Raw genomic sequence first — 56,915 nt, forward strand, 5'->3', positions numbered from 1 at the left:
AAGCTCTCATTGGTGGAAATCTGTGTCAATCAAAGCCCCTGCTCGCTGTGGATCCGCATTCATCGCTGCAGCAAGTCAACGAGGGACAAACCGGAAAAGCAAACCGTCCGAAGCTAACAAAATAAAAGTACAACCAAGCGTATGATACCGACATTTGTGTGACGTTAATTTTCAATTATATATGCATTTTTCGCTCATCTCCCCTCGGATGAAGACAAAGATTCAATATTCGCTCCTACCGAAGGCAAAACACCGTTCTTGATATTTCCATGCTTCACTTTATCAGACAGTTTGTGAAACAATAGCTTTACTTTGAAGAAGGAAACCGGAAGTTAAGTCTCTAATCATCGGTCATTTGACCGCATCCTCGCCTTCGTCATAATCTGTACGCACGGCGGCGACAGGAGCTCGGGAGTCGGCAGGGACGGGCATCCCACCGCTATTTGCCTTTATCAAGGCGAAAAAAAACATACACAGCACTAACACAGAGTAGGAAAATACCGGCGACTTTTCCCCGCGAAAGTTCCCCTGGAAACTCCGATGGATTAGCCTGATTCTTCTGTGGTAAGCCCGCTTTTTTCATGTGTTGAATTTCAATCGGTGCACCCGCCTCGTCCCCTGTTATGCGCTTTAGACAGCAAGATGAATTCATCGAGAGAGAGAGAGAGAGAGAGAGAGAGAGAGAATAACAACACATTGTGGTTCGCTGCGTTCAAGGCAGAATTCATTCAACATGCCCCGCAGATGTCGGTGGATCCATTCGGTGTGGGGTAACTTTGCCCTCCGAATGGTTTGAAGGGAGGGCGCAGGGCCGTCGGACGCGTGACTGTGGCTGATGTTTTGCAGCGGTGTGGTCCTAGGATGGGAGCTCCCGTGTTGCAGCAGCAGGGATGGATGCGCTGCAGAGAGCAGGGTTGACCGCTGAGGCCACGCTCACACCGAGAGGCCTGCACACATCAGCCTCCTGTTGATTTAAGCCAGCAATAATTGTCTCAGCTAATCGCAACAGATCCAGTGAAAGCTGCCCCGCTCGGGTAATCTGACAGGCGTGGAGACTCAGATCTCACAGACAAACTCCAGAGATGATAATGTGGGAATTTAACAAGTTGCATCCATCTAGTAGTTTGATCACTGACAACTATGAAGTTGTGTGTGTGTGTGTGTGTGTGTGTGTGTGCGCGCGCGCGCCCGTTCGCACAATCTGTCCTTGGCTTGAGGAAAATTTGCAAAATCTGAGTGAGTGACACAAATGAGTGATAACCGAAAGGCACATTATTGCACATTGTAGCTGACAAACTCTACAATTTGCCCCAGATTCTTCTGCTCTTGCTTATCAGACATTTTTAGCACATGAGATAATGGCTGTGAATTGCTCCAACACTGATATTAAGATATAAGGAACCTGATTCCTCTCAGCATCATCCTGTCCCTAAATGACTGGTGACCTGTGTAGTTTTTAAGCGCATGTTTTTGTGGGCGGTTGTCGCTCAGTCGGTAGAACCTCCAACCAGAAGGTTGGCAGTTAAATCCTGTCTCCTCCCCCGTCCACGTGCCGAAGTGCCCCCGGGCAAGACACCGAACCCCTGGTGGTTCCAGATGGCCTGCTTAGCACCTTCCATGGTCGCTCTGTCGCCGTCAGTGTGTGCGTGCGTGTGTGAATGGGTGAATGTAATCTAGTGTAAAGCACTTCGAGACCGCAAGGTGATGAAAGCGTTATATGAGGCCATATTTTTGATTGACGGGAGAAGTATGAGATGATGAAATCGCCCGAGCAAACAAACAACCGTTTTACTTGGATTATCGGTCATTTATATCCTTTATATCCTCCATTCTGATCGAAAACATCATAAAAAAGAATTTTTTCCAAAAATTGTATGACTTCTCCCCCCTCATTTTCTGTATTTGCCAGTGGTCCACAGTGATTTTTATCTAAGCCGGGCTGTAACTGCACATAGAAGACAATACGCGGCCACGCAAATAATAATATTCAGGAGTCATATTTCGATACCTTATCGCCATCTCAGTGGAGGTGTGGAAAGTCAAATCAGATCGGCAACAAAATAAAAGTAACAAACATTGAGAGTCTTGGACAAATTGAGAAGCAGTTTGTCCACTTTTTTTGTTTTGCTGGTTTTCAAAGTAGTTTTTACGTTCGATAACTTAAATGACAAGATTCTCTCACTTTCTCCCCAGCAATCGCAGATTTTTAGATGGCTTAATCCACATCTTTTAACAAGTTTGTATAGATTTTTAGGTCATTTCTTGCAAATGTGAGGTACTTGATGGTTCTGTCACTTAATTGTCTGTGACCGTCAATGTACGGATGTCCTCGCACATAGTCAGTGATTTGGTTTGCACTTTCCATCAACTCAAGCTTGATCGAGTTGTCCCAGAAATCTTCTGACCTACATCGACTAAGACGAACCACATCATTATTTCCGATGGGTTCTTACATTGACCATTGCCCTCTACTGGCAGAAGACTCGGAAAGAGCCATTTTAACCCCTTTCCTCTCCCGCTCTCCCTGGCACAAACTAACAAGCAGGAGCCGCGAGAATCTGCTCCCGTATCTGGAAAAATAAAGTTCTCCTCCGCCGACCCGTCCCTCCCGTTTGCAGAATCTATTAGTCAGAAATGCGACTGACCGAACTCTTGTTTACAACGAGTGTCAGTGATTTAACAACATGACTCAACGCACTCAGCTGAACATGGCTTCACTGAAACAGTCAGGCCGAACCCACACACGCTGCATGGAGCTCAGCTGTGGGTTTTCTAACTGGCCCTTTTCATTCAGCATGTGAAGAATGCTTTGAAAGCACAACACTGTCGCATTGTACAGATAATCTTGTCGCTGACTGAAATGTGGCCATTGTCTTGCTGTTGATACACTGAATGAACTCACTTGTCTGACACAAGCAAATATTGTAAGTATTCAGTGAATGGCACCCATAAGAGAGAGGCTGTCTGTCCTACGTTCAGTAAAACACACCAGAGAGTTTCAATCCATTTAAATGACAACCAATTGATTTTTTTTCCCATTTGTTGTTGTTGATGTTGTTAATTTATTCAAAGAATTCCCATTTTCCAGTTGAATGGGGACTTTAGCTGAACGTGTGTAGGAAGTTTGACCTCTGTTGCGGGAAAGGAGACCCCCAACTGAAACAGCAAAGGGCTCTCTTGTCGTCAAAATTGCAAAATAATTGTGTTCTCCACAGATTTATGAGTGTGCTGGTGTGAAGCTCATTCTTTTTTATTTCAAGTAGACTGGACTATTGTAATGCCCCCTTTTCGCTGGTCCAAAAAGTAAACAGAGAAACTACAGTTAATTCAGAGCTCCGCTGCTTGTCTTTTAAATGAAGCCAAGAAAGAGAGAACCCGTTGATCCTATTACAGCTCCATTAGATCGATCCCCGATATCTTTTGGAACTTTTCAGTGTTTCACTCTGAAAGGTCCAGCACAATCTTATGTGACTGATTCGCTGTGGTTGTCCCTACTGCGGCCCCGACTCATTTTTATACTCAGCCCCTTGTGCAGCATTGCAGACACAAAATAATAATTTACAAAATGGCTATAAAAATCTTTGTAAGACAAATAGTTGAATCCATAAACCAGCCAGATGCTGGGAATCAACAAGTAGGAGTCGCATGATAAAAACAGTGTTAAAAAAAAACAAAAAATGAAAGCCCCCCCAAAACAACAAATTAAAACAAAAGTTTATTATATGATTAAATGACAAATTTAAAAGTAAGGTTACGCCCTGCATGTTGCTACCCACTGCCCAAAAGAAATGACACGTTCTCAGCTGGAATTTTTAAAAAGACAATATATGAATTAATCATTTCATATAAACTTTATCCTTAATCATAGGTTATTTTTTTCCTCTGCATTTTAGAGTGTTTAACTTACTTGAAAGGTGACAAAGTACCGCCACCATTATAACAAATAACCAAATGAAAGTGTTATTATGTCATCACTTCATATCTAAATAATAGCAAAAGTAATGGCAATAATGTCAAAAGTACAGCAACAATTTCCTCCTTTTTTGTTTTTTTTTTCAGAAAAAAAAAAGTAATAATTTATTTGACATAAGAGATTGATGATTTGTTCCACCGCTTCTCTATTCTTTGATCCTGTGTAATAATGTGCTTGTGTGAAACAATGAATATGATGATCTTAACCTCTGGCAAATCTTACAAGAAGATTATAGATTAATACCCAGCCCCCTCTCCAAAAGAAAGAAAAAAAGAAAACAGTAATCAACAGATGAACTGATAGTGAAAATATTCATTAGCCGCATAGTTTCTGTGGCAACGGCAGCAAGATTGGGTAGTAAATTCTAAAACAGGAGATATTGTTGGAAGCTGTTCAAAAAAGGAATAGAAACAAAGAATGCCATTAAAAAGAGCTTAGACAAAAGAAATGCCCACATTTTATTCCATATTGCATAATGACCATCTCTTTATTCGGTATGTCGTCATTGCTGACATTCGTTTCCCACACAAGCATCCTGTGGTCATTTCTGTTTTCTGTTTGTTTGCTCTGATCCGAACTGGCACGTTTGCTCATCGGGCTTGAATGACTTCCACGGTTTAATCCATCAGTTAGTCTGCACGACCCTGACATGTCTGTCCTTTTAATTTACTGTATTGATCTTGCTGCTTCCCTGTAAATGGTTGTGTATTTCATTATGGCTAACCAGTAGTGTGTCACGTTGTTGTTGTTTTGTTTGTGTGCATGCTAGTGGTGCAGCTATATGATGCTCTTGTACAATTCAAATTAGGGCAGTCGTTCAAGTAAATTCGTTCCCAGCTGAGTGCGACATGTGAAAATGCTGTAATGGATACAACGCTGTGATGTAACCACTCCAAGAGCAAGAACTGATGCAATTTTATTTATCTGCTTTTTTCTCCTTATTGTTTTTTTTTTTTTGTTTGTTTGTTTTTGTGAATGTCGTCATTGCGTCTGCATTGATTGCCATCAACATGTCTATTCTCTAGAGAAGTGGCTTTGCCATCTTTAAGTTCAAACTGAAACCTTTTTTTCAGGCTTTCACATCAGCAGATGTTTGTCAGCCTCGCTCCGAGCATCACCTTGTTGGCAGATGGCTGTCAAAAAGACGGGGATCCGCTGATGCTGATGCGCCACAGGTGTATATTGTCACATTCCGAATGCTAAGTGTTGAGATAAGATATAATAGACCCCCCTCCATTCAAACTGTAGAAAAAAAACATCTGCTCTACTTCAAGTGTTTTCAAAGTGAAGGTTCAAAACCATCCGCGGCTTCACAGAGCACAGACGTGGAAGGGGGTCTTGTGAATGATGTCTGGAAATGAAAAAAAGTCTAAATAGATCATGAGCATTCTGCAGATTCCCTCCAATCAAGAATTGACCATTTTTGCTAATTGTCTCTTTTTTTAACTGATTATTAATTTTATTTAACCATTTTTTTTTTCTTATATACTGTTTAGTATTTTTTCAGCCAATATATGCTGTTGGAAACTATTGTAAATTTAGAATATATCAATTAAAGTTGGTGAAATATGACAGAAAACTCCAAAGGATAAACTAAGAATGGGTGGGGGCGGGCAAACATCTGGAATTAGCAGTACTTTTAGTTGACGATAGAAAATAAATTATAAAAAGTCAACAGGGATTTTGACGCTCACTGGCCTAAATGTGCAGCTGCTGTTACTCTGTCATGATAATACCGCTCCTTCGTGTCTTTCATTTATATATATTTTCATTACTTCCTGCAGTGAAGGAATCCAGTATGGACAAACACCATTGAACTTATTTGGCCAGACATCAGTCCAGGATCTCAGACATCATCTTGACTTTATCAGGATGAGGAGTTTCCATCAGATAGCCCCTTCTCCTGTGTGTTTTTTTTTTGTGTGTGGAAGCCCTCCCACTCACGCCTTCCCGTTATCTGCCATGTGCTATTAACTGTTACGGCACAAAACGGCGCTGCGACAACCCTGCCCCCACCGGACTGTCTATGACACGCTAGCACAGCCCGCTCCCAGGCAGACCGTTTGGGCATGAAAATTGCGTGATGGGTGATCTTGCAGGCTGACGTGATCGTGCGATACCCAGGCCTTGCCACAGGAGGGGACAAGCCCTGCGACTACTGTAGCAACCGTCTGCCTTTCTTGGGGGTGTGAGAGATGCGCCGCAGGTCAGGCGAGGATCGGGTCAGCATGTGCCAGTGTGTGTCTCTGTCATACCGGGGGAACACACACCTAGAGTCATTAGGTTACATGGATATACTATGACCCATACTGTTGTCTTGTGAAACTGAGAGCCAGTTGTGATAAATGCATTGTTAGTGCTTATTATTTCAGCAGTAAGAAAGTATTACATCTTCTTCTGTCATCATGAATAGAGGGGCTTAACTTGATAGATCTTTTCTCCTCAAAAGACAAAGATACCTGTTTGTCTATGACACATTTAATAGCTTAAGCCATAAACGTGCACGCAGACATTATTCATATGTAAATGTTAAAGCAGTGAGGCAAAAAGAAAAACAATGTCACGGGGACTTAGGCATGCAAACAATAGTGGATGGCCCAGATTCTGTGGAGCAGGATGGTTACAGATCTCCTAGAGCTGCGGTAGTCCCTGGCCTTTTTACATCAAGAGCACAAAGATTTTCATAATCCCCACAGGCAGAGCTACGATGTGAGATCTTCCTTCATTTACTCTGATATCCTCCGGGGTGCATGCAGTGCTATTTTCAGCCTCCGCGGTTCTGGAGAAAGAAATGCAAGATGTCCATAATATGTTTTTATTACCCGTTGATCAACAGGTTTTAACCATATGTCAGTAGTTGTGGAATATTCTCACTGCTCACGTTACTGCTTATTGTAGAGCTACAGCTGCCAACAACTTTCAGCAGTGATGGATTGATGTCCGCACTCTCTCTCCCCATCTATTTTTTTTAACAAAATTCTGTTAGTCCAGTAAATGTCACAAAATAAAAGGTCACTAGCCGCAGTAACCCCCCTGGGCAATTTTTTTTTTTTTTTGCCTCAGAAATTACTTCAAATGTGATTTGTAAGGATTGAACAGCTGTCGTTTCACTTGACAGAACTCCCCAAACTGAAAAGGGGCAACAAATTACAATTATTTATCGTCGGTCGTCTTGGGGCTGTGAAGAAAAAAAAAAAAATAGGCAGGGTTGTTTACGTATCAATTCAAATATTGAATAACCATGATATTGTATAATACATTTTTTGATAAGAGAAACTGGTAAATCTGTACGATTGAGTAATTTTTTTTTTTTTCATAAAATGAATGATACTAGAAAGATCAGAGCAGTGATTCAACATTAGGTTACTTTCCATTAAACACGAATTGTTATACATAACCACAGTGGAAAAATAAAAGTGTTATTGTCGTGCTCTCCATACCTTATGGAGTCTCAGATAAGGGTAAACCTATCAGCAACACCACATCCCAGTTGGTTGAGTTTGATATATAAATATCTGATTTCTTGATTTCAAATCACACCTTTTACGGGTGTCATCCTTTTTTCATTTGTGCTGCAGAGTCTCAAATACAACTGCCAATGTTTGAGGATGGATTTTACCTTTGATACAAACATATTGATAGAGATCGCTGTAAGTATAAGGAATGGGATAGGTAAATATAAATGTCAAGAGAGATTACTTGATATGTCGGGAACCAACTGAAAAGCCGCAGTCATCCTCCCCCCACCTTCTTGGATTTCAACTTGTGGCCTCTGCTTTGGTCCTGGATTATGTTGTAAAACAACCCCTGGGCGTGTTTCTTCTTCTGGATGTTTTATGGAGTTTTATAGCTAGTGATGAATCACAGTGATCTCTTTCTCCCCTGCAGCGCCTCCCATCTCTTGTTATGCCATGTGAGGAGAATAGAGGTCTGAACACCGATGTCGTTCTGTGCTGGTTTTGGGTGTCAGCTGGCTGAAGTTCAGTGTCAAGACATCTGATGCCCACGGCCGAATCTTGAATACGAACAATAGCTGACGCTGATACTTTGTTGTTTTAACTAGGCACAGCTCAGTATCAACTGGCATTGAATAATGTTGTATGTATGTATGTTTGGAGTCCAATGTCTGGTTGAAATAGCTGATATTGGCTTATATTCATTCTCTCTTTATCTATACCGCTTATCCTGTGTTGTGGGGGTGCTGGAGCCTATCTGAGCTGTCACTGAGCGAGAGGCAGGGTTCAATCCAGACAATCTAGTCAATCACAGGGCCACATATAGAGACATGCAACCAATCACAGTCTCATTGAAACTTCTGGGCACACTTTGGGTCTCCAATGAACCTCCTGCATGTCTTTGGACTATGAGAGGAAACCGGAGAAGCCGGAGGAAATCCACTCAGACACGAGGAGAACATGCAAACTCCTTCAGGGTCCTTCTTGTTGTAAGGCAAAAGCACTAACCACCGCGCCACCGTGCTGCCATTGGCTTACAGCAATATATTTAAGCCTGGTTTAATAGCAACATTTATAATACTGCTCAAATGTCATTTAGCACAATTAACACAGTTAATTAGTATTATATATAGTCTTAATGTATGCAGTACATTTTGTAGTGAGTATTTATGTATTTAAGACCGGAAGTGTATTAACCAATATAGAGGTACGGCTACTGGACCTGGCTAGGGGCTACTCTGGATTATTGCACCGAATTGCATGTGTATAGTAAGCACATGACCATAGCTCGGTACGTTTTGTTTTCACAATTGTCTGGCCCTTCTATACTCAGCGGCACCTAGACTTGATTTAGACTAGATTCTCATAAAGCCCCCATAAACACAGTGTGTTTAGTCATCACGCTACTATTTACATGTGACATGCTGTTTAAACTGAGGACAGCAGGACCTCTGAAAGTACTGAGAAAGTTGTTAGAGGAGGGCATAATGTGATGAATTTGTGTGATTTCTATTTTCGTCGCCGATGGACGTTATTTAAGGTAGTGTCAGTTCGCATGCCAGATATGATCGTCACTCTTGATGTGTACACTTCTTTAGAATAATAGCTTTTATTTTTTTTAGTTTCTAACATGGGGTAGTTAATGGAGTTGTAAAACTGAACTGTAAAAATACACGCCAAAAAAAAAAAAAGTAGTCATTGATGGTTTGTGTTTGTGATTTCTGCTTTACCGAAAATACACGGAACCGTGACCTCAAAACCGAGGTATGTACAGATCCAAAAATGTATTTGTTTGTACCGTAACACCCTCGCTCCGCGAGTCTTGAAACGTCTGCGCTTTCACGTGATTTCTCACCACGTTGCAGGGCCTCCCAGTAGATCCTCCACTGAGCTTTGTAGCCTGTTGCTCCCATGTGAGACCGCGTCGGCTTCTTGGCTGGTTTTCGCTTGTAAATGCTCAACAGGCCTGAATGGAATTTAGTCACATACTGCGTAGCTTTCCTTATAACCATCAGGCTCCAGTGTCATTCAGGACATGCCTTTGATTTTAGCTCATTTAGGAGCGGGGAGGGTTGGGGCGAGGTGGGGGTAAGGGGTTGGGGGTGTCCTCAGAAACGATTTTTCAAAAAAAAACATTGGCCCACCATGTGTGCTAACGTCCTTGTTTTTGCCACGTTTCGCGACGGAAAGCCGCTGCGTTAATCCCTCAGCAGCGTTGAAGAGTGCCAAGAATAAGATGGAATGACTCAGAGTATCTTCCAAAGTTTAAAAAAAAAGAGGAAGAAAAGTATGCAGATGCTGCTGATGTATTTGCCCCCCCCCCCCCCTCTTTTTTTTATGGCTCAGTGGAAAAAAAAGCATTATTCAAAGGGGGTGGCCATTAATGCTGATGAAAGACAACGCTGCTGTCAGAGGTCTCTTTCACGGCTGCGTTGGTTGGAAGGAGGCTGCAGGGAGCTCAGACGTGCGCTTGTTTAACTGGATTTTTAAAGATGGTGGCTCTGAGGCACTTTTTTTTTCTAATTGGCAAAGTAGATTGCCTCACTCATTACAGAATCTGGTTTAGCTGTGCTTCAGTGAGGCCAAATGCTCCGTCAGTTTCCCTCATGAGACCAAGTGGAGAGACAGGGAGCGGTTTGCCATTTAGGGTCTCTCTCTCTCTCTCCCTTTCTTTCTTACTGCCTTAGTTCTGTCGATGGTTGCGTGGTTGCTTGTAAAGAAAACAAAAATAAATCATTTGCCAACCCGAAAATGCGATGGTTAAACTTAAACATAGATTCCTCTCATGTGTGGGTTTGCGCGTTTTTGTCTAGGAAAAGAATTCTTCCCGTCCGTATCAATGTGCGGATATTTACTACGGCCATCGAGGAGCCACGCGCTTCGTTTCGGTCATACCGTGTTCTTCTGTGTAATTAGTTATGGAGTTTAAAGTATCTTGTTTAATTTCAGCCCTAATTGAAAGATTTTCTGAAGGCTTCCCATAACCCTCAGAGGAAGCAGTGGAATAATGGAACATTGAATCATAATTTCCCCACTGGAGGCAGCTTTGGAGCTATTATTTTACCCACCTATTAATTCCGTCTCCGTCTCCGTCTCTTCCCCTCCGCCCGCAGAAAGTAGAGGATGGGCTGTGTCCAATGTAAGGATAAAGAAGCAGCAAAACTCACCGATGACCGGGAGACCAACCTCTCGCACAACTCGGGATACCGCTATGGCTCGGACCCCACACCGCAACACTACCCCAGCTTTGGGGTCACCACCATCCCCAACTACAACAACTTCCACAGCGCCGCCACACAGGGGGTGACGGTGTTTGGAGGAGTTCACACATCCTCGCAGTCCGGCACGCTTCGCTCCCGCGGAGGAACAGGTGACCTTTCAGAAATAGTGTGGATAAATCTGTGCACCTTTCCAACTTTCAGAAAATGTAATTTTTTGTTTTTTATTTTTTAAATTTTGAAATTTATGTGCTTTTTATCCATCTTGTGTGCGTGATGATCCACTGACCTCATTGTGAGCGGTTTCATTCAGGGGGTTGGGACTGTCTTTCAGGCGGAAGGAAACATTTTCACATGAAATCACTCGCAAACAGTGTCAGTGGATTATCGGGAGTAATCAGGCCGTGAGTCCTGAACGGGGACAATGGCGATTTTAAGGTGGACTGTGGATTGTTCATTTTTCACCCCAAGCAAACAATATTTAGATGAAGATGCTTACATGAGCTGGTTACTGAATACGCTATTCGTATTCCCTTTTACGCGTTCCCCTATCCCTTGTCATATGTCTGACGTGTCTCAAGAATTTGACGAAAATGCCGTGACATTAATTTCCCTCCAAATACGTGAGGTCAGCAGTTGTCATGTCTTCTGCAAGCCAGCTTACACGCCATGGCGTGCATCTTAGAGCTGTCCAGCAAAAAAACTTTTTGGAGAAAATGTTTCCAAAATGCCATTGCAGTGCAATTGCAGCCAGCAAATACCATTTTTACGATGGATTCCAATTATGCATGTAAATACTGCCACAGTTCTTAATTCGACTATCGCTTACTCTGACTGTGACCCCAATGTGCTGGATTGGTCAGAAAGTGCTGTTTCCATGAGAGTGTTCGATTGTTTGCACCCAATTCACACTCCCTGGGTTTCGGTGCATCACTTCTTATATGTTGCATTTTGCACGCTGACGTATTCACACAAATGCACACACACTTTGTTTGCAGCTGGGCCAGTGCTGCTGCCTGCCCCCCTGTTTTCTGCTGAGGAGGCGTTTTATAACAGTCATCAATAATAGATATCATCCACTTACATGTATTTAGTTTTAGTGCCAGTTCGAGGTGTGTTACTGATCACTGCACTAACGCAGAAAGCACGTTTACGTTCGGCGAAATAACACTACAAGTGAAACTGTTGCTCCGGGAGTACCCACACTGACATTATGAAATGTTACATTTAGCTGGAGAACGGCTAAATATTTAACATAGATGAGCTATTGTTAGCATATTAACATAGCAAAGTTGTCATAGGCATCAAGAGCAATACTAATGTTCATTATTTACAGTGTTATTCACATGCCAGGAACAATATTTATATACAGCACAGACATTTCTATCAGCAGTTCTCTTTTGCTGGTTGATGATGATTTTGTCTATTTTTATATGCAAGTTTTTAAAATTTCATTTAGCCAGTTTACTTGGCTGCCTCCTCGATCGCTAAACCGTGCACACAGAGGTGCTCAGTAAGCCACACCAGGATATGCAGGCAGGGGCAGAGGCATCACTCAAACGCAGCAGAGTCCAAAACACTACAAAAAAAAAATCAGAGACCAGAAGTGTTTTTTTGTTTGTTTTTTTTTGTGTGGGTGAGGCCATTTTGAAATATTGTCCGTATTATTTTTTTAAATCAGATATCCTGTTAAAATATATATTTTGATTTTCTTATTTATTTGACACATTTAAGGTAAATTACATTAATGTGGTTCCATATAGAATGTAAACTGTGTATCATGTTAGGCTAATATGATATTGGGTTTTACATTTAATATTTTAAATGTATGATAATTTCCATGACTGTTTATATACTTTATTAATCCACCTTCATTTCATAATTCACTCCATTTTTGCTTACACAGTTGACAGCTGTATTTTTGCAGGTAATATGATACAGTGGTTCTTTCATAGCAAACACACATTAATGCCACTGAAAGTCCTGAGGGGAGGAACTCTGCCCTACATTCCCTGCTGGATTTGTGTGGGATTATAAATGATTTCAAATGAGCCGCATCAAAGCTTGAAGTGTCATTTTTTTTTCCACCTTATTATTCTCTCCCTGTATCCCAAAGAAACGTGATGTTCTCTGCCGGTACGTACTAATATTGTGATGCTATGATCCATTCTCCTGGCTACAGAAGATAAATGTCCCCTTGCCCCACGTTAATGGAAAACAGGGTGACCTAAATTATGCTGCCGCTCCGAGACATACATCTGACATCCGGAGAGAATAAATGTTGTCTTGAATAGTGAAAAAGTGAGGGGTTTGTAGACTCTCACTTAATATTTTAAAGATACGTACAGTGCGGTGGGCATAAATAAACAGCATCTCCTGCTTTTGATGTCAGCCACTCTGAGGGAAGGTAGATCCCAGCGCAGATAAACACGCAGCATCTGTGGACTCAGCGTCACACGACATTACACGAGGAAGGCGTAAACAAGATCGCAATAACCCATCAAGTAAAAGTGCAGAAGTAGAGCAGAAACCTTATCCAACCCGTTGACATCACGCGGTCTACTTCAGGGTTTAGGGCTTTGAACAGCATATTTCGAGCGTTCTGTAAGAAACGTGGCCAGCCGAACTCTCCAGAGATGAGCACATTAAAATCAGAAAATGAAATCACGCAGACTTTTTGAGGGGGCAGAGAGACCCAGGGTAGGTCGTGCCAAATCACATCAGATACATTTGATTTTTTGTTTTTTTTTTTGTATTCTACTGACAGCATTGAGCGGTTTGCAGGGACATCTTTAGGGGCGATGTGACAATTCAACATCTGGCGGCCAAAACTTAGGAGCAGCATCTATCTTCAGGCTGAGAGATAAATCACATTATTGTTTCTGTTCAACCGTGTTCACTGATATGTATTGACAGGAAAATATCAGGCGATTTTTTTTTTTTGACCTTGTTCATTTTAAGATTATATAGAATTCCATTAATGTGTAATTTGTGATTTTACATAATCCTGAGATTCAGTGCTCAGCATTAAAGGACATCGGATGAAGACTATATTTCATGTGTTGCATTTTAATGCAAGAAATTTTTAAAGAAAAAAAAAGAAATGATAAAAAAAAAATATATATATATCTCCAAACTATAACATCCAACCATCCATCCATCTTTTTCTGCTTATCCTGCGCTCAGGGTCGCGGGGGATGCTGGAACTTCCATTTTAACTTTATTGTGCTTATTTTTTATTGAATAGTAATGAAATCTGTAGTATCCCGGTGATTTATTGTAATCTGTATAATCAAAAACAATATAAACAAACTTTTCTCAGATAAAGGAGAAAGCGAGATTAAGGATTGTTTTACAAAAGCGACAAAGCACTCACATGTTGGACATATACATGAAAGACCCGTCTTAGATCCATTACTTCTCCACTGGTTATCTGGGACGGAGTCACAGTGTCAGCCGAGTGAACCCAGACACCCTTCTCCCCAGCAACGCCCTCCATTCCCAGGCCAGATGAGATATATTATGATCTACCCATTGACCTCATACTTCATCCTACCCTCACCCGTGATCATGACCCTGAATAATGAAGCAAGCAGCCATTTTCCAGCGGACACTTTATTATTTGATGATTAAAGCTGCCCCCGCTGAGCCCCACATGCAACTTTGCTTTCTCACAGGTGTGACTTTGTTCGTGGCTCTCTACGATTACGAGGCCAGGACTGAGGATGACCTCAGTTTCAGAAAAGGGGAGCGGTTCCAGATCCTCAACAGCACGTATGTTTGGAAGCGCATGCATGACGGAATGGGGGGGTCGGGAGGTTTTTACCCCCTCGGCGCAGGCTGTTTTGGGGGATGATTCTGGAATGAATGTCGTTCCACAGGCAGAGAAAGGAACACGTGCAGTTTTAGAGGAGTTCATCAGAGCTGCAGTATTTATTTATATATTTATGTGAATAGAGTCCGACACATCTGACCGGTCTCTGGGACTTTCTCGCTCTTGAATATGATAAAGAAGGTTATTAGACATCTTTGTTGCATCGATGTTGATTTTTAGAGCAGTTCGTCTTGAACATTTTACAATGTTAATGGCACTCAGAGCAACGAACGATGCAAAATTACCAGATCCACGCTGTTACGGGTGGGGGTTTTAAAGGTGCCCGGTCTCTATCAATTAGGTGTCTGCTCTCTAGCTACACTCCGTGCCATTTGTAGTGAACGTCCTAACCTTCTTATTTTACAGATATGAAGTAAAGCTCCAGGCACTTTCAATTAAACACTTGGCATACATCTTTGAAAGGATATCACCAGTGATTCTGAAATGTCTAAATGTTTATTTTGCCATTAAGCATGATTTGTTGGTCCACATTTGTCTATTTTAATTCGCCGTGTCTCACGTCGCTCTGTTTTGCTCTCCCCAGTGAGGGAGACTGGTGGGAGGCGCGCTCCCTTACCACAGGTGGAACTGGTTACATTCCCAGCAATTATGTAGCTCCCGTGGACTCGATCCAAGCGGAGGAGTGAGTTAAAGTTGTTATTTTTTTTCCCTTTTTTTATACATATGAGCACTCACACATCACAGTCTCGCAGGCATGGCAAAATTGTCAGTAGAGAGCATTTCATAAATATTTGAGGGTTCATCGAAAACGTTAACCTGCAACATGAACAGTTTGGCGTGAAGGACATAAAGTATGTTGAATAGAATTATACCGCCAATACCTCTTTGTATTTACGTTCTTCATCTCTGCGTCCTTTGCAGTTGGTATTTTGGTAAATTGGGCCGAAAGGATGCGGAGCGGCAACTGCTCTCCAACGGCAACGCCAGGGGCACTTTCCTCATCCGTGAGAGTGAAACAACCAAAGGTGCTGTGGTGCATTTAACATGCTCTTAAACTTTTAAGGAGCTTGAAATGTTTGTGGAGGGTGGGGAAGTGCAAAGACTTTTTTTCCCCGAACAAAACTGCGAGGAAATCGTCACACAAACTTCTTAAGATTATCAGATCAATACGTACTGAATTTGTCAGCTGTAAAATGCAAAATAAACTACTATAGTGTTTAATCACTAACTCATATACAGCACAGTTAATGTAGTTCAAGATTTATATTTCAAATTTGATGATTTAGTCAGTTTTTGTCCAGACCGCTGTCTCTGTCTCCTCTCCAGGGGCTTACTCTCTGTCCATCCAGGACTGGGATGACATCAAGGGAGACCACGTCAAGCATTATAAGATCCGCAAGCTGGACAGCGGAGGTTACTATATCACTACCAGAGCCCAGTTTGAAACACTGCAGCAGCTGGTACAGCACTACTCTGGTAAGAAGTCCTCGGCCTATGTCCTGTTTTCTCTCCCCCCCAAAGTACGAAATGAACGTAATGGACTGCTTTATTCTGATTTTTTTTTTTTTTTTAATTCAAACTGCATATCTTTTATATCAGCGAGGGCTGCAGGACTGTGCTGCAGACTGATCGTGCCATGCCACAAGGGCATGCCTCGTCTGACCGACCTATCCGTCAAAACCAAAGACGTGTGGGAGATCCCGCGGGAGTCGCTGCAGCTCATCAAACGTCTCGGCAACGGCCAGTTCGGAGAGGTTTGGATGGGTGCGTATCTTTTTTTGGCGTCTTCTTTTTTTGGCAGTGGTGAAGAATGTACAGCTGTGAGCTAAAGTTGCAAAAATGCTACATGTTGGATCACTTAGCTCTGACTAAATACGTCTTAACATTTTCTTCTCGATAGGTGGTTGAGAGTTCAAATTTTCTCAATTTTACAAGATTTTAGCAGACCTTTTAAAACACGTCCTAACTTTTAATAATTATTTACATAAAATAAACATAGGTACTTCGACAGATCAACTGATGAGTGCGGACCCTCCTCTTCTGCAGTAGTAATGGCAACTGACACAAGAGTGAGAGCATTTGCTGCTCACGGTGATGGTGCATAGTTGAATTGCCCACACAATCACAATTGTTTTGGTGGGTTCCCAGCAAATTCCATTAAAATCGGATGGACACTGTGTTTTTATAAACACGATATTCAAAATGTAAAATGTAAATAAATAATGATCTCACCTCAAACATTCAAACATTGTTCTTCTCCTGTTGTGGAATTCCAGGCACCCAAATATTTACATAACAAACATAATGCACCGGTGTCATGTAATTGCCAGTTGCAGCAGCAGTGGTCACTGTTGCTTCTGCAAAAGCAAGGGTTTCTTTTTTTGTAGAATTCCTTGTTTGTTAAAAGATCGGTCACAGCCTGTATTTTTTGGGGCGAGGAGGTATGTCTGTGTTGTCAGTACATTTTAAAACTTAATCCAAAGATATTTTTACGTTCATAATATACCCAAAGTTTGACCCATACTGTTTGTTTTTCTTTTTCTTAACCTCTGTTTGTTTCCCGCTCTTTGTTCTGTAATATATTCAGAGATGACTGTAAATATGAATTTAAAAGTAGCTTATGAATATTAAAACAATTTACTCTTTGTGCTGTATTCCTCTTTTCCCAATGTGTAACTCTCTTTGATAGTAGATCCCATTGTGGCCTCACTGTCCTTGAACGAACCGCCTGTCTCTTCAGGTACATGGAATGGCACCACCAAGGTTGCGGTGAAGACTCTGAAGCCCGGCACCATGTCGCCTGAGTCCTTCCTGGAGGAGGCCCAGATCATGAAGAAACTCCGACACGACAAACTGGTGCAGCTCTACGCCGTGGTGTCTGAAGAACCCATCTACATTGTGACAGAGTACATGAGCAAAGGTAGGACACTTTCAGAAGGATGCTATGAATATTACATACACGTATTCTGCTCACGCCCACGCAGCATCTGCATAATTCATGCCTCTGCATGGACAGTGCAGCGTGCATCCTCCGTCATGGCGGGGCTTTCAGGCCCCTGTCCACAACTGTGCTGAGGCGAAACCCGAGTGGCTTCCATGAACCCACCAATAAAACGGGGTTTTACTGAAAACTTGTGTGAACATGGCGGTGACTAACGACTATAAATCCCAGCCAAGTCTAACAAGTGTGCAAGAAATCCCAGAAGTGACATCACCTTAGCTTCAACTGCTTTGTTTTATTTTTCTTGTCAAAAAAAGGACAGCAACAGTTTAGAAGCAGCAGATGGAAGACACGTTTTTCGATCTTTCCCCATATCATTGTTTACATGCTTAGATCCCCACGATGCTCAAATACTGTAAATAACATCCTACATTCCATCTGCAATTGTTCTTTTAAAGTCAAACCAAAAGGCTTAAGGAGACTTCAAATGTGCTCCGGCCAGGAAAAAGGGAACACTTTGTTATTCAGAAGCCAGCTGTTTATACACATTTATTAATCATTTTCTTAAATTCTCTCTTAAAATCTACTTTTGTTTTTCAGGGAGTTTGCTTGACTTCCTCAAAGATGGAGAAGGACGGGGCCTGAAACTTCCAAATCTTGTGGACATGGCGGCTCAGGTACAATCTAAAGGATAATAATGGTGATGATGATGACAGCCATGCTTTGAACATGTTGTTGTTGCTAGCTAGTAGTGTGGATTTGCCCAAGTGGATCACATGATCAGTTTTTATTAAATGTAGACACTGTAACAGATTTGTGGTGACAGTTGAAATGGAAGTTTGTGTTTGTCATTTTCTTTTGGTGTTTGTATGTATTTTCAGGTATTTCTTTCGGTACCATTACTGAGCACGAGTCGAACATAGATAAATCAATTCATGTTTAATCGTGCCACTCTTGCTGGTGCGACTGGCTTTAGGCCCTTGCAATACACCAGTTACCTTGGAGTTGGTTCACAAGGATCATCACACATTTATGTAATAAGCCTCCCACTGACTGAGGACTTTATTCACAGTTTAAAGTGGGTGGATACTGTTTATACAAGAACGTCATGATTTTCATCACCGTCTCAGTTTGTGTTGTTTCAAGGACCGAGTCTAATTGTTTTGCTGGTAAGCGTTGTTGTCGCTATGACCGACCAACTGCAACTTATTTTTATTGTTTGCTTTTTTCTTAGCACATGCCATGCTTTTTTCTCTCTTTAACCTTTTGTACATCAGCCCTCCATCATGTTGCAGTCCACGACAGAAATTCCTAGCTTTCGGTGTCTAGAAATGTCATCGAAAAATTCATCATCGTCCGATGCACTCTCTGTCAGCCCCACTCCACCGACGTCTCATTATTATATGGATCTGGATCAGGAAGCTGGTCTTGTGTGGCCCCGACCCGTCGGGCCACCTCTTGCAGTTTCTTTGGCTTCATAACGAAATTCCCACGTGGCTGACCCCACCCCGCTCTCCTGTCAAAGCGTGCAATTTTTCAGTTTCTCAGCTCAACATTTTCCAGGCACAAGCTGTCACCAATTGTGCTGCTGTGAGCTCCATCTCTGTGCCGCACACAGACCAAGGTGACCATCTGGTGGAGCCTGTGACAGTGCCCTCCCCCCTCACCGCGCTCATTACAAAGATCAGAGCTACCGTGGATCTCATCCACTATGTGTCAAGCTTTGCACAGCTCCTCTTTGACCGTGGAAGGGGGGCCCTGTGGCACCATGTCTCCAGATATTATTGGGATCACAACCTATGACAATCTTGCATCATAGAGATGTTCGAGATGTTATTGCAGTAGCTGCAAGTACACCTTCTCTTCTAAAAGCCAGTGATGTTTGTGGAGCTTCACTCTTAGCTTAGTACATGACCAAGTACCAGGCTCCTTGGTCCTGGAGCAAAAGGTTATCAACAAGTCTGCAGAAAGACTTGGAGAAGAGTCATTTTTGCAGCATGTCCAAGCTGTAAAAGACAAACTGTAAAAGTCTCCCTCCCTCCCCATTTCATAGCTGAAGAGGCTACGCGTATCTGCTGACGTTCCGGTTCAGCATGCTAACACCAATGCCATTTCTAAATGCCGACAGCCCCAGAGGTTAGTTTGCATCCATAGTTTTTGATGATTTATTTCAGCTGGGGCCGTAACCCTGATCACAGAGAGCTCTGATGGCATGCAGCCGTCTGCAGGCCGCTGCCTACAAACCCATTACTCAGGTTGTCACTGCACCCCCTCCTATTTCGAGCTGACTCGAGCTTCTCCCAAGGAGAGAGCCGTACGAGTGTATTTGTGCGACTGCGATCGGGACGCGAGCTCTGAAGAGCAACTGCCGGGGCAGCTGTCACTCAAGGCGCCCTTCATATTCAAGTGCTGTGTTTCTCAGTGCATTTGCACAAAAGCTCACTCACCCCATCCATCACTCTTCCTCCCTCCACATGGAAATCCGCCTGTTGAGCTCACCCATCAGAGCGTCCATGCTTGATCCACTGTCTCACCGTACGTCACCCGGGACCTGACCTCCGCTCGCAGGCATGCCTCCACATCTGATTGGCGTCCCGGCATCTCTCGATTGCGGTAGTGCAGCTCGGGCTGCCAAATGTGCCGGCATTCAAGCATCACTCACACAGGCGATGCTGTCCATCCTCTCTGAGGGAGGGTGGAAATGAGTCTCGTCCGCTGGACGTTGCGCCTCCTGCAGGGGAAATGTGGTGAATTGCACCTGGTTCCAGTGTGGGGAGGGCGATGTTCTGCTAAGTAGCAAGCATGGTGGCCCTGGGGGCGGCAGACTGACAAATCAGCACAAGCAGTATGGAGGCAGCATCGGTCATCCCACCACGTCATACGATAATATCTTGTCAACACAAAGGACCGTAAGAAGAATTGCTCCTCAGCTCAGTAATGTCGCACCTCGCTGGAACTTTTTTTGTTGAATTATTCTAGCATAACTCTAATTATTGAGACTGAATGAAACGCGTTCCCAATTCAGAGTGATAGAATTGGAATGGACAAATGATCAGAGACAGTACGTCCCCATTTTGTGTTTTACGCTCACAAAATGGCTGCAAACCTAGTAAAACCCCTTGAGCCTCATACAGCTTTAATCCCCTAGAAACTGCTTGCTGACATGATGCGCTCTCTCTCTCCGTCTCTCTCCGTCTCTCACTCTCTCTCTCTAAAAAAAAAAAAAAAAATGAACTTTATTTCCCAGGTGGCTGCTGGCATGGCGTACATTGAACGAATGAACTACATCCACAGAGACCTGCGTTCCGCCAACATCCTGGTCGGAGACAGCCTGGTGTGTAAGATTGCTGACTTCGGTCTGGCCCGGCTCATCGAGGACAACGAATACACGGCGAGACAAGGTACTGTGACTCTTTAGAGCGGGGACGTGGCTGTGGGACACACTCTACTCCCAAAGCCATTTGCTAAAAACATCTATAGATTGTGCAGGTCTAGGACTTTTTTTTCCATTTCGACGTACCCAGGTTTTTTTTACACACGGAGGAGAGGCCGACATAATTGAGCGGTAATTTTTCTTGGAAATCAGACAGCACGCGTTGCTTCAGCGTGCAGCACACGTTGCTGTCACTCATTAATGGCGGGCAGAGTGCAGGGTTCAAGACTGCAGGTATCGGGTTAAGCAGGCGAATATCCATCTATCGCTGGTTGCCTCGCTGGACGGTGTAGGAACAAGCAGGTGTACCTTGAGTCAGTCACGTGACTTTCCCTCCCGACTTTGAACACACCACGTCCAGACCCTCCATCATTCTGTCAGCATGTTCACACACTCCTTTGTTTGTCGATTCAATTTTGACACATTTTTGATCTGCGGCCATCCTGTGATCTCAGGGTCATGTTTCAGCCCTTTTTTGATATATAGTTCAGATTGCGAGAAAGTAACGAAGCACATTTGACTTGTATCCCGCTGTTTTTTAAATGAAAATCCTATGCAACATGGCATTTTGATCTGCTGCTATGTAAATATTCGCTGTCTTTACTGCCATCATTTTAAAAATGTCTTGCTCGCACGAGGCAAGTGATGTGCTGTGTTTATGACACAAATGTTAAATACAGTTTTATTATCCAAAGTATATTATAGTGATTACCCAAAACAGCAACAATACAACACCATTACATGAATGATTTATCATGAAAACAGTGTAATAATGCAAAGTATTTGTAGTATTTTATGTTTTGTACTCAAACTGCATAACTGCATTTCTTTCCCGCCACTGATTCCTCTTTTTCTTGTCTGAATTCCTCATTTACCTGAAAGGCGCAAAGTTCCCCATCAAGTGGACGGCACCTGAAGCCGCGCTCTATGGGAAATTCACCATCAAGTCCGATGTGTGGTCATTTGGCATCCTGCTGACGGAGCTGGTGACCAAAGGCAGAGTGCCCTACCCTGGTGAGAGCCCCCCCCCCCCCCCCCCCACCTGCGTGTGTGTATGTATGTGTATGTTTATACGTGTGTGTGTGTGTGTGTGTGTGTGTGTGTGTGTGTGTGTGTCGCACTAACCTCTCGAGTCCAGTTGAGCATTGGTTTGATTAATGCAGTGTGTGAGTGTCTGGGTCCACTGAGACTTTAGCTGCAGCGCTGAAAACAAACAAACAAAAACAGCACGTTGCATAATATAGAGCACGTTTGTGCTCTATGTAGAAAAATGCTAAATGTTAAATACATATATACATATATATGAGTTGAGCAGTTGTGGGATGGGAATTTATTTCATTAGAAAATGTATCCAGATCTAATTCTGTCTTCATAATGAAATGAAGTAATTCCTCAATTGAAGAAGTGCTGAAGGGAAAGTTGAGAGATATGAAGATACAGGGTGCCGAGCAGGCCAGGCGACATTTTTCTCCACATTGAGCCTTCAGTGCTGGGGGGCATCGCTCTTTTAGCCTTTTAGTGAATGTAAATAATACACCGCTTTCTTGTATTCCCTCACCACCCCCACCGCTCATCTACCATTAACATTTGTCATTATCAGGTTGCTAAGAACGGCAAGAAACAGTGTGGTAGCTGGCAGAATGCTATTAATTATATTTTATATACAGCAGCATCATGTATGAAATCTGTTAAGTAACAGTCTGAACAAGTTAGTGTTGAGTGCCTCACTCGACTCTAAATGAACACCTTACAGACATATACAAAATTCAGACAAACAATGAAATAAAAAACATGTGTATATATACGCACGTATGTATGTATGTATGTATGTATGAATGGATGGATGAATGTATGTATGTGTGTATGTATGTATGTTTCAAGAAGTTGGAGGATTTCAGGTACTTGGGGTCAACAGTCCTGAGCAACAGAGTGTGGAAAAGAGGTAAAGAGACGCGTTCAAGCAGGTTGGAATGGGTGGAGAAAAGTGTCAGGGATACCATGTGATAGAAGACTATTGGCCAGAATGTACAGCCTAGAAACTGTTACAATGACCAAAAGACAGGGGGCAGAGCTAGAGGTCACAGAGATGAAGATGTTGAAATTCTCTTTGGGAGTGGCCAGGATGGATAGGATCAGGAACGAGTCTGTCAGAGGAACAGCACATGTTAGATGTTTTGGAGAGACGGTTAGAGAAGCCAGACCGAGATAGTTCAGTCATGTAAGAGGAGGGATTGTGAATATATTTGTAAAACGGATGCTGGAATTGGAGCTGCCAGACAGGAGGTCTCAAGGAAGACCAAAGAGAAGATTTATAGACTTAGTCAGAGAGGATATGAAGGTAGTTGGTTTGAGAGAGGAGGATACAGAGAATAGGGTTAGATGGAGGAAGTTGATTCGCTTTGGCGACCCCTAAAGGGAAAGCCGAAAGGAGAAGAAGAAGATGTACATGTTTGTATGTAAGTATATATATATATATGTATATGTGTGTGTATATAAATATATATGTATATGTATACATATATACATATATATGTATACCCACACACTCATATATATGTATATATATACATACATATATATGTGTGGGTGTATATATATTTATATATATATATATGGATGGATGTTTACACATATATACACACACACACACATATATATATTTAGATAGATAGATAGATAGATAGATAGATAGATAGATAGATAGATATATGTGCATGTGTGTGTGTGTGTGTGTGTGTGTGTGTGACTTTGTCAGGTGAGATAAGCACAAACACCTGCTTTACAGCAGGTGCATTGTTAAAGGAATCCTCAAATTAACCTGGAAAAAGAAATGCTTGGGAAGCAGTGACATTGCGCTCCTACTGCCGTTCCCACATTTCTTGCATTGGCACTGTGCTTTGGTTATCTTTGCGAGCCTCGCTTACACACAACCGTAGAGTCAGTTTTCCTTTGGGGTAATCTATTGGTGTAAAGTGTCTCTGAGGGGGCAGTTGCGATCAGACTTCACGGACAGAAATTCTGACGTATTCCATTTGGTCAAGTTGGATCTGCCAATCAGAATCAGTGCAGCTGAGGTCACTTTGGAAGGTCTTGTTTAGGTCACATTGAAGAACCGCAGCCAGAATGCATTGCACTCTTCACGGTATATAAAAAAAAGTGTAATGCACAAGCTTTCTAAAACAATCTTTCATGAAAACAACAATGTCCTGGTCTATCACAGTGACTGTATTCTGAAGAGGGCAAAATGAAAATATTCTTGTGCTCAAAAATACTCAATATCTTCATGGAGATGAGAAACAGAAACCCTAATTATTAACATACTAATGACAATTAGGGTTGCATTCAGGATGGGGGGCACTGAGAGGGAGATAAAGGCAGAGCTATTTAAAATAGTCTTATTTAACTACACTGACACACAGCGCTAATTTCGCCACTTCCTCTCTCCAGGCATGAACAACCGCGAGGTGCTGGAGCAGGTGGAGCGGGGCTACCGGATGCCGTGCCCGCAGGACTGCCCCACGTCCCTGCACGAGCTGATGGTGCAGTGCTGGAAGAAGGACCCGGAGGAGAGACCCACCTTCGAGTATCTGCAGGCCTTTTTGGAGGACTACTTCACTGCCACTGAGCCTCAGTACCAGCCGGGGGATAATCTCTGAGTGCCGCTGCCTCCACCTCGTGTTGTTCCTTGGCCTTCCACCAGGAGGAGCCAGTCATCACCAATTCTCTCATCTTTGTGGTCCTAACAATCTTTAAGCTCATTGACTGACATCTTGACTTGAAAGCCTCTCTCTCTCACTCTCTCTCTTTCTCTCTCTCACTCTCTCTCCTTTTCTCTCTCACTCTCGCTCTCTACTCTCTCTCACACACACACACACACACACACACACATACACACAGAGACGGGTGGCGGAATGCCATAACAGCAAGCTGACTATCAAATCAAGAGATGGAAATGACTGCCATGGAGATGAGTTGTGTAACTTGTATTTAGTGTAAATATAAATTGCTTGTTTACTTATCTATTTTGTTTCATTTTACATTACTTTTGATATTTTGGAGACGTGTGGATTTATTTTCCTTTTTTCTTTTTTTTTCCTTGTTTTTCTTTTTAAATCTAAGGTCAAAGTTATTGCGGTATCTCGGCTCATTGAAATCGCGTGAGGCTCCCAGTCGGTAAACGAACCACGACACGATCATCCTAGAACGGTAATAATTAGATATTACGGACTGAACCGTCTCAGAAGTTTTTTCTGGGAGTCCACTGACCTTTTTTTTACTAAGTTAATAATGTATAACGCTACTGCTCCTCTTCTCAAGGAACTTAGATGTACTTAAAACACCTGTTCTTGCCTTTTCATGTTTAGTAATATTCTTATAACGTAAGGGAATGCCTTCATGCTTTCTACACACCTACTAATTGCCTAACGCATCATGAACTCCTCCACCCAACCGTGTACGGCGTCTGCACTGGCAGTAAGCGCATCCATCGCATTTCAGCTTCAGCCAATGATTTTTAGATCAGCTTAGATTTAGATTCAGCTCCTTGCTACCCATTGGCAGCCATTATCGAGCTGCCTGGTTTATTTTTGTTTGTTTGTTTTTTTTTGTTTGTTTAAGTATTATTATATGCCAAAAGGCTGTGTAAGAATTCTGTTTTATTTTTTTCATATTTTATGAGCCAAGCAAGCAAAAACCCGCCACTTACATGAACAAAAACAAAAAATGCCTACCTGTGTTTGTCCTTCCATTTTATGTATTTTTGAGACCAAACATATTTATTTGATCTGTTTTTCCTCAACATTTCAGACAGTCTCGTGTTCTTTAAGGTTGCATATGAGATGTTTCAGGGATGCCTGCATTGTATCATGATCAACTTTCCAACTCCTCACACGGGTTGAGGACATGCATTCCATCACATTACACCGGTTTTTGTGTGTATTTCTGTTTTTTTGTTGTTTTTTTTTTTTTTTTCATTTTTCTCCCCAGGGGGCGGAAAAGTGAGCAAAACTCACTTGGTCAGCCCCAATCCAGTAGATATACAGGAAATGTCTTTGGTCTCTGTATTATTTATTGTCTCTGTCTGTTACTTGTACACAACTGGTTTTAAAATAAACAGTCTTGCCATCATCGTTCCGGTGACCTATCTACTTCCAGCCACTCTGCGGGTAACGGGAAACCCCTCAGGCTTCATTTTTATCACTGCCGCAAGAACTGTCTTGACAGGAGGATTCCACCACAAAGGGCGTGGCGATGAAGTGAAAGATGTCTTTCTTCGGACGTTTTGTTTTTCCCCTCAGGCTTACACACAACATGACTGAACCCAGGCTATATGCAAATCAATGCGTGTGTGTGTGTGTGTGTGTGTGTGTGTGTGTGTGTGTGTGTGCGCGCACGTGCTCGTGTTCTGGAGAGTTTTTTTCCCTGACTTAAACATTACCTTCCCTCAGCTTAATGAAAGCTGCCAGCAAAAGGGTTCACAAACAAGAGGCTAAGCCCGCAGGACACTCATATTCGAGTACACTCTGTCTAAAATGTCCCTTTCCGGACGATCTGGCTAAGCAACACAAGGCCGCCCGGCTCTGATTGGATGCGGGCGTGAAGCTTTTCAGATTTGCATATTGCAAGCTGTAACACCAGCAAGCCTCTACACCCACAGGAGTGACAGGAATCTGCCAAATGACAGGTAGGTCTCGCTTAGTGTCTATGCTCAATTTGTCGCCGCTTCGACGGCTAAGAAAGTTAATTTTCATATATGACGAAGCATTAAATGGTTCCATGAGACTGATTCGCTCAGAAGTTTACATTTTTGATTGGTCTGCTGTTTCAAGTTTTTGCATTATATTCACCACAAACTTTTGCACGGATGCGGATCATTTCCAGCACAGCTAAGGTGGGATTTCGTCTGGCTTGTCTGGGATAAAAGTTCAAGAGGCATCTGGCCGAGGAGCCACGGCTTCAAGGATGAATATCCATTTCTGGCCTCCCGGCCTCTGGCACCCGCGTCCTGCTGCAGACGCAGGGCAGGAGGACGGGAGAAGTTGGGAGTCTGGACCCGACTGGACGGGAGCGACGAGTCCTGCATTGAGGAATGAACAAAGGTATGCAAGGGAGAGCTTTTGGGTGTAAACCAGATGGATTCAAGGATGAATTGAGGAGCAGTTCTGTTTGTATTGCAGAGGCGATGATGAAGACAGTTTTTGGTGTCAGAGTGACAGAGAGGACGAACTCGAGCTGCCTTTGCCCTTGAAATCTGACGATGAACTGCAACATCTCAGCCCTTTTCTACCTCCGCACCACTGCATGCACAACTATGATGAGAAAAGTAATTGGTTCTGGTTAAGTTAGTGGTTAAGTTTGGGATGATCGCTTTACAATTATTACATATATTTGAATCAGTTATGTTAAGAAATAAGCTCTTGCTTGCCTGTTAACAAAACACTTTTTGGCAAAGGTAAGCAGCGAACAGCCGACTCCTCCCAGACAAGACATTTTCTGACAGACACAACTTAACCTACACCCGGTTAGTTAGTGTCATTTATGGTCATTAGTCATTATGAAACTTACAGTCAAGAATGCCATGCAAGTAAAATATCAGAGCTGTCTAATCCTACAGGTAAATGATTAACTATAATCAAGATGTATTTCACTAAGAGATTTTTTTCTGTGATGTTAAGATATCACTTAATATGGATATTACGTGTAAAAGCTCACGAGACTTACGCTTACCACTTAATGTGGATTTATTGTTGATATTTACCGCTCTTATTGCTGGCTTCACGTGTAAAACCGTCTAATTGCCATTCCTCGGATGGACAGGTGGAGAAGAATAACGATAAAAATAAAAATCAATTCACCAGTTTTTCTGCTTTCCCGCCGCTTAAGCCCTGCAGGCCCACCAACCCCACCTCTCTGTCCACAGACGCTGATCATCATCATTCTGCGGGAAAAAAGCTGTGGAGCTCCATCCCACACCAACCTCATCTGCGTCAGCACTCACTTTCCTGCCGGCATGGACGTTCCTGGGCTGACTCCTCTCACTGGTGAGAGCAAATCTGCTTTACCTCGGGTCAAGACAGGCGACATACAACATCCTCAAAACCTGCTATTTAAATAATTTATGAAGGCTGCATCTTGTTATTACTCCCATGCATCTGGCTTCAGAATGGTTTAGGAGACTTTTTTCAATCTCCACGTCAGGCGTCCTCCACCGGGCGCCGCGGATGACTGCGCACCTCTCAGCGCCGTCTCAGTGAACGTGCCGCAGTTCTCCGTTCCGCCCGCAGACGTCGTGTCTCGGGTCAGGGTGACGATGGCGACCCCATCGGAGGCTGAGGCGTCTTCCTTGCATCCGCAACAAAAAAGGCGGACCTCCAGTTTGCCCGACGAGTGCCGTGAGTCCCCTTTTTTCAACCATCCTTGAAAGGCCTGGGTTTGGAATGCAGCCTCTTAACTAAATTCCCCCAGGCACATTAAGGGATCACATTCACACTTCAGCGTTTCATAATGTCTTCGTTTTCTTCACAGGGAAGGTTTTTGTAACCCACTCCTCAGACACATCTTCGGAGGTGGTCTCCCTGCTAGAGTTCCTCAGGAAACATGGGTTTCATGCACCTGTATGTTTTTTCTATTTGTTGTTTTGTTTTTTTTTTACATATCCAAATGTGGATTGTAGATTCTGGCTGCTGGAGTCATCGATAATTTGTAATTTTTTACAGAGTGACATATTCGACAGCCCCGTCAGAAGTATGGATATCACGGGGTGGGAGGACAGTCACCTGAAGGACGTGTGTGATTTATGCAAACGTTTATCTGCTGTTTGTTCACTCCTTGTTCATAATCTCACTTTGTAATGGCAAAATTAGCCTTTGACCAATGCAACATTGTAATTTGATAAATAATCCAAGATAACAATAAATGTCCTATTGTTGCTTTGTCTGTAATTATAGTGTAGTAGCAACAGTTGTTGCACATATTTGTCGTTTGGGGTGCAGTCGTATTTTAAAACACAAAAATTCTCCCATACTGGACGGTCATTTCACTGTCAATATATAAAATGTGTGCGTTTCTTCAACAGCCCTCAACCTTGATTATCATTGCCATCAGCCCAAGGTACAAGGCCGATGTGGAGGGATTTATGATGGACAATCACGGGCTGCACACCAAATATATTCACTCCATGGTAGGACGGTACTTGAAGATGGGACATGATTGTGATTTCACTTGCTGTGGTGTGTGACAACTGCAGTTACCTCCTATCAGATGCAACAGGAATTCATTCAGCAAGGCAGCTTGAATTTCAGATTCATTCCGCTTCTCTTCCCCAGTGCAACCCAGGTCTGTCTGACCGGAGGGGTGTTTTTTTTGCATTTTCATTTTGTATTTCATTCAAATAACTGTCTCCTCTCTTGATCCCACCGGAAACAATGAGAACAGAGTGACGTCCCGGCGTGGCTCCAGGACACACAGATTTACCGTTGGCCGTGGGAAAAGGAGGATTTGTTACTGCGACTGCTGAGGGAAGAGAGATTTATTCCCCCGCCGGTACCGATGGACCTCACCCTTATCATCAGATCTGTGACCCACACCACTGGAGCCATGCAATGAAGGCACAACGTCATCCCTGCATACATACATACCAGATGTACACACACACACACACACACACACACACGCACACACACACACACACACAGAGCAAGAAATGAAAAGAAATGTGAATAGTCTGTATGTTTGTATTTATTGCAATTAAATATCCGGTACATGCTGAGGGTGGGTGAATAGTTTGTGGGTCTCTGTATGTGGTCAATAAATAAATGTTATGGATTATAGATGAACTGAACAGGACGTTTTCGTTTCCATGAATGAAGACAAAAATTCTTAAAGCCGAGCAAGACTGTGTCAAGCGAACTTTCCCTTTCCCTTGTAATAACATACTAATATGCAAGTTATTCACGGGTGAGTACAAAGAATCAAGAAGTAAGCTGTTCCTCCCCATGTTTCCTGCTGTAAGATAAGTGGAATGCACTCATTCATAAATATATTAGTAATCTATGTTAATTATATGAGTTCAAATTTGCAAAAGTCAAAGACGTAAGTTCCTCTGGTGTGACCAGTGATTGAAAATCCTGGGGTCCATGGTGGACAGAGGTTTTTCTTGGACTGATGAATAAATTCTTCTGATTTGAGAAAGGAAATCCTTGAAAACGTATCGCCATGCATCCGCATTGCTCTTGTAGATAAAAGTATTCTTCTAACATAAATATGGAAGGATATTTACGGGTCCTTAGTGTGTATTGTCGGCCGTGGTACTGAACGAAGGTAACTGTTTTGGAGAAATTTAAACTATTTTAAGTTGAATTAAGTTTGGATTGAATTGACATTTCCTGAGTTATCTATAACAATCACTGTTTGTTTATCACTGTTTGAGGCGTTAGTATGTTAAATGGAAATCCGTTTGAATCTTCCCGGATACCTTTCTCCATGTTAAAACATAGATTTTCTACTCTCAAAAGTTTTATCTCCTCCAGTTCCAGACATTAAGCAATAATTTGATGGGACTTCACATCCTGTATGGTAGTTCATTCTATGTGGCGGATGGAAGCCGTTCTTATCTCCAGTACGACAGCCCGCCCCCATGGGCCTGGTACATTGCCAAAGTTATTTGGCCTTTTGAAAATTATTTTGTTCACAGGTACTTCAATGTTGAATTAAGTGTCACGTTGGCGACATTCCCTGAATCGAAGGGATTTTTCAAAGCCGTCTCGCCGACAAAACTCCGCGCGATGATCAGCGCCCCGCCAGCAGGGGTGCTCGGCTCGGCTCGGCTCGGCCCGACATGCGACCCCTTCGACGGCCAAAAAAGGCCTGCAAGAGCGGCCTGGTGTCCAGAGATCAGCTAAGAATAAACGGGACCTTCCGAAGGATAAAGTTACGCCAAAGCCTCTCTGCACTGCAATGACCTACACCCATGTGAGGCACCAATAACACCGTCGGCTCCCCCCCCCAACAAGCCCCTTCTCGGCTTGGCTCGTCTCTCTCTTGGGTTGCTTTCTTGCCCTACACTTTCCTCCCGGACCCCCCCTCCGCAAGGCTGCCTCACTGGCAGCTCCACATTCACCAGCAGCCGTAAATTTTTTTTTTTTTTTTTTTTCAATTTTTTAATTTTTTTTATTTGATTGTTTACTCTGGGGTGCCCCATTGTCCCTTTCCCCCTCTTTGGATTATTTAGGTCAAGGAAGAAGCCAGCAGCCACCAAGTAACAATGGAATAATTTACAAACCCGGTAGCTTTTCATTGGCAAGTGAATGCTGTCTGGATTCGCTCTTGCTGTCGGTTTTCTGACAGTTGTGCACGAGGAAGCTTTGCCTTCAGCGTCCAAGGATCGTACCTGAGATAGTTTCCAAATCACAATGGCTGAAGGTAGGGGTGCTACGATTGCATTACTTGTTGTAATAAGTGAAAGTTTCGCTTTTTGCTCGCTCAGTCCACAGTAAATGCTGTGCTTTCAGTCAACGGCTGTGTTTTGCTGGGCTGTGACCTCTCAGGGAAAATGTGTTGAAAGTTGGATGCTATAAATACAAGATATCATGTGGCCGGAGTATTAGCGCCGCGCTCCTGTGACATGAGCCGCCGCCACCGCTCAGACCCGCCTCTCAATGTCCTGCAGGGAAGAGACGCTTGTTACATGTGGTCTTCAAAAAATGCTATAAAAAGTGAGATGACGATTCAGGGAGCAAATGTGTCCCGTCTGCAACAAGCCTTTAGTTCAAATCTAATTTGTGTTTAATAGCGGCACCAGCTGTCTGTCCTGAATAGTTTACCTGAGTGACGGCAGCTTTTTTTAAAAAAATTCTGTCTTTTTCCTCTTGTTCATTTGTTTGTTTTTAATGCGAGCGTATCAAAAGCAAGTTAAGCTTAGATTTCATTCACAAGGTGTTAATTCCAACATGTAATCACCGTCTTTCACACGGTCACTTGTTGAGGCTGAAAACGTTCAGAGGGGACAGAGACATTTTATCTATCATAACGAGATTGTCAAAAGTCCATCATGTGACTTTTTTGTGTTGATAAGCAGTATAATAAAAGTGGAAATACATTAATGTTCTGCAGAATCTTAGCTTTTAATCTGACAAGGTGACAGAGCCTCAGAAAAACACCTGAGTCTCGTGGCAGGTTAATGTACATTTCTAAGGGATTTTTACTAATGTGATGCTCAGAGGCGGCATTCAGTGTCAGCAGCTTCACATCAGGATCTGAGATTATTTCTTATTATCATTATCTAAATTCACAGACAGAGAAACACGAACCGCATGTTTCTTTGTGGAACAGAAACAAATAGGTAACAATATTTTGGTCTCAAATCTAGTAAGTGTGAACGGTACAGTAAGAAATACACGTACGTTTTTTCAATTGGATTGAATCATTGTCAAAAATTCAATTGTCAAAAATCATTGTTGTGAATGTTTGCTTTTATTGTTACACCAGTGCTGCGTATTTAAGACACTCCATCTGCATTCCGCCTCTTCAATATGTGATCCCGTTTTGCTGCTTTTCAAACTTCTTTTTTTCGGGGAAGATCTCTGATTCTCCAGTCAACAAAACGATACCGAGACAGGCAATCATGATATTGAGGTTTTTCTTTCCGTTAAAGTCAACTGATGGCATAATTATCTATTCCGATTTTGAAATTATGCTATAGTAAAAATATGTACACAATTTTGTATAATAATCATACATGAATAAGTTTACATTTTTATATTTCGGATATAAGAAATAGGAGAAACAATTCCAAAGACTTATCAGACTTAAAAAAAAAAAGAAATCATATGTGAATAAGTTTACATTTTTATTTTTCGGATATAAGAAATAGGAGAAACAATTCAAAAGACCTATCAAACTTAAAAAAAAAATTTAAAAAAAAAAAGAAAAGATGAGGAAAAGATTCAGATCTACCCTTCAAATCCGGATTTGTATCAAGATCCATGTTGTTTTATCCTGATCTACATTCAAAATGCGAGACCGACAACAAGTTTGCAACCAGCTTTGGCTAAAAGAGAAGAATTCTTGATATTGCATTTTTTTCCACAAAGGGGCCAAAACCGCCTCTGCAGCCGACGGGCCGCCCGGATCCCTGAAATCCAAAGGTCTGGGGCTCCTGAATAAGCTGCGAGTGTCTGTGGAGCTGCTGATGGCCCTGGCTGCTCTCCTGTCCTGGCTGGTGGTGGGAGTGGTGATGTTTGACTTTGTGGAGTACAAAGCAGTTCCCGGTGAGTCAAAAACATTTGTCAAAATTTGTCCAAAACCATCTCATGCGGAAAGTTAACATATCTTTTGTTGCTCAGACATCCATCAAATAATAACGGACCCGGCGCAAACAGTAAATGACGCCGTCGATGAAGTAACCAGTCTACTGAATAAGTTCCATGGTACTTGTGTAAAACCCGCCATGCACGAGCCACTTTTTTGTTTTCGATTGCAATGGCCACTAAATCGCCATCTCCCGGCCCCCACAGAGTGCTCACCAGATTTAAGCGACCCTGGGGCCGCCGCTGTGTACGCAGCAGAGGAAATCGCAGCGGCAAAGAACGGATTCGTGCGATATTTTTCCGATGAAGAAGGTACGCAAAGGGACTTTGGCGCACGCTCATCGGAAATAGAGTGTTCGGGTGACGGTGACGTAACGATTCTGTCGCATTCTGCAAAAACCCAGGGAACTTCTACCTGAGTTACGTCGATCCCGTGGTCATCGGCAGGAAAGCTTTCCATTCCACGAACGACTTCCTACGTGGGATGGTGGGACCCCTCAGAGACGCGCTCTGTGCTGCCGTGGATGCGATATTCGACACTTTATCAGATATAAATAAAGGTTGGTAATCCGTGTGCTAAGATTGCATGGTAATCCTGTTCACTCAAAGAAAAAACGATCAAATTTTACTTATATTCTTAGTAGTTTCTATATCTGTCCTGACTGCCTGCTACGATATCAACTCGTGACCTCCGTCGCCGGTTTCTGTGTTTTTCTCAGGGATAATTGATCTCAGCTACATCAATCCGGTGGTGATAGGCAGGGATGTCTTCACAACGATTAATGACTTTGTCTGTGACGTGGCCTGCAATATTCAGAATGGTCTCTGTGGCATTTTGGACTCTATTATCGACACAGTTAAAGGTACTTTCTCACTTTGAATAAATATTATGACTAGATGATGACAGGTTTTGCAACAATGGTATACTGCTTTTTAACCGTTTGGTCTGTTCTAAATTTGGGTTTTCCTCAGGTACAGTCGATATAAGCTTTATGGATCCCGCAGTTTGGGGAAGGAACATCATGGCAGTAACAGGCTGCATCCAAGATGTGCTGTCTGTCATCTCAGACAGCATCCAGGAGATTGTCAACGGTACCAGCTCTGTATTTGCTCGTTGCTCGCATATATGTGACAAACCTTTCCAGATATTAGAGCCCAACCGTTATTGGCTGATATGAACATTCAATCGATCGATCATCATGAATGCAGTCTTAAGTGAATAATCATTGTCATTGTTAGATAGATAGATAGATAGATAGATAGATAGATAGATAGATAGATAGATAGATAGATAGATAGATAGATAGATAGATAGATAGATAGATAGATAGATAGATAGATAGATAGATAGATAGATAGATAGATAGATAGATAGATAGATAGATAGATAGATAGATAGATAGATACTTGCAAATAAGAAGGCCAGCACAACATACCGTTAAAAAAGAGCACAGGGAACATTAAAATAGGAAGGCACTTAGAGACATTCAAACTATTGCTGCATTTATCTTTCAGTCAAAATTCAGCAAATTTATGATTTTTTGTTATGATCAGAACAGCTCTATTACAAACGTATGGCTAATGTTACTGACGGTTTCAATGGATGTCACAACACACTGCTAAAGCACAACCTTTTCAAATGAAGGGTGAGAATCCTTCAACATTGGGCCCATAGTAAGTCTTGGGGTGAAATTACTGAATAAGATAACTCTTACCTGAAAGTTCATTGTTCTTCTCAGGAGCGACCGACCTCAGCTTCATTGACCCCGTGGTATTCGGCAGAAATGTCTTCAACTACACCAACGATTTCATCAGCGGAGCGGCGGAATATATCCAGGGTGTGCTAAGCGGAATTTTGGATGCTATACTGGACACGCTGAGAGGTAGCGTCTGATTATCCACTGTGGCTTTCAGTCCTTGCAACAATCGACACACCAGTGACTCAGAACTTGGTTAATTTTTTTTCTCTGTCGATCAGATATCCGACAGGCTCTGGGATTCAGTCCCACGGCGGTGCTGAACAGAACAGTGGAAATCGCCACTGAGCAAATTAACATGCTTCTGAGCTACTTTTCAACCGGCCTGATGGGCGAACAAGGTACGTGATGGAAAATTAACACGCCGGATTCTTTTATTGTTTCGTTTTCTTTTGGTTCTGTTGATTCAGAGGTGTTGATGGGGAGTTTTTAAACCCCGCTGTTGGGCGTTGGTTTTTCAGGGATCCTGCCTGAAGTGTCCGTCGACCCCATGAAAGTCGTCGAAGACGCTTTGCTGGAGTTCACAGACAAGAAAGACTTGTTTCTGGCCTACATGTCCAATATGGTTGTTGGTGATCAAGGTTGGTTTCCCAGAATGTGAGGACCTTTGCTAATGCCGGTGGTATATCGGATAGAAAATAACATGTTTCCTTCTCGTGTTTAAATAAGCCTGTTGCTAGACTTCTTTTAAATATTGTGAAGAAAAATGTTCACTGGTTTTATTTGGCTTCCGCTTTCAATACATCAAGGTTGCCTTAGGTTTCACAATATCTTATATCTTGATGTGGCCTAAGTTTATTATTTCTTGCTTTAGATGAAACCGTTGCTCCCTCACCTGACATAAACCTGGTCAGACGGAAAGGTGAGTCGCTCATTTCTTTCCTCTTTTTTTCATCGTTGCTACACACAGAAAGGCTAAAAATGGTTCCTATCTTTTGTCGAATGTAGGTGAATTCCTGCCGCCTTCGGAAAAGGGTAAGAAATGTATTCTGGGTGCTCGTGGTGTGTTTGCAGCAGACAGTGTGCACAGTATATGTTTCTCATGTGTTTTTCCTTCTTTCATGCACGGACAAGACGTTTTTACCGCAAATCTGCACGCCCACGTCGCATTTATCCAATCGCCCGTAAACGTGCACGGAGAAATGTGTGTCATTACCACTTTATGTCTTATCAGTGTTTGTATTCGACCATGTTGTCATGCATTGGCGGCGGCATCAGATGTCCCAATGGCGGGTCGTTGAATGGACACAATGAAACCGAAGTGAAACGCGCGGTTCATTTGTTTCCATGTTAAACATCTTGTTTTGTAACGCAGTTCCACAGAGTAGTGTTTCTTGCTGTCTGCCTCGTCCTGCATGGTTTCAAACATCTTCCATTGCCAAACTGGATTTCAACAATTGACAATCTCTTGTCTCGAATCATCAAATGCATCTTGATTGGATTTAATAATATGGCTTGATATTGTTGAGCATCCAGAGTGCAGCATGCGGCATGAGATTATGTCATGTCATGTCTCATCACATTTCCCATTTCACCCCGTCACGTTCCCCGGTGTTCCTCTAAAAAGTTTTGAGCCCTCGTGGAAAATGTCCGCAAGTGTGAGGAAACGCTAAATAGACGGGTCATTGGTGCGCTTACAGAGACACAACCCGAGTCACCGGCGGCGGAGGAGATGCAAGAGAAGGCCGTAAGCATGGAGGAGCAGGAGGGAGACGCGACTAAAAGTGTGCCACGAGTCATAAGTGATGAAGAAGAGGAGGAAGAAGAACAAGAAGGGGGGGAGAAATTACATGCTGAGGAGTTGATGGAAGAGGAGGAGCCAAAGAACGAATATACACCAGAGGAGTCAGATGAGAAACAGGAGGCAGTGGATGAAGAGACAGATGAGATTGAAGAAGATGGCGAGGAAGAGGAGAGAAGCGTTACAAAATTCCTTCCGCATGATGATGACAAGGATCAGGAGGAGAGCGAAGAAACCAGAGCTGAAGAGGTTCGCTCGAAGGAGGAGGAGAAGGAGGATGCTGAGTTAGTACAAGAGGAGGAGGAAGAGGAGAAAACAAAACCAGAGGAAGAGGGGGAAAAGAAGGAGGAGGAGGAGGAGGAGGAGGAGGAGACCAATGTTGGTGAAGAACTAATACAATTTGAGGAGGAAAGGGACACAACAAAAACAATAGATGAGGCGGAGAAGGAGGAAGAGGGAACAAAAACTGAAGATGTAGTGGAGGAGGAAGAGGAGGAGGAGGAGACTGATATCATCAAAACCTCTGTACAAGATGAAGAGGACAAGAAAGACAAGTCATCAACAACTGAAGACGACGTGGAGGATGAGGAGGCAGAGGAAATGGAGGCGGGGGAGGAGGAAGACAAGACCATAGAAACAGAAGAGGAGGAGGAGGAGACTGAAATTGTCAAATCATCGCTACAAGGGGAGGAGAAGGAGGAAGAGGAGACCGATATCGTTAAAATACTTGTACAACGTGATGATGAGGAGGAAAGAAAAACAGGAGACGATGTCGAAGAGGAGGAGGAGGAGGAGGAGGTGGAGGTGGAGGAACGAGCAAAACCAGAAGATGTAGCGGAGAGGGAGGAGGAAATAAAAACAGGGGACGATGTGAGTGAGGAGACTGATATTGTCAAAACAGTGGTACAACATGATGAGGAGGAGGAAATAAAAACAGAAGATGATGTGGAAAAGGAGGAGGAGGAGGAGGGGGAAGAACAGGGACCGGCAAAATCAGAAGATGAATCGGAGGAGGAGAATGTCAGCGACGGCAGCATCGTACCTGGAGTTGCGGACGAGGACAAAGTGGAAACACCTCCGCCTGTTTACCACCTCGGCAAAGTGGCCGATGCGATCGACGGCCGCGATGAGAACAACAACAACAGCGAGAGCGATAAACCCCGGCCGCGTCGGATGAGGAGGGTCCGCATCCCCCTGCCGAGGGTCAGAAAGCTCGGGTCCCGAGCCGCGAAGGGAGGAGAAGGTCTTCCTCACGGACGCCGTGACGAAGGTACAACGTTCTCCATTTTCATCACTAATCTCTCATCGTTTTCTTCGTCGTCCGACAATGAAAGAGCGTCCGAGTTCTGAGGTCTGTGGTGGAATGTGAACATTCATCGTGATGAATGTCGTCTGCTTAACCCGCTGGAGATGGAGCTGATGTCACTGGGGCCGGACTCTGGAGGCCCAAGTTCATTTTGATGGGTCTTTTCCACCAAACATGGAGGTTTTAGTCATTCATTCTTTCATTCATTACCTATACCTTACTTGCCCTACGCTCAGGGTCGCAGGTGAGCTGTCATTGGTCGATTGGGTTCACCCCGGAATTGGTCGCCACTCTATGACAGAGCCACATATGGGGACATGCAACTATTCACCCTCTCATTCACGTGTCATTTAGAGAAACACATTTATAGCGTGTTTATAGGAATAAACATAAGAAAAGAAACAGATAAAGTTGCGTGCATCTTGAATGTCATTAGCAAATTACACTTCAGATTTTCATAATAATAATCCATCCATAATAATGGATAATAATTTCATACGAGCAATTTCCATCATAATTTCATCCATAATAATAGATGATTCACTTCCACGTAGTCTGGTGAATTCAGATAAGAGTCCCGTTGTCCTTTTTTAGTAGCACTCCTTGGTATGTAGTTTTGGTTTTCATGGTGGAGATCCAAGTCAGCCTCAGTCCTCTGGTGCAGGGGACACAGCAACACCCACACACAACATCACCCCTTCGGAGACTAGGAGTCAATAAATCGAGGTGCTCCATTTTCCACTGAAAGGGTCGTCTGTCCCAAAATTTTCAGTCAATTCTTCAGATGGAGGCGTTAACCCTCCAAAAGCACGGGGCCGTGTCGTTCGGGATAAAGGCGGTCCCAGCTCCAGCCTGAACCCTAACGCTAGACCTAACTCTCGAACCGAAAGTCAGATAAGTTTTGGAGTGGTGCCGTTGGAAAGCTCACTCAAGGCAATGTCAGGGTAGATCCAATTTCCATCGCTTTATCTCATTTATCTCATTTTGTCAGATACACAATTTTGCGGATCGACACTTTTGGTGATAACCTGTTCAAATGTAAGTGTCTCAGAATCAATTTGGTGCCAGATTTCCGGAAAAAAGATTTCCTCATAGGCTCACAGCCTTTAGTATACTTGTAATACATGGTGCAACGCAGGTCTTCTGGACTATGTCTGATAGGGTTGGAAGCACATTTTTCTTCTGCCTTTTTCAGTCCTGCTTGAGCAATGACCCGCCGTAATTGAATCTAAACTATACCAATACAAGGTATCCTTGTCCTGTCTGGACAAACGTATTTGACCGTCGACAAATTCTAAGGCCATTGTCAGTGGGAATTACAGTTATTGCAAAAAACTGTGGCGGGTCACGGCCCAACGGTCCATTACATGGACAACATCTTGAGAGTGTTATTTGGGTTTGGTTTTCCTTTTTTGGCGTCAGGATCGCTCAAGGGGATCATGTCAGATTGGAGGTCCGTTTGTTTTTCACCATTAGCAGCTTAGATAAAAATGCTGTTCTGTGATTTCGGAACCTGAGGTAACTCTCAATAGTATAATACAGATCTAGATGCTCTTGTATCACACAAGGTGATCTTTCTTCCGGCTGTAGTCAGTGTTATTTCTGGTCTTCCATCGAGAACCTTTATGTTTTTGCTGATTCAGAAATGTAACGCTTCTTCCCCCTCATTGCTTCTCTGCCTTCAGAAGTTGCACCCAATTCTTGTTTTTCTTTTCTAAATCCCTGTCTCGGTTCCATTTATTTTATTTTTTCTTCTCAACTAGCCATGTTGAATTATATTGACTTAGAGCTACATCACAAGCCCAGTGTCCAAGTTCTCCAAAATAGTGACAATCCCCCTTCTTGATGTGGCCTCCACGCTGCGGTCCTCCTCTTCCTCAACTTTTTTCTGTCCTCCAGATCCTCCAGAGCTATTCAGATTTCCCTCTACTACGTATACATCTTTTGCCCTATGGGCTGACCTCAGCACAAACCCTGGTTGAGCCTTAGCTTTGGTCTTCTTTTTATTGAAGTGGTTCTGTACACGCCATGCATATTCTTTACTGCATCAAGGGATAATTAAATTCAATTAAATTCAATTCAATTCAATTCAATTCAATTCAATTCAATTCAATTCAATTCAATTAATACTGAATCAAGTTTTTCTGCCTTGCTGCTGATCCGGCTCCTTTTGACAGGTATTTTTTACATTTCTATTCATGAAATGGCATCAAAAAAAATAATTTAGTGCATCAAAAGTTTATCCCCATCCAACAAAGTAATTATTGACGTCTTTGCCCTCCTTTTGTATGCAGTGATTTATTGCCAGCCAATCCGAGCGAGGGGTCCATTTGGTGACTCCTTACTGCCACAGCATCTCTTAAGCCTCAACTGCCTGGGCCCAGAGGTTGACCATTTAGTCCCCAGGGACTCCAAATCAACCTCAATGAGATGCCAGTTTGATCCTGGTTTCCTGATTGGTTTCCAACCCATCTGATCCTCAGCGAGCTTTCCACTGAGAGGGTTCGGTTTTACGACGGGGAAAGCCTTCTGCCGCCTTCTGAACATCTTGCTGAGTCCACTGTCAATATGCAAATAACTTAATATTACCTGCTCAAGAATAGGGTACGGCGATCATGTTTCCAGTTCGTTTCCCAGCTCCTCCTCGTGTGCCAAAGTGTTGTTGTGCAAGACGCTGAATCCCTAACTGCTCCCCTGGCGCTGGTGGACAGCAGCCTACTGCTCATGGTTCATCCGATTGGTTCATTGCAGATAACAAATGCCCCCATGGGGATTAAAAAAAGGATACATTATTATTTATAGCTTTTATCTCAATGGCTTTAACTCATTTCAAGCAATATTCAGTTTCTCTCTTTGGATGTTTTGCATTATTAGGACCCCTGTAATGTGTGTATTCTGCATCTCCTCTCAAATTCTTTTGTGCTACTTCTTCCGATTTTATCTCCAAAATATGTTTTGCTTTTCTCTCACCTCTACAGCCTGTCAGTTATGCGTAACTAGCCAAGCAACTGGTCCAATGGTGGAATGTTGTTTTATTCACCCTTTCATTCACACAAATGCACTTTCTGCATGTTAGGACTGTGGGTGAAAACCGGATAAGCCAGAGGAAACCACACAAACGCAAGAAGAACATAGAGACCCCGCGCAGAAAGGCCCCCTGCTGGAATCAATTCATGGACCTTCTAGCTGGTTTTGAGGCGAAGTGCTAACAACTGCACTGTTGCTTTAGTGGTTTTAAAAGGTCAAAGCTTGAGCATGGGAAAGATTGGTGTGTCCAGGGTGTGTTTATGGTCACTTGCGACAAAACGCACTACCACAAAAATGACCGGCTACCCATAAATCCAACACCATGTGCTTGACGCTGTGGTGATGGGTGACGATGATGAGTCAAAATTGGCCTTCTGTTTTTGCGACAATGTAATAGATCATGTGAAACTGCGAAATTTAAGCAAACCTATGATGTCACACAATAACTTAAACACCAACAATTGGACTCTATTAGCATTAACATCTCCTGACAAAGATAGCGTTTAGCGGTTGCTAAGAACACTAGTGACGCTTTGGTATTGTTTTCAGTAGAGCCTCGGGAGGTGAGAGAGTCAGAGACCCCCGAAGAGAGAGTTGTGGAAAGGCTTCAAGAAGAAGAAGTCTCAAAACCGACAAAGAAGGAAGAGGAGGAACCATCTGAGGGCTTGGAGAAAGCAAAGGAACCTCCCAAGCAGAGGAGAGACATGAAGACAGCTGCCAGAAGAGAGAAGGCAAAGGTGTCTGCCAAAGAACTGAAAAAGCAAAAACAGGTGACATTGGATGAGGCGTCGCAAAGAGAAGAGAGAGAAGATAAGAAGAAGGTACGACAGCCCCTCAGTGAGGTTAATGTCACCTCTAAACATCCCAAAGTCCAAAAAGATGAGATAAAGGCTCCGAAAAAGGAAAAAGAACTGAAGGAACATCTCAGAGACAAGCTGGAGACCTTGAAAGAGGGAGAGGCCAAGAAACACCTTAGAGCAGATGAAGAAGTCACGAGGCATCCAAGAAAAAGGATAAATGTCAGGAAAATTGCTAAGTTAGTGAAACAGAAAGAAGCAAAGAGGCTCTATAAGGAAGAGGTGGAAGCAACACAACTCGCCAAAAACCAGACCGAGGTTAAGAAAATAGGAAAAGAAAAGATAGAAGCCCTGAAAGAGGTAATAGATGTTAAGAAACAGGCTAGAGAAGGAGAGAAAGTCAAGAGGCCTCCCATGGAAAAGGAAGATGTCCAGAAACCTCCTGAGGAAAAGAGAGAACTCAAGGAGCCTCCTAGAAAAGTAAAGATAGATGAGAAACCATTCAAAACAAAGGAGGTCAAAGAGACTCTCAAAGAGGAGGTCAAAGTACCTCCCAAAGAAGAGGAGGTCCAAGAACCTCCTAAAGAAGTAATAAAGCCAAAGAAACCTTCCAAAGAAAAGCCTGAAGTTAAAGAACCTCATAAAGAAGTGTCAGAACCAAAGAAACTACTCAGAAAGGAGAGAGAGGACGAAAAAATACATAAAGTAGAGGAGGTGAAAGAACCTCCCAAAGGAGAGGAGAAAGACAAGAAACCACCCAGAGCAGAAAAAGAGAAAAAGAAACAGGCCAAAGAAAAGAAAGAAGTCCGCAAACCTCCCAAAGACGAGACAGAAATCAAAGAGCCTCCTAAAGAAGTAAAAAAAGTCAAGAAACTTTCCAAAGACGAGAAAGAGGGAAGGGGGATCAAAGAAAAGACAAAAGTCAAAGCACCTCCCAAAAAAGAGAAAGAAGTGAAAGATCGTCCGAAAGAAACAAAGACAGATGAGAAACTTCCAAAAGAAGAGAAAGCAGGAAAGAAGGAGGTCAAGGAAAAGAAAGAATTCAAAGAACCTCCTAAAGAAAAGAAAGAAGTAAAAGAACCAACAAAAGATGTTGTAGAACCAAAGAAAACACCAAGGAAGGAAAAAGAGGACCAGAAAACTCCCGAAGAGGACAAAGTCAGAGAACCTCTCAAAGAAGTCGTAGAACCAAAGGAACCTCCGAAAAAGGAGAAAGGAGGCAGGAAGCCCCACAAACTAGAAAAGGAGGTCCAAGAACCTGGTGATAAGAAAGGCAAGGAACCACCCAAAGCAGAAAAAGAAGAGAAGGAGGTAAAAGAAAAGAGAGAAGTCAAAGAACCTTCAAAAGAAGAGAAAAAAGTCAAAGAACCTTTTAAAGAAGTAGAGAAAGACAGGAAACCTCCCAAAGAAGAGAGGGAAGTCAGACCACCTCCTAAAGAAAAGAGAGAAGTCAAAGAACCTCCTAAAGAAGTTGTTGAACCAAAGAAACCACTCAAAAAGGAGAAAGAGGAAAAGAAACCAGCCAAAATCGAAAAAGAAGGGAAAGAACCTCAAAGGGAAGTGATTGAACTCGAGAAATCACCCAAAGAGGACAAGAAAACTCCCAAAGAAGAGGAAGAATTCAAAGAGCCTCCTCGAGGAGTTGTAGAATCAAAGGAACCTCCCAAAAAGGAGAGAGACGGTAAGAGACCACCTACAATAGAGAAGGGGGTCAAAGAACCCCCCAAAAGAGAGAAGAAAGACAAGATGCCACCCAAAGCAGAAAAGGGAAAGAAGACAGAGGCCAAAGAAAAGAGAGGAGTCAAAGAACCTTCGAAAGAAGTAATGAAAGACAAGCAACCTCCCAAGGAAGAGAAAGAAGTCAAGGAACCTCCTAAGGAGGAGAAAGAGGTCAAGGAACCTTCCAAAGTAGTCAAGAGAGACAAGAAGCCACTTAAAAAAGAGAAAGAAGTCAAAGAACCCCCTCAAGAAAAGAGGAAAGACAAGAAACCAACTAAAGAAGATAAAGAAGTCAAGGAACACCCGAAGGAAGAGGAAGAAGTCAAAGGACCTCCTAAAGAAGTCAAAAAAGACACCAAGCTTCCGAAAGAAGAGAAAGAGGTCAAAGAAGCAAAGGAATCAACCAAAGAAGGGAAGACAGTGAGTGAAAAAACTGCCAAAAAGATTAAATCTGTCAAGAGACCACTTCCAGAGGAGAAGGAAAGGAAACTTCCGGAAGCTGAGAAAGAAGTCCAGAAACCAGTCAAAGAGAAGGAAAAGGAACCTCCAGAGGAAGAGGTAGAAGAGAAGAAGTCTCCCAAAGAAGTGAAAGAGAAGAAAAGCAAACCTCATAAAGAGGAAAGAGAAGTAAAGAAACGCCTCAAAGAAGGGAAAGGTGGCAGGAAGCCTTCCAAGGAAGAGAAGGAAGTGATAGAACCCACTGTGGAGGAAAAAGAAAGGAATAAACTTCCAAAGGTGAAAGAGAAAAAAGCAGTAAAGAAGCCATCTGAAGAAAAGAAACCAGTCCAGCCCTCCAAGAAACAGAGGGCTGACAGCGAAGAAACAAAGGAGAAGAAGCCGGTGGAGAGAGAAGAAGTAAAGAAGGCTTCCAAAGAAAAGGTAGAAGATGAAAAAACACCTAAAGATATGAAAGCGAGGGAAGACGAGGCGGCTGTCGAAAAAGCGAGGGAGGCAGAGAAATCTCCGAAAGAGGAGAAGGAAAAGAGGAGGTCTCTCGTCAAGGAGAGAAGAGTGAAGAAGGACTCCGCAGAAGAACCGATGAAATCTAAAAGGATCGAAGGATTGGGGGAGAAAACAGGAGAGAAAGCTCCATCCAAAGCGGAGAGAGAAGAATCCAAACCTGCGAAAGAAAAACCAGAGAAGATCTCCAAAGGCGAGAAACCGTCAGATAAACCTTCAGAAGAAATGCAAGATGGCGTGAGGCGGGTGCCCTCCGAGGGAGAGAAAGAACCATCCATGCTGTCAAGGAGGGAAGAAACAAAAAAGGCTGCCGAAAAAGAAACGGAACCAAAAAGGCTGCCCAAAGAAAGGAGGGAGGTCCCAAGGATTCCCAAACGGCAAGAAGACAAGGAGATCCCTGAGGAAGAAACTGGAACAGCCAAACCTTCCGGAGAAGAGAGAGAGATCAAGAGGACTCCTCGCAAAGAAGACAAGGAGGTTGTCAGGAAGACGAATATCAAGACAGGTAAGGACACAGCGCCCCGTCATCCTCAACTGCTGTTTTCTAACTGTAAATTTTCTATATGTAACCTGTATTTTTGTGACAGAGAGGCCAGACTTTACACATATATTTATTCTGCGGTATATTTCACATGAAATTTATGGACCTGTTTGGTTTCAGCCGAAAGGAAGATTACATTTGTAGCCAAAAGGATTTCATCCGTCCCGAAGAAGGAAGCCGTAAACGTAACGAAAGCAGGTGAGATCATCTGCAAACAGCATCCCGATCGACCACTTGGTGTTTCTTCAAACTTCAGTTAAAAATGATCATAATTTCTGCCTATAAAAACAGTATTCTACTTGAAACATTTATACTCTTCATGACACAGCACGGAGCACCAACGGGACAAAATCAGATGACTTATGAGCAACATATTATTTTTTTATAGCATTTTGTCATTCATACTTTCATAGAAATAATTGTGTTTGAATATGCTGGTAAAACGTCCCGATCCACTGTAGTTTCATTAAATGAAAGAAACAGCATCAGATCACGATACCACATCAACCACGTGACTTTTTTGAATTCTCTTTGCAGCCGATGAGCCGAAGAAGCCTGTGAGGTTGCTGAGGGCTTCGAAACAGCGCATCGCCCCGATCCTGAAAAAGGAACGTCTGAATGTTACAAAAACAGGTAAGCAGACAAGATCCCGCACAGCAGAAGCGCGCGTGATGGTATTGTAGCGCCACGGGAAGCTGAATCACTTCATTTTTCCCGTAGATGCTGTTTCCGAGCCAAAGGTCAAACCCACACTCGCGCAGAAAGGTAAACGGTGATGCTTTCACAGCGCATGACTGTTTCTCCGGTAAAAATACATCTTTATGAAATTAGCTGATATATCTTATTTTCATGTCATAGCGTTTTTTTTATTCATAGCACGACTAGATTTTAAGAATAAGAATAAGAATAAGAACAACTTTATTAATCCCAAAGGAAATTGCTGTGCCAGTTACAGAAAATATAACAGTAATAAATAATAAAAGAAAGGCAGAATTAGATTTAAAGATAAACTATAAACTATGAAGTGTCTCAGTGAAACTATAAACTGACTTAGTAAGCAGTGATAAAACTATAAGTGTCTTAGTAACAAGTGAGGTAAGGAGTGCACAATAGTATGATAGAAGGGAAAATTGTAGTGTAGCTGTTATGAGATGAGATGAAAAATTGCACAGTGTAGCTGTTATGAGATGAAATATTGCACAGTTTCCAGTTTCTGACACAAATATGTTCATTTTTACCCCCAAAAATGTTGAAAAGGCAATGTTAAATCCCATTTGTGCCCTATTTTTGGACACAGTTGTTCCAAAGGAGAAGAGATCGGCTCCTTCCAAGAAAGGTAACCTGAACTTTATTGGTTTTCATAGATGTAACTTATTATACAGCAATCGTAGATGAAGTTGTTGAGGTTCTCCTTGCGAGTGAGAAGGACGGATAGGAGCAGGAGCTCCACCAGAGGGACGGCACATGTTAGATGTTAGACTGAAACGGTTTTGGCATGTACAGAAGAGGGATGGTGAAGATCTGGGTAAATGATGCTGAGGCCGGCACCGCCGGGCAGGAGGGTGGAGGGAAAGATGACATGAAGAGGAAGGAGAGGATGCAGGGGAGAGGGTTAGATGACAGATGACCGGCGGTGGCGACCCCTGAAGGGAGCAGCCCGAGAGAAAAGAAGAAGCAGAATCTATTAAAGCAATGACGCTTGAATAGATGCAAAAATTGATGTACTTCATTTTGAATCTTCAAAAAAAACAGTGCCGACTTCTCCGAAAGAGGAACCTGAATCTGAAGTTGTGTCAAAAAAAGGCAAGGGTGATACACCTCATCGTTCACGTGTTATATCTTTGCATTTTAGAGTCTGATTCACATTGGTCTTATGGTGACTTGTTTATCTTCTCAGCTGTTGAAGTTTCTCACGCAAAGCCCAAACCAGTTCTGGCAATAAGGGGTGAGATTTAATTTTGAGAGCTTTGTAAATGATCCCCTTGTTTTTCTAGATTGACAAAATAAAACTTTTTTTTCCTTAGAACCTGCACCTCTCAAGCCAAAAACAGCCCCGGTTGTCAAAGGTGAGAAGACACAAATACACACCTCGGCCAAGGTCAGAGACGTACGTTCACACCGGTTTTATGTATTCACAGAGGCAGAGACCCCACACAGAAATGCTACTCTGACCAAGGACAAAGAGAAGGCCATGCAAATGAAGAAAGGTATATTTGTTTGTCTTTCATATGTAATAATTCATGCAGTTGTTTTCAGAGGCTTTGCTGCACATAGAAACCTCTAAGAACCTTATAATGTCTCAGCACAGGTCAAGGTTAACAAATAAAAATTGGCACTGACTAAGTTATGCCAAATGAAATGACATGGAACCACCTTATATATAATCACTGATTATGTACATATTCATGTGTTATAGCTGCAGTCACCTATATACCGTACATCTGTATGTAGATGTTAAATCATTGCACAGATATTTATTACACCTGAAAGCAATCCTGGAATTATTTTTGCCGTTTTGCCGTATAGCTGAAGTTCTCCAGGAGCCGAAGGTCAAGCTGGCAACGTCCAAAAAAGGTTTGTATTTTTTCAAGCCTGTTATTTTTTATTTTTATTTTATTTTTTGTCTTTTTCAGTTTGATAATGTGGTCAAGAAAATGCGGATTCTTTGTGATTTCTCACTTGATATATACTGGAGTCTTTGTCATTCTAGCAGCCGCTAGCAGAGCAAAATGTGCTCCTGTGGACTCGGAGAAAGGAACACAACTTTTCTCTTTTTTTTTTTTCTTTTTTGTACGTATTTATTTATCAGGTGATTGTGTACGGAAACATTTAGCTCTTGATTTCTGATTCCCATCTGTAGTCCCATGGACACAAAAAAAAAATCAAAAAAATTAAATGTTTGTGTTCCTTAACTAAAATATCAAATTCATCCATATATTGATTGAAACATTAAGTTGATTCATATCATAACAGAAAATTAATTTCATCTAGATATTGACAAAAAGCATGAATTAATCCATTCATTGACTAAAAAATGAAATGTATCCATACAATGACAAAAAAATTAAACTCATCCATATATTGACAAAATACCAAATCCATCCATTAAATGTACATATGTTCAGAATCAGAATCAGAATCAGAGTGAACTTAATTATCCCTGAGGGGCAATTGGGGGCAAATGGAGTAACAGCATCAAAGTATGAACATCAAAATAAAGTATAATACAGTATAATACATTAATGTACAGAATTGTGCAAATTATATTATATTATATTATATTATATTATATTATATTATATTATATTATATTATATTATATTATATTATATTATATTATCCAAAAAAGGTGACGCAAATTTGAATTCAGCAAGTTTTTGATTGGAAAAATATATTTTGTGCAAGAATTTAGAAAATGTCCTTTTTACTATTTTCAGAAATAGAGGTCACAAAGGAGAAGCCAAAGCCAGCTGATGAAAAGAAAGGTAAGGGAATATTTAAAGTTATGATTATAACACCGGATCCATGAATTTGCTGTGATTATGACTTATAAATAGGTGTTTATAAAAGTTATCTCTCCCCTGATGTCCCAGTCCTGCTGAAGGAAAAGGCCGGGAAGGTTCATAAGAAGAAAGGTACAAATGCAATGGTTTCGCAGAGGCAGCACGTAAATCCAAAAAGACAATGAAGGATTGTGATTACTATAATCTGGCCATGCAATGTGGGTACCTATAGTTTGAAAGGCCCTGACTGGATTGAAATTTGAAGTTAAAACATCACATGATTAATTTCAGAGAGCATCTAACACAATAAGGGGAGGCTGATTTCTGCAGAAGCGCCTCTAACAGCTACTTCCTGTCTCCGGTATTCATCTCTGGCCTTTAAAATGCAGCACATAATAAACCCACTGTGCTTGTCGCTTTGCAAAACGCCTCCGTCTTTGAATTCTAACTGGGCTGCGGTTCAAGCTGCAACTGAGACCGTTGGAAAACAAGACAATCGCTGTTTTTTTTTTTTGCTGATCCTCACCCTCTCTTCTCACAGAGCTGGAGACTGTTGAAGAAAGAGGCAAAGCAGCCGCGGAGGAGAAAGGTAAAATTGCGTCTGGTAACAAATATATTGTATAGATGAACATATCAGAAAAATGGAAAAATGGCCGCTAACACGCGTGACAGGAATAACACACTGTCACCAGACATCTGTCATCAAACTTGTATTGATTTTATTTTCTTCCTCATGGCTCAGCCACTTCGAGGGCAAAGGCCAATGCAGTCCATGTGACAAAAGGTATATTTGAGGTGGTTCGGTTGAGGGGGATTGGCAAAAAGACAATCGGACGAAAAAATGTATATACTGTATATTTTCTGCATTCCATGAGAACAATGGATTTTCGTTCTTCAAATAAAAGCTGGCAAAAACATGTACATCTCAATGTTTGAAAAAAAAGTTTCAAAGACAAGCAAGGTTTATGGTTCCTGAAGATTGCATTTATTATCTTTATTTTCAGAGAAAACTGCAGAGAGGAGAGTCACCCAACGAGAAAAAGCCAAAGGTAGGAGCAAGAATTGCAGTGCTTTCGACTCACAGCAAGACGGTTCCTGGTTTTCAGACAGGCTCTGTGTGGAGTCTCCATGTTCTCCCCGTGTCTGCGAGGGTTTCCCCCAGTTTCTGAAATAAAAAGATTCCAATCCCATTTTTTTTTTTATTTTCTTTCTTCTTTCCAGAGGAGAGGGTGCTTAAAGAGATACAAGAGCCTGCAGAAAAAGGTATCCTTCCTTAAAAATTTAGTTTTTGAAATGCACCACCAGGTATTTATTAATTGCATTTATAAAAATAAATAACTAAACAAAAAGATCTTATTTTCCCATTTCAGAAAAGTCTCCAGAGAAAAAGATTTCCAAGGAAAAGAAAGTAAAAGGTACTTTAGTTGTGCTGAGATGAACATTTGCTCAACATTTGCTGACATTAAGCACTGTTTTAAGGCTCCCGTTTTAAACCGAGGAGGAGACGATTGTGCTTCTGAGCTGCTCAAAACGATATCACACTCTATACTACTTTATTTAAAACAGAAAACAAACATTTTAGTGTACTTCATGTAAAAAGTGCCAAACAACTGCATTCACTAAATCAAATAAAATGATTGCAACAGTAAAATCCTCTCAAATGGATTTGTCAATAGGAAAATGCAGATTTTCTCCTTTTTTTTCATATTTCATTGTATTTCTTATTCTTTCTCCTTTCTACTATTATCTATTACTGTTATGTTTTTTACTTGAAACTCTGGCACAACAATTTCCTTCGGGATTAATAAAGTTGTTCTCATCTCATCTCATCTCATTGAACACTTTCTCTGTTATACTCTAATTACTTTTCCTCATATCATTAACTTTCCTGTTTATTCCGTGTTAAAGGTATCAACATATTAAAACAGTTTAATCTTGTTGTTTCAGCAGAGCCTGCTGTATCAGACAGCGTTCTGGTGGAAGGTGAGTACATCTAACCTTCTCAGAAGAAGACTACAAGTATTCTTATGACTATTCATATTGGATTTACTGAAATGTGCCATCCTTTCTTCCCCTCCAAAGACGAGATGCCCTATTTCCAGTGCTTCTTCGTGGACGAGGATGAGGCCCAGTTTCCATTTTATGCCTTCTCCCCGATGCAGTTCTGAGTCTGCGGGTTAACACGCGCTCAGATCACCGACACCGACGAGGCCACATCCCCAGCCCTGCCGTTCCACGCTAAAAAAAAAACGGGCCGCTGGGAAACTCTGAGTGGCGGCAGAGTGGACGGGGGATTTTAAGTGATGGACTGCTCTTATTTTATTTCAGACTTGGTTGAGCTCTCATACTGAATACATGCATACAGTGTCATTCCTTCCTTTATTTTATTTCATTTTCTAATTTTTTTATTTTCTTTTATATATTTTATGTTCACGTCTTTCTTAGGATCAGATAAAAGGTTGTGAATATTTCCAATGTATTTATACGTTGAGTACTACATTATCCACATCTAAAACACTTCCTGCCAACTTTGTGCTCATGCTAAATCACACTGTAGAAGGAGTAACTTATGCAAGAGCGCAGAATAGGATTATATTTTGGATTTTATTCAACATTGCAGTGACAGTTCAACTTGAATGACCTCTTAGTCCATATTTATGTGCAGATGTGCTCTTTAAAATATAGATATTAATGCACGGAATTCCTGGTATTCCTTTTCTGGATAAAGGCATTAATGGCATTTATCATCCACAGTGTCTTCTGATTTAGATTCAGCACATCAGTGTTTGTTTGGTTGTTTGTTTGTTTCTGTTTTAATTCATTTTCGTCCAAAGGAATGACCTTGCGCAGTACATGAGAGCTCCCACACAAACCCATGGAACTCTACCTGAATTGATGGTATGAAAAGTCTTATTAAACTGTACCAACGAGGCGAGCGATGTCTGAATGACTTTAGACCGTTTATTCTTGTTCCGCATATCAGATCGACGTTCTGATTCCTAAACAGACCAAAAAAATGCGCTGTCGTTGGGCACGTTGTAGAAACTTGACATGTTTTCAGGACATTTCTGAACAAGTCCTGTAAGTAAAGAAATTGACATGAAGTTGATTTGGGAAATCCAGATTAACTGCGGAGTCTGTAAAATGAATGTTTATTTCATGCTGCTCCGATATGTTATTGAAGAGGCCCTGAAAAGCAGGGCAGAACTCCTCAAGCTCCATTTTATTTGATTTATTGTTGTAATACTCAGTTCGGCCACAAGAGAGCATTCACCCCATGGAGAATTACCTCATAGGCAATTAAGATGATTTTATTTTTCTGAAAATATTTATGACAGAGCAGCCAAGAGGCGAAAATAACAATCTTTTTAATTCTTCTTTTTTTAGATCAACATCCTCTGTCTTCATAATTTAAATGAAATGAAGATATATAATATGTTTCAAGGTGATGTTTGATGCATTTGTGATTGTAATTCTCAATCCAAATAAGTCTCACTTTCCTCTTGCGGTCTCTCTGTATTACAGTGATTCATACATGACAATTTATACTAATGGTGCAAAAGCGCAGCATAATATAAACAGGATTTATATTATTTGAAGCACTTGCACTTGTGATCAAGAGAAAACACTACACGTGTTCAGATGGATTTCAAATGCTGCTTCAGGTTACGCGCCGAGAGATGTGTTTGAAATCTCTGCACAACGTCAGTGTTAATGGCTGTGGATAATGTCAGTCTCTGAGAAAAGTCCATTGTAAATGACAATATCATGCACACCGAGATCTTCGTGCGATTGTACTCTCGGATGAGCGTCGCACATTTGAGCAGATGAACTTGAGTGTGAAGAAGAACATTGTCTGCCAGCTGAAACTGTACCAGCTGTTGTTTACTTGTAGGTATTATGGAGGTTTGCATTTTATTTCAAAAGCTGTGGATTAAAGTTATTACAGCCGGTGCAACCAAATCACCATATATGTAAATTCACCAATTGTTTGGTATTAAAAAAGAAAAAAGAAGGACACGGCTTTTATTAGTCTATATAGAGTGCTTGGCACCCTCATCAGCTAGCAGTTGGCAGATGGGGTTTTGTGAGTTTCAGTAACAATTACCCATTGTCACTGACGGGCTCATATTTTTTTCTTTTAACTTATTTACACTGCCGTCCGCTCTCTCAAAAATAATGATTGGATTTAAATAAAAGTATATTTTCCTTCATGTCTTTTTTCTCCAGAATGAGCTCCTGATTTTAACTCCATCCGCATACTTTACAGGGCTCATGTGCAATATATGGATTTAAAGATTGCGCAGGTCAAAGCACTGTTAGACTTGTCTGCGATGTGCATGGTGATTGTGGACTTTTGTTGACTCCCAACACAAAATACTTGAAAGCAAGACTTCCTTGTTTGATATCAGATATTTGTCTTTTTGATGCGCTGCCAACAACATTGATAGTTGTGATTGAAAAATTACGTTTGTAAATAGAAATATCTGTGATTATATTCCTGATTTACTTCTAAAGCTTCTGTACTAACACAGTATCAGGATGTGCACATTGCGCTTGTGAATACTAGCTATTGACAATAAAACATAGCCGTGCATGTGTTTTTCTTTGTAAAATCTAGTCTTTGAACCCATTCATGTCTCTCAAAACAACAAAACATGTACCCAGGCGTTTACTTATCAACTGTTTTTTTTAGAGCAACTTGTTCACCAAGTTATATCTATAAAAGTATGCCACGTCTTCTTGACTCTCATTTTCTTGTAAAAACAAAATCATGTTATACCACACAGTATGAATTATTATGATTTCCTCACCTTACTCTATTTGTTCTTGTATAACAGAATTACAATAACTACATTTGGAGGAAATAATGTAGGGAAACATTTCATTACATTCAAGTGTGAAGCTACAACAAATGCACTTGGAGACATTCGGTCCACAGGGCCCACATTTCCGCCATGTATCACGTTTTATTGTGCAAGTCATTTTCTTGGTGAGCCCACTGGGGCCACATGGAAAGATGTGCCGGGACAGATTTGGGCCCCAGCTCTTGATTTTGACACGTGATCCAGAGGAATGGGATGATGATAGACTTCACAGGGAGGCAACAGAAAGGTTTCCATCCCGACGTTCACCGGCGCTTGTGTGTGTGAGTGTGAAAGAATAAGACAACTGACGTGTGAACAATGTGTCTGCTGATGTCTTAACACTGTATTGCCCTAATGAGGTCAGTGAGGGGTTATTACAGGTCAGTTTACACCACCAGCAGAGATTCCACACAATGAGCGAAGTCTTGCTGCTCTACTTACTGGGACCACTGAGGACAGACAGGCTGCACTAACTTCTTATTTTTTACTGGGGTGCTAAATAAGCTCCCCTCTCCTCTGTTACATGTACATTTTGTGGGAAAAGATGCTTCTTCTCAGGGTTCATCAGAGGAAAGGAAGGTTGTGGCCAACTCTGGCAGGACCATAGAGATCTCAATTAATTCCATGGCCAACGGCCGAATGAGTTCCACTCCAGTTACCACGGTATCCTTGTGTATCAGAGTCCTTTCAGAGGCGGGTGAAAACTTGGCAGTCCTGCGTGTTGTGATTGCAGGAATGATCGCTTAAAGTCTGTGTTCTGGAGGCTCGACAAAACACACGTCTTCCAGTGTACGAGAGACAGAAGCATGATATTGATTTTTGTTCAAGGCAATTCAATCTTGCACACTGAGAAGTCCTAGAGCATCACTATGAGATGATATGCGTATTACAAATACAGATATATGCATGTTAAAAGTCTTATAGATTATGCAATTATTATTGCTGTAGTGATCATATATATCATTCTGATTATCATTCGTATCATTATTAGTGCCTTTGGTAGTAGTAGTAAACTTACTTCAAATGACAATGTAAGGCTATATATTTTTTTTCTTTTTTTTATTTCTTGCACTATTAAAAGTTCAGATATTTTCTCGCCCTTAGCTATCATTTTATTTAAACGCAGGATCTGGACCTGTGAGCAAATCTTATGATTTATGATTATACTTGTGCTCCAGTGAGTAACTTCATACAGCCAGTTCACAGTTTATCCTTTAGTCCGGTGAGAGTAAACTTATTTTACATGAGTAAAATATCATGTAAAATAAGTAAAATAACAGTATAATACCTGTATGTGTGTATGTGTATATATATTGGTGAAAATAATGACATACAATGTGTCTCCCTGAAACTGATGACTGTTCTACTTTCGTGACGTATATCCAGGGTTTGCTATTTTCGGACTTTGACTGCTATCCCTGAAAATTGGGTTTACGCAAACACGTCTGCATCTAGCGCCTCCTTTTCTGACCCTGCCGCCAGTCCGCCGGGCCAGCAGGAGCACTGAGTCACAGTTGGTCGGCACCATCGAATGATGCCTCTACGTAATGACACCACATCTTAAACCAGATTATCTCGAGGAGAGTGACATCACTGCCTCCGCCAACCCTCCCCTTCCCTTCATGCTCCTAGTCTTCTCAGACCATCTGGGGGGGGGGTTACTAAAGGATATTCACTCGTGCGAGTTCATGCAGACTTGCCGCTGCACGCCATTTCAGTCCTGCACCCTCAACCCTGCAGCTGTCACCTGGAACTGCCCGGTCACAGGGACACTACTGTTCCCACAATCCTCGTCCTTGAATAGAGAATGGGGCTCAAAGATGAAGTAATGCAAACACACACACACACACACACAAAAATAAGAATTCATGTTCTACGGATATCCACAAAGATGAACAGATCACCATTCTGCCATGAATGAGCAAAAGAAGTTTTAGTAAAGCAGTTTATTTTTTTCAAAAGTGATACACAATTTAGAACATTTACAATTTCCATATCCGATTTTCTTACATAAGAACTTACAAAGGATTTCCCACAATTTTGATCTAGTCTTGTAGCAAAAACGTATAACTGCTAATCACTGCACATGATTAAAAGACTGCATAGAAAAGGAATAAACACCTTTTGTTGGAGATGGGTCATACGTTCAGGCTTTCTCGTACGTGCGGACTGCCTGGACCCCCTCGAAGGTCAAAGTCTGGAACGCAGAGAGGTCGCAATTAATATGAGATCATATTATATTGACACTTAGATGCTTGAATTAAGAATAACTTTCCTGTGTATATCATATTAATTAATCTTTTTTTTAGGTTGTATGGCACCGCAGTTCAAAGTTCTTTTCAGCGTCAAGCATGTGTATGAGATTTATCATCAATGGGTAGTTAAGATGTCACAAAAAGGTATGAAGTTCTCACCATCACCATCTTCCCATCTTTAATTTCTCTGACAAATTTGGTCTCTTTGCCATCCCACTTCTGCACTTGCACCAGATTGTCCCCCTCCATGGTAAAAGTGGACTATGAACAGAATATTTCACATTAAAAATGTAATACTGTTTTATTACACAGAACTAAGCTTCATTTCTAAAGATGGCTTTGGCATACTTTGACATGCCGGTCGTCAGGCGTGGTCTCATCAAACTCCTCTCCAAGTTTAGAGGAGATCTCGGTGTTCCTGAACGTGCTGAAGGTTTTTATCACCACTTTGTCCCCTTCTTGGGAAATCGCCACAGTCGGTTTTGTCATGTTTCCCACCTGCCTGGTGGCAAAACTAACACCTGTGAGAGGTAAAAAGACTCAGGTGAGAAGATGCATCAGGGAAGAAGGCAGTTCTGAAGTTCACATCAACTGTCAAAACCTCAGATGAAGGCATTTCACCCAAAAGCAATTGATCATAGATGTATATAAAATTATAGCGCTCACCAAGTGCTTTCATGTAGTCGTCGAAATTTTGGCTATCGACCAGCTTCCACTGAGCACAGAAAGCATCGACCATCGTTGCTGAGGTGCTGCAGGTCAGGGCAGGAGTGCGGCAGTGAGGCGGCCCCTGCTCTCCCTGCCATTAATCCCACACACAGTCCAATCGCATAACGCGGCGGGAGGCGGGCGCTTGCGCCGCAACGTGGAAGCGGATTGGCTGAGACGTAACGTTTGTGAGCCCTGATTGGCCGTTATTTTAAATAGCGTGAAGTATCGCACCGTGACTTTTTTTTTTTAAATTTTAAGTTTTTTTTCTTTGTCTCTTTCCCTCTTTTCTCCTAATTTTTATCTTTTTTTCTAATTAAATAAATAGATAGATAAATGAGATCAAATAAAAACTTGCAAGGGGATTATAACATGTACTTAACTTGATGGTTCACAAGAAATCTAAGATATCAAACTGTATATTTTTTAGTTTTGGGATTTTTCCATAAGTTTTAAGGATTTTTTTATATAATTCAAAATCGTTTATAAAGAACGTAAAATTGGGGGAACACTTTTGCATTCTGTTTTTGGGAATGAAGAACTTGGCCAGGCCTAAAATAACATTGACACATA

At 42.0% G+C, this 56,915-nt stretch overlaps 4 protein-coding genes across 19 annotated transcripts; 3 read left to right on the forward strand and 1 right to left on the reverse strand.

Annotated features, from left to right (window-relative positions):
- The first annotated feature begins 399 nt into the window (after window positions 1-399).
- On the forward strand, window positions 400-25,982 carry fyna (FYN proto-oncogene, Src family tyrosine kinase a). 2 transcript variants are annotated; one of them, XM_086155370.1, is made up of 12 exons: window positions 400-564; window positions 10,542-10,798; window positions 14,324-14,420; window positions 15,065-15,163; window positions 15,403-15,506; window positions 15,808-15,957; window positions 16,081-16,245; window positions 17,222-17,401; window positions 18,023-18,099; window positions 20,670-20,823; window positions 21,738-21,869; window positions 24,303-25,982. In XM_086155370.1, the coding sequence occupies exons 2-12, from the start codon at window positions 10,552-10,554 to the stop codon at window positions 24,509-24,511; spliced, it is 1,614 nt and encodes a 537-aa protein (XP_086011496.1). In that variant the 5' UTR covers window positions 400-564; window positions 10,542-10,551; the 3' UTR covers window positions 24,512-25,982. The 2 variants fall into 2 exon arrangements, with proteins under 2 accessions (XP_086011496.1, XP_086011486.1); XM_086155360.1 differs by having other exon boundaries at window positions 15,808-16,245.
- A 1,165-nt stretch (window positions 25,983-27,147) lies between these two features.
- On the forward strand, window positions 27,148-29,669 carry LOC147237877 (E3 ubiquitin ligase TRAF3IP2-like). Its single transcript, XM_086160261.1, has 8 exons — window positions 27,148-27,177; window positions 27,775-27,895; window positions 28,053-28,246; window positions 28,380-28,468; window positions 28,571-28,639; window positions 28,930-29,034; window positions 29,115-29,189; window positions 29,289-29,669. The coding sequence occupies exons 1-8, from the start codon at window positions 27,156-27,158 to the stop codon at window positions 29,457-29,459; spliced, it is 846 nt and encodes a 281-aa protein (XP_086016387.1). The 5' UTR covers window positions 27,148-27,155; the 3' UTR covers window positions 29,460-29,669.
- A 1,299-nt stretch (window positions 29,670-30,968) lies between these two features.
- Window positions 30,969-52,725, forward strand: LOC147237878 (uncharacterized). 15 transcript variants are annotated; one of them, XM_086155435.1, is made up of 32 exons: window positions 30,969-31,274; window positions 32,945-33,121; window positions 33,197-33,280; window positions 33,368-33,472; window positions 33,565-33,720; window positions 33,880-34,023; window positions 34,133-34,252; window positions 34,900-35,043; window positions 35,139-35,258; window positions 35,379-35,498; window positions 35,732-35,779; window positions 35,866-35,892; window positions 36,558-37,928; window positions 41,541-44,972; window positions 45,129-45,206; window positions 45,546-45,641; window positions 45,729-45,773; window positions 46,306-46,344; window positions 46,761-46,811; window positions 46,906-46,953; window positions 47,033-47,074; window positions 47,147-47,215; window positions 47,535-47,582; window positions 48,446-48,493; window positions 48,602-48,643; window positions 49,053-49,100; window positions 49,254-49,295; window positions 49,516-49,560; window positions 49,733-49,774; window positions 49,882-49,926; window positions 50,459-50,494; window positions 50,594-52,725. In XM_086155435.1, exons 1-32 carry the CDS (start codon window positions 31,265-31,267, stop codon window positions 50,677-50,679), a joined length of 7,008 nt encoding a protein of 2,335 aa, XP_086011561.1. In that variant the 5' UTR covers window positions 30,969-31,264; the 3' UTR covers window positions 50,680-52,725. The 15 variants fall into 15 exon arrangements, with proteins under 15 accessions (XP_086011561.1, XP_086011569.1, XP_086011533.1 ...); XM_086155443.1 differs by having other exon boundaries at window positions 50,462-50,494; XM_086155407.1 differs by having other exon boundaries at window positions 48,446-48,492; window positions 48,592-48,643.
- Window positions 52,726-55,310: 2,585 nt separating this feature from the next.
- Window positions 55,311-56,449, reverse strand: fabp7a (fatty acid binding protein 7, brain, a). Its single transcript, XM_086160373.1, has 4 exons — window positions 56,301-56,449; window positions 55,983-56,155; window positions 55,794-55,895; window positions 55,311-55,576 (listed from the first exon to the last, which is right to left on the reverse strand). Exons 1-4 carry the CDS (start codon window positions 56,371-56,373, stop codon window positions 55,526-55,528), a joined length of 399 nt encoding a protein of 132 aa, XP_086016499.1. The 5' UTR covers window positions 56,374-56,449; the 3' UTR covers window positions 55,311-55,525.
- Between the last annotated feature and the right edge of the window lie 466 nt (window positions 56,450-56,915).

The sequence above is a fragment of the Fistularia commersonii genome, chromosome 1 (assembly GCF_037954325.1).
Source record: "Fistularia commersonii isolate RoL2024-O1a breed Wild chromosome 1, RoL_Fcom_v1.0, whole genome shotgun sequence".
Classification (NCBI taxonomy): Eukaryota; Metazoa; Chordata; class Actinopteri; order Syngnathiformes; family Fistulariidae; genus Fistularia; species Fistularia commersonii.

Bases quoted from the DNA above. Each gene is read 5' to 3' on its own strand.
- LOC147237878 (XM_086155407.1), top strand. The intron at 35,499-35,731 runs GTTGGTTTCCCA...TTCTTGCTTTAG, and splicing joins TATGGTTGTTGGTGATCAAG to ATGAAACCGTTGCTCCCTCA. The intron at 48,644-49,052 runs GTACAAATGCAA...CTCTTCTCACAG, and splicing joins GAAGGTTCATAAGAAGAAAG to AGCTGGAGACTGTTGAAGAA.
- LOC147237877 (XM_086160261.1), top strand. From the start codon at position 27,156: ATGCACAACTATGATGAGAAAA. The intron at 27,896-28,052 runs GTGAGAGCAAAT...TCTCCACGTCAG, and splicing joins TGGGCTGACTCCTCTCACTG to GCGTCCTCCACCGGGCGCCG. The intron at 29,035-29,114 runs GTAGGACGGTAC...ACCTCCTATCAG, and splicing joins CCAAATATATTCACTCCATG to ATGCAACAGGAATTCATTCA.
- fabp7a (XM_086160373.1), bottom strand. From the start codon at position 56,373: ATGGTCGATGCTTTCTGTGCTCAGTGGAAGCTGGTCGATAGCCAAAAT. The intron at 55,896-55,982 runs GTATGCCAAAGC...TTCTGTTCATAG, and splicing joins CTGACGACCGGCATGTCAAA to TCCACTTTTACCATGGAGGG. The intron at 55,577-55,793 runs GTGAGAACTTCA...TCTGCGTTCCAG, and splicing joins AAGATGGGAAGATGGTGATG to ACTTTGACCTTCGAGGGGGT.
- fyna (XM_086155360.1), top strand. From the start codon at position 10,552: ATGGGCTGTGTCCAATGTAAGGATAAAGAAGCAGCAAAACTCACCGAT. The intron at 15,164-15,402 runs GTGAGTTAAAGT...CGTCCTTTGCAG, and splicing joins GACTCGATCCAAGCGGAGGA to TTGGTATTTTGGTAAATTGG. The intron at 16,246-17,221 runs GTGCGTATCTTT...CTGTCTCTTCAG, and splicing joins GTTCGGAGAGGTTTGGATGG to GTACATGGAATGGCACCACC.